At 32.5% G+C, this 72,089-nt stretch overlaps 2 protein-coding genes and 2 pseudogenes across 6 annotated transcripts; 2 read left to right on the top strand and 2 right to left on the bottom strand.

Moving 5' to 3' along the window:
- Nucleotides 1–1,846: 1,846 nt before the first annotated feature.
- On the bottom strand, nucleotides 1,847–3,977 carry LOC120207842 (tubulin beta-8 chain-like). Its single transcript, XM_039207261.1, has 3 exons — nucleotides 3,562–3,977; nucleotides 2,797–3,066; nucleotides 1,847–2,693 (listed from the first exon to the last, which is right to left on the bottom strand). The coding sequence occupies exons 1-3, from the start codon at nucleotides 3,953–3,955 to the stop codon at nucleotides 2,011–2,013; spliced, it is 1,347 nt and encodes a 448-aa protein (XP_039063192.1). The 5' UTR covers nucleotides 3,956–3,977; the 3' UTR covers nucleotides 1,847–2,010.
- Nucleotides 3,978–28,065: 24,088 nt separating this feature from the next.
- On the top strand, nucleotides 28,066–28,916 carry LOC120207817 (annotated as a pseudogene).
- Nucleotides 28,917–29,805: 889 nt separating this feature from the next.
- LOC120207830 lies at nucleotides 29,806–32,304 on the bottom strand (annotated as a pseudogene).
- A 25,514-nt stretch (nucleotides 32,305–57,818) lies between these two features.
- On the top strand, nucleotides 57,819–61,225 carry LOC120207803 (protein phosphatase inhibitor 2-like). 5 transcript variants are annotated; one of them, XM_039207223.1, is made up of 5 exons: nucleotides 57,819–57,874; nucleotides 58,807–58,857; nucleotides 59,661–59,776; nucleotides 59,959–60,132; nucleotides 60,807–61,225. In XM_039207223.1, the coding sequence occupies exons 2-5, from the start codon at nucleotides 58,853–58,855 to the stop codon at nucleotides 61,028–61,030; spliced, it is 519 nt and encodes a 172-aa protein (XP_039063154.1). In that variant the 5' UTR covers nucleotides 57,819–57,874; nucleotides 58,807–58,852; the 3' UTR covers nucleotides 61,031–61,225. The 5 variants fall into 5 exon arrangements, with proteins under 5 accessions (XP_039063154.1, XP_039063157.1, XP_039063156.1 ...); XM_039207226.1 differs by lacking the exon at nucleotides 57,819–57,874 and adding an exon at nucleotides 57,920–57,938; XM_039207225.1 differs by lacking the exon at nucleotides 57,819–57,874 and adding an exon at nucleotides 58,176–58,196.
- The last annotated feature ends 10,864 nt before the right edge of the window (nucleotides 61,226–72,089 follow it).

Here is a 72,089-nt window from a genome sequence, read left to right as displayed (position 1 = left end):
CAATGGAAGAGCTTGAAAACATCCATTTGTATTCATTTATGAAAGCTTTTATATATATATATATATATATAAGCACCAAACTTTTCATCCGCCGTAGCTGAAACTAAAGAAAGCTTCAGTTGATAAACTAAAAGAAAACGGGTAGGAAAAAAAAGGGCATGGAAATGGCGGAGGAACAAACGATGGGTTGGGAAGAAATGGTCAAACAAGACGCCGCAGCAACCGCCGGGCTGGGCGGCGTTAGGAGGATACCGTGGTGTGAGACAAAGGCCGTTCGGGCGTTGGGTGGCGGAGATCAAAGACACGATACAAAAGATAAGGGTTTGGTTAGGCACGTTCGATACGGTGGAAGAAGCGGCGAGGGCGTACGACGAAGCCGCTTGCTTGCTTCGCGGTGCGAACACGAGAACGGATTTCTGGCCTTGTTCTTCATCGTCTTCGACGTTGAATCCGACTCTTTCCCTTTCTTCGAAGATCAGTGATCGTCTTCTCCAAAGGATCAAAGCTAACAAATATAATCCGTGTTCTCCATCGCCGCCGCCGCCTGTTAGTATCAACAACAATGCGATCAATGTTCTCGAGGATTTATCGAACGATGAAATCTTCAATGCGATGAGTGTTGTTGACAACGAAGATGGAGCTGGGGCATTGGATTTCGAGTTCTTGGATGCGATTGGAATCGAGTCGTCTTGTTCTTCTTTCCAGTTCGTTGAAGAGCTTCAAGTGCCAAATGCCAATAATGGCTGCTGAGAATTTCGCAGACGAACACTCGATGATATCGTACGAGAGAAAATTCTCGGCTTCACTCTACGATTTCACTGGGATTCCGGAGCTGTTGAAAAGGAAGCTCGGATCGGAAACTGCCATGGCGGAACGAAGATCAGAGCAATTAACAAAGCTTTCAAATGCGTGCAAGAAGAACAACATGAAAGAAGAAAGAGAAATGGGGGATAAAAGTGTTTAACTACAGACTTAGTCCCTGAGTCTCTAGGATTTCTGAAATTGAAAACTTTTAGAGTTTAGTGACTAAAATAGAAGAGAAGAAAATTATTGATTGATGAATGGTGTAATTTGCCCGATTTATAACAGCAGGAATTAACGGCATTTTGGTTAATGACGAAAAACGTTGGTCAAAGGACCACATTTAGTTATTTTTTCGAGTTGAAAGGTTACATTGATCCAAAAAAATGATAAGGGTCACATAATTTTTTTTTGAAACATCAGGAGCCAAAGATACATTTAAGTCAAATTTTTAATATTGTGTTTATTTGTTTATTTTTTAAAATGTTGTTTTGGTTCTTTTAACAATTGCAATTATTTTCGTTTAATGTTTGACAATATTCGATTAATATATATGAATATGTTGGTGAAATTATTCTACTAGTCCTTAAGCTCCTAAGATTTCACGGTTTGAAGTCCAAAGTTCAGTTTATGTTCAATTTAATCCCATCTTCAACAATGTTTAAAATGTGAAAAATTAATAAATAAAAAAAGAGAATTAGATAAACGAGCTTAAAAACTATTATACAAACAAATTTATGAATGAACTTATTCATGAACATAAATGAATAGAACACACCTTTATTCGTATTTGTTCATTTATTAAATGAAAATAAAAAAATTTATTTACGCTCATTCATTTAAATTAACAAACAAACATAAATTAATGTTATACGAACAATTTTAACTCTCTATACGAGTACATCTTAATTGATTGAAATAATAAATTCTTGTAATCTCGAAAGTATACATATATAGGGATGGGCATAGGACCCGAACACTAAGAGGATATATATAAGAATTTTTAATTCCCGATTACTGTGTTATCGTATTGAACCCTAAATTATTCAGCAAGAAAGCCATGGAAAGCGTAATTCCATTCTCTAACTACGTAAACAAACACTCCTTTAAATTACTACAATAGGCCACAATCCAAACACCCAAACAAGGTATCAAGGTGAACAACACATCTAAATGAAATCCACAAACATTAGAAACTAACACACTTCTCTATTCCTGGAGTTCCTCCTCCTCCTCCTCCTCCTCCTTGTAATCGTACTCCTCCTCGGCTGTTGCATCTTGGTACTGTTGGTACTCAGAAACCAAATCGTTCATGTTGCTCTCCGCCTCCGTGAACTCCATCTCATCCATTCCCTCTCCCGTGTACCAGTGCAAGAACGCCTTCCTTCGGAACATAGCCGTAAATTGCTCACTTACTCTTCGGAACATTTCCTGAATAGACGTCGAGTTCCCGATGAATGTCGAGGCCATCTTCAACCCAATCGGAGGAATATCACAAACAGTAGACTTCACATTATTGGGGATCCACTCCACAAAGTAAGATGAGTTCTTATTCTGCACATTAATCATCTGTTCATCGACCTCCTTGGTGCTCATCTTCCCACGGAACATGGCTGATGCGGTCAAGTATCGCCCGTGGCGAGGATCAGCAGCACACATCATGTTTTTGGCATCCCACATTTGTTGTGTGAGTTCAGGGACAGTAAGTGCCCTGTACTGCTGCGACCCTCGGGATGTAAGCGGAGCAAAGCCAACCATGAAGAAATGCAGCCGAGGGAAAGGGATGAGGTTAACGGCAAGCTTCCGCAGATCTGAATTGAGCTGACCAGGGAATCGAAGGCAGCAAGTTACACCACTCATAGTGGAAGATATCAGATGGTTCAGGTCTCCAACTGGAATCAAACAAGATCGATCGATGAGGATTTTCACAACAAAGTGCACAAGAGAAACAAACAAGCATAGGCAATAAGAGCCAGAAAATGTATATCGACTTACAGCTCGGAGTGGTGAGCTTGAGAGTACGGAAGCAAATATCATACAAAGCTTCGTTGTCTAAAACCATACATTCATCAGCATTCTCAACAAGCTGATGAACAGAGAGAGTGGCATTGTAAGGTTCGACAACGGTGTCCGAGACCTTAGGGGAAGGGAACACGGAGAAAGTGAGCATCATTCGATCCGGGTATTCTTCTCTGATCTTGGAAATCAGAAGTGTTCCCATGCCTGACCCAGTTCCTCCTCCCAATGAGTGGCATACTTGAAATCCTGCAAGAGAACCATCAGGAAATCAAAATCAAAAGGAAAAATCATCAGGGTGATAGAGGAAAGCAAACTGCATAGTACTAAATAGCCTCCGCAACACGGTGCAACGGCTGCATCGAAACATTTATTTTAGTAACAACATCCGCAACATAAAACCATAGTAATTTTCGGGCTGTAACATCCACAACGTAACACCATAACTGTAACAGTAATTTAATACTATTCGATCATAAGCTAGCAATTGACAGCATTTAGATCAAATTGCATGTTTGTTTGTTTTGCAAACTATCTTACTGTGTTTGAATATCATCTAAAAACCATAGTAATAATATCTTTCTAAATTCTCAGATCCTTACTATCAAACAACCACTTAAAATCAACCAATACATGAAATGAAACAACTGGACCCTTTACTTGAAAAAAGAGAGAAGGAAAGCATCAACAAAATCAAATAAATAAATAAAATGGGTGTAGTGTTAAAAAAAAAACAGAGTTTACCCTGCAAGCAATCGCAGTTCTCGGCTTCTTTTCTAACCACATCAAGCACCGAGTCAATCAACTCAGCCCCTTCCGTGTAATGACCTTTGGCCCAGTTATTCCCAGCACCGGACTGGCCAAAAACAAAGTTGTCGGGTCTGAAAATCTGACCGTAGGGGCCGGATCTGACACTGTCCATGGTCCCGGGCTCCAGATCCATGAGGACGGCGCGTGGAACGAATCTCCCGCAACTGGCTTCATTGTAGTAAACGTTGACGCGCTCCAGCTGCAAATCGTTGTCTCCATGGTAGCGTCCCGTGGAATCGATGCCGTGCTCGGCGCAAACAACCTCCCAAAACTTGGCACCGATCTGGTTGCCGCATTGGCCTCCCTGAATGTGAAGAATCTCACGCATTTTCCCGACGGCGGAGAAGAAGCTAGATTGTTAGTTGAGATCGCGTTCCGGATTTAAAAGACAGAGAGTCGAGGGATTATATAAGCGGAAGATGATTACCTGCAGTTTGTCTTTTCGAACTTTTGTTCAGTTTCACAACGCGCAATTGATTTGATTGCTTTTCACGCGCGTATTCAACGTATGACTACTGTATTGATTTAGGGACGTAAATGAGTTGAGTCGAATTCGAATATTATTAAGATCGACTAAGTGCGAAAATGAACTTGATTAAAAATTTATGAGTTTAATATTGTCAAGTTTGATTAAAAAAGTCACATTAAATTATAATATGATACACATTTAAAACGATATAACATTATACGAATTAAGCGATTTTGGTGGTTAAAAAATGATTAATATCTCTAGAGGTTCTAAGTTTGAGCATAGCGTCTGTAAAGGTGTTTGAGCGTTCATTGTTAATTGGTTAAGAGTCTTTTAAACATATATTATCTTATAATCACTCTAAATTAATAGAAAATAATATTTGAGGACTTAATTGATATAGATTTTAATAATGAAATGAATTAATTGATATATATTAATAATTTAAGGATACAATTACAATATTTTAAAGTTTGAGGACTAATATAGAATCACGATTATAGTTCAGAGATGTTTGATTCAATTTAATGATGGATTCAGAAATATTTTTTAAGGTGGGTACACATATATTAATAACATAATTTTTTTAAAAGAGATTGATACAAATAAAATTCCATGACACCGCTTGTAAAATGAGTAATTAATCGAAGAAAACTCAAATTTCAAGGTGTATATGAAAATTTTAAGACAGAAACCATCAATAAAATAAATAATTAATCGAAATTTCGAGGTTGAGACGTGCCCATCCTCACCAAATTGTGACTCCGCTCCTACTTCAATCAATTCCCAAAAATCTCTTAAACTACTGGTAATCTAAATTTCAATGTTTTTCTATTTTGGACATTTAACTATAAAAACCCATAGATCAATAAAATAAAAATAAATACAATTATATAAAAAAGTTGCACAAATATGCCGTAGCACTCAACTTACTAGTGGGACTGGGCTGGCTTCAGATGGAAGATTTTAAATAAAGAAGGGTAAAAGGTGGTACCAAACGTGGTAATTACTCAAAATCAAGGATGGGAGAAGAGAGGGCCCAATGTGGCAGATATAGGAAAGTGAGGGAGTAAATAATAATTAAAAATAAAAGCAAAGTATTCATCATCACACCAATCCATTCCTTGGAAATGAAGCTAAAATAAAAGGGGAAGAATTTCAGCCTTTTTTTTACACGAGGAGTCCGATGGAGAATATGATGATAGATTGATAATTATAAACAGACAGGATTTTGTGCCCAATATGACGCCTGGGTTTCATTCTCTAATAAAAAAAAATAGTTAGATATAAGTTTTTTTTAGGGTAAACTATGCATTTATTACCTAAATTTTTAGTTTTGGTCCGTTTTAGTACTTGAACTTTTAATTTTATTTAAAATCATATTTAATATTTAGTTTTTGTTTCATTTTAATACATGATAACTCCGTAAAAAGGCTACTTTTAAGGCTTTTTTCACTTAAGTTATTGTTTGTCTAAGGGTTCATATAGGTCATTTTAGATTCATGTTGTTGCATTTGTGGTGGTTGTGTTATTTTTACTCTGTTAAGGTGTTATATGATGGGAAATGTATGGTTGGTTAATGATGTGCAGGAAACAAGGAGCATAGAGCAAGCTGAGAAAAATGCCACGGCATCACATGTTGCTGAAGCATACTTCAATGCCTTGGCATTTATAGCGCAAAAAAGACAAAGAGATATTTTCACAAGAGGACAGCTGTCAAAGCACGTGTGTTTGCTGCTGATAACTGTCTAAATGGTGTCCACTGCCACCTGTGGAGATAAACTTCAGGCACAAGTAATGAATTTGGGGGTATAATGGGTATTTTGAGTGCAAAATTCCCAAGAATACCCTTAAATATTTTTTATTTAAAAGTACACGTGACAAGAGAGAGAGACAACTTTTGGAAGCTTGGAAATCTATCATTATCTTCTCCTTTTTCTCTACCTCCATTATCGTTCCTCTTTCTCCATCTTTTATTGGTGTTCCTCCATTGATGAAGTGTCGTAGCATTCAAGAGGAGCTTACGCTATAGCCGTTCATGGTGGTTTGAGGGAAGTGCCAGCCGTGCACACCTAGTGCTTTCTTCTCCAACCTTTGCTCCATTGTTAAAGCTTGAAATCTTATTTGGGTTGTAAGGTCGAATGAACGATTGGGTATACTCTATGGTTTGTTCGAACCCCACCATGAACTAAGCTATATTTAGTGGGTACATTTGATGGATGCTTGAAACTTTATTTCAATGGTTGATGAATGTTTATCTTTTGTTTTTACTTGTTTTGCCTATGTGTGCTTCACCTTATAAGATTGTAGGAGGCATGAGAGTGTTCATTTCTTAGATGAAGACTAGATGTTCGAGAGAAATCTAGTCACTAATTCTTAAGTGTTCGAGAAAAACTTACGAAGGATTAACATAAGCAATGGGATATAATTAATCACTATAGCCTAATCCTTTAGTACTTGAGAGAGACTAAGCTAGGATTTCAACGTCTAAGTGGGGTAGTGCGTCATCAATAGTGTAGGTTGTCATAGTTGATACTGAGACGACATACCGTGACATTCTATTATGTTAGGTTCTTATGACTAGAGATAGCGAGAACACTTCTAGCAAACTCTATTGAACAAGTAAGGCATTAGAAGACTAGATCAGCTAGAGATATAAGTTTTAAGCTCATTAAGTGTCTTCCCACCATTCATTTCCGAAGTAGTTTCCCCTGTGAGGATTGTCAAGTTATTCATTTATTTGTTTTTACCATTTTACATTGCCTTGGCATTTTCATCATTATAAACTGCTCTTTTGCCACGACATTATTCATTCAATCACACTCTCTCACCATCAATTCATTCACTCTCAGATTTCCATTTACGAAGCATCATCAGTGTATATATCATTTCTATACTTAGATAAATTAGAGTAGTGTTGTGGTCAAATTCATAATTTCCACCAATCCCTGTGGAGACGATACTCACTCATCACTTTATTACTTATTCGATTGTGTATACTTGCACATCATTTGCGTATAATTTATAGTACTCACAACACGCAATAGTACCCCGCTGTTAAAAACTTAATGCATTTAGTACCTAAATAATCACTTTTGGTCATTTTAGTACCTAAACTTTCATTTTTTTCTCTCAAAACATAACGTTAAATTTTGAAAAGGAGTATTAAATTGAAACAAAAAACAAACTTTAGGAATGGTTTTTAAAAACTTGAAAGTTTAGGTATTAAAACATACCAAAATAATAGTTTAGGTACTAAATATATAATTCATCTTTTTAATAATATAGAGTTGTAAAAGATTATATATATATTTAAAATATTTTTCATTAATCGATAATACAAATAAATTTTGCAGACAATGTTCGAACTCAGAATCTATAAAAAAAATAATAATGTGAGTTGACTCAAATAATAAACATTACGAGTAATAAACCAATTGATAATATGAGTCAACCCAAATAATAAACACTACGAGCATAACCGACTCTAAGGGGGAGCACCATGGCAATCGCTCAAGGCCCTTAATTTTTTTGTATTTTTAATTTGGGCTCTCAATTTTTTATATTTATAATTAGGACCCTAATTTTTATAATTTCATAAAATTTTTAGTTTTTGATATCCTTTTCCATTTCTCTTATCAATCCATTCAATTTTGAATTTAACCCAATCATATTTTTCTCTTTTTTCAAATCTTTTCTCTTTTTCAAATCTTCCTCTTCAATTTATCAAATATTCTTTAATTTTTAGTCTTTTCAATTTTCATCTAACAATAAAATAATATACAATTTATTTATTTATGTACTATTCAAAATCAAGATATGCATCATACACATATTCAATTTTTTATATTTATTCTCTCTTAGTTGTATTTAAGGCGTTTTCCTAATAAAATAATATAAATAATGTATTTTCACACAAATTAATTATTTTTCTATGATTTATTTATGTAATATTGAATTAATTGTTTAAAGTAATAAATATACTTCCATTTTACAAAAGCATGTTTTTGAGTTTTCACTCCCGAAAATTTCTGAGACGGCTCTAACTACTAGTCACTTCTTAATACGGTAGATCATCATAATCTTCCTCATATACAACTCAAATACACAATAAGGCATGCAATAATACTTGCAGAATTAGTATCGTATACATGATCAACTTACCAGTGTAGCATATATCAAATACACAATCAATAATATAGTACCATAATAATCTTAAAATTATGAATAGTGCAATAGTCAGTGTAACCCCTAGACCCGGCCTAGTCATTATGACCAAATCTAGGTGATCATGATTCATTACCTCTATCCGAACACTGAACTGTGTAGGTTCCCTTGAACCATACACCCACTTGTACGCCCAGAAGGACCTTATACTGATAGCATAAGGACCTACGGTAAGGTCTTAGCCTGTGCACAAAAAAAAGGTGCCTACGGTAAGGTCTTAGTAGTCACAGACTATACTTGGAACACTTCCTCCAATCATACCCACCCAATGATAGTGAAAAACAATAGTTTAGTTTACAAAAACATTAAATCATGCCAAAATCTAGAATTAGGTACAAAAATACTATAACCAGAGATCATGTCGAAAATATACAAAAACCAGATATTATAAGTCAAAGCATGTAGTAAACAGATGTCATGCAGTCTAAATATTAAATATCATCATAATTTTAAAACAGTTCAGACATATAGTTTAAAATGGTACTTTAAAACCAATAGGAACAAACCTGAACTGATCTGAGAAGTCTGGTACAATAATCTACTAACGGGTCTGCCTATCACATTCATCAACAATATTATATCCTACGAATCGGAAAACTATGTCACAAGTCTAGAAATAAATAACAAACCGTAAATAGGTAATTTACAGAAACCTGCGGGTAGCCCTTGAAGAACATGCATCGAGCTAATCAGTCAGATGGGAAACATCTGATCTAGTTGACCCTCTGTTAGGGGAAACACAAGTACCTTCACGAAAATATAATCCTGGATCAAATTCATAATCAAATTCTAAATAAAATAAAAAAAATGCTAAAAATACTAAGTATTTTCATATTAAAGGGTTTGATTCGAGGCTTTCAGATCATAATTTGACGAAATGGACTACAAAATTGAACTCATGACATCAAAAACTATCAAGAGAGAGGTTTTCAGAAAAAAGTCAACATCGATCAAAGTCAATGGCGGTGGCTAGGCACAGCACTGCTCAACTTGGAGCGGCGCAGCTCGACTTGGTTCGGTTTGGAAATGGGGTTGGCCAGATAGTTTGGATGGGTCAGTGGGTTAAGTAAACCCACTTCTAGAAGAATTTCAGTGCAAGAACAAGCCCTACGTACGACGACGTCGCGTAGGGGCACGTACAAAGCTTACGGCAGTCGATATTTTTTTAAAATTAATTAAAATTATTTTGAAGCTAATGGGGTCACTTACCAAGCTCGATTCACAATGGTGAATGGCATAGAGCTTGATTACGCTTTGTTGGAATCTTAAACACTCTCACCCCTTCACATGTCGACAACATAGGCCACAAAATTGATACCAACGAACTTAGGATGATGAGAGGAACGTAGGGGTGCTGTAAAAAATGGAGTGATATACGGAGATAAAATAGAGCTTGAACGTGGCTTGGAGAAGAAAGATAAAAGAGGAAATAGATAGAAAATAAAAGGGCGTGGGGTTTCCAAAAAGGGTTTAGTCCAAATTTTATGGGACCTAATTTGGAAAATGAGAAAGTCATGTCATATGTCCTTGATTTTTCAAGATTTCTAGATTCAAGTATGAAACTAATAGAAATTTCACTTTGGTCCCTTACTTAACCGAAATTCAAGCTTAATCCGAAAATTAACTTTTAAAAAAATATATCCCCTATTTTTTGGTGTGACAACTCTCCCCCTAAAAAGAAATTTTGTCCTCAAATTTTACATGGCCTGAACAGATGCGAAAATTGATATTTCATCGACTCTAATGTCTTCTAAGTATTCTCTATAGGACTGTGGTTGCTCCACTGAACTTTGACCATCGGAATCTTCCTATTCCGAAGGACTCTCTCATCCTGGTCTAAAATCCAAATATGTTCTTCTTAATAAGATATATATGGTCTTAAATCTACATCCTCACCTTAACATGGAAACGTGAAAGACATCACAAATCCAACTAAGTTGGGGAGAAAACTCGGGCTGATAAGCAACAAGTCTGACTTTCTTTATAATACGGTATGGTCCAAAACACCTTAGACTCAACTTACCCTTGCGTCCAAATCTCAACACTTTCTTGTACGGAGACACCTTCAGAAAAACCTGATCTCTAACCTTAAATTCGATATCACTCCTTCTATCATCAGTATGTGACTTTTGTCTATCAATGACCTCTCTTAGGTAATCATGGATCAATCTGACAGTAACATCGGTCTCCTGGACTAACTCTGGACCATAAATCCTCCTATTATGCAACTTAGTCCAACAGATAGCTGTACGTCATTTGTGTCTATATAGAGCCTCATACGGTGCTATTCGGATGCTAGCCTGGTAGCTGTTATTGTACGCGAACTTGGTTGACGGTAGAAAATCTTCCCAACTACCACATAAGTTGATCACATAGCCTCGCAACATGTCCTCCATAACCTTTATCACTCTCTCAAATTGAATATCAATTTGCAGATGAAAAGTCATACTGAAATTCAGATGAGTACCCAAAGCCTCCCAGAATCTAAAAGTGAACCTCGAATCTAAATTGGAAATAATGGACAACGGAACACCATGAAGTCTGACAATCTCAGAGATATACAACCTAGCCAACTTGTTCTAGGAATAATTAATTCTAACCGAGATAAAATGAGCTGACTTGCTGAGTCTATCGACAATCACCCAAATAAAATCCTTTTTAGACAAGGTCAGAGATAACCCAGTGACAAAGTCCATTGTAATATGTTCTCATTTCCACTATGGAATCTTAATAGGTTGTAACAACCCAGACGGATATTGATGCTCTGCCTAGATTTACTGATAAGTCAAACACTTTGCCACATAACCAAAAATATTTTTCTTCATTCTAACCTAATAGTAACGTTATTTGAGGTTCTTATACATCTTGTCTCTAACAGGGTGCATAATACAAGGGTTATTATGGGCCTCCTGAATAATAGTCTATCTTAGTCCATCATCTTCAGGAACACAATAATGACCATAGAAGTACAGAACACCATCCTGATCGAATGAATAATCTGAACTTGAACCTTGTTCAACTTGCCCAATAATGAAAGGCAATGAATTATCCTAAAGTTGCTTAGCCTTTATCTCATCGGCTAAGATCGGCCTAACCTGTATTTCTGCCAATAGAGTGCAATCATCATACAAACTCAACCTGGCAAATAAGGCTCCCAAATCAGATATTGTCATACAGCTCAAAGCATCGGCCACCACATTAGCCTTGCCTAGATGATACTCTATCTCGCAATAATAATCCTTCAGAAACTCTAACCAACGACGTTGTCTGAGGTTTAACTCCTTATGAGTAATCTGATACTTCAAACTCTTATGGTCGATATAGATGTAACACTTCTCTCCATAAAGATAGTATCTCCAGATATTCAGAGTAAAAACTACTACAGTTAACTCCAGATTGTGGGTAAGGTAGTTGTGTTCATGCTTTAACTGACGAGACGCATAAGTTACAACCTACTCATCTTGCACGAAAACACATCCCAGTGTAGAATAAGATGCATCGCTGTAAATTGAAAAATTCTTTCCAAACTCGAGCTGAATCAACACTAGGGCCTCGGTCAAAACAATATTTAGTTTCTCAAAGCTAGATTGCTGAGCTTCAAACTAGACAAAATGAACGTCCTTCCTCAACAGCTTTGTTAGAGAAGTTGCAATGATGTAGAAACCCTTCAGAATTAAATACATGTTTAATGAATTATTCAGAAACAATCAAAGACTTGAGTTTTCAAAATTTAATAGCACCGTTTATGCAACCTTCTTTTGGGTTATTTTGGATAGTGTAGTGTAATAAGAAATTTCAGTTTTAACCTTTGATTGTTATAGAAATATTAAATTTGAATACTAATAATATTTTGAGATGACTTAATTAAAAGCAATAAGCAGTTAAAGTAGCATCTGATATGGAATTTTTTTAAATATAAAGGCTATATATGTTTGTATTGATTGACCTAAAGGAAGATTAATAGTTGACATAATCACATGTAAAACTTTGGTAATAAGCATGTGATAATTATTCGGTTTGATGTGTGAGTAATAAATCGACCCAAAGGAAAATTACTTAACATGTTCTTATTATCAGTGTTTGGTTATCATATCAGATATTAATTAAGGTGAATATTTTTTCTAAAGATAAAATATTAATGGAGTATGTAACACCCCAAACATCGGGCCAGTGATGAAAATATAAGAATTTAAAATTTAACGATTTAAGTTGAAAAGTTCAATGATTAATTTCAGAAAATTATGTTTAGGGCTTATAAGCAATGATGGAATATTGAAAGGGCAAAGAGGTCTTTTGGCTAGAAATGAATTTAAAATTCATTTTTAAAGAGATATTTAATCACGTGGGTTATTGGATAAGAAATATATCTCTGGAAGCTTGGTTTCTTCTCATTTTCTTCCTGTGAACTCCATTTCAAAGGTAAGTGATTTCAAGTTGGTTGTTTCTTCAATTTTTGGTTTAGTTTTGAAGACTTAGGTGATATATAAGCTTAAGGGAAGCTTTAGGTGGATTAAAACTAAAAGATGAGTGAATTAGTGATGAATTTATAAAATCTATTTTTAAGGGAATTGTTGATATGTTTAGTATTTGGATTCCTAAGGATATATTTGACTTGTCAAGGGTCTAATTAAGGTATTTTGAAGTATTAGAAATGAATTAGAACATGATTGAAAATATGTATGATTTTTAGTCTCGAGTGTTTTATTGGGATTTTGGATATTTAGGAATGTTAAAGTGCTATAAGTTGGTTTTAATAAGTGTAGTTGAGTTAAAAGGTGTTAGACAACAAGGATTTGCAGCAAAGAAACAAAATAAGCTTGGAGAAGAAATGCATATTGTTTTCTTGAATTAACACCTTACTTACACTTATATTTATAGCTCTCTAATTAACAAACTCTAACAGCCTAACAACCCTAAAACTAATTCCTAACAATCTTCACGTGATGGTTAACCAAATCCATCACCATCTCTTAGCATACATGACACACGAGTATACTGCATGACATATACAAGCATATCTCAACATTCTCTCCACTTCTTTTTTTTCTTCTTCTTTAACAAGAAATAACCCTCAACTTCCCACAAAACTGCTCAAATATAGGTTTAGTCAGTGGCTTGGTCAACCCATCTGCGACTTGGAATTCAGCAGGAACGTAGCTAACCTGTAGTGCACCGGCTGCAATCTTCTCACGAATGAAGTGAACATCGAGTTCAACATGCTTGGACCGAGCATGAAAAACCGGGTTTACACTCAAAGCCACAACACTTGTGTTGTCGCACCGGATAACAGGTGCTTCTTGTAGAGATAATCTAAGATCACACAATAACGCAGTAAGTCAGGTCACCTCCACTGCCGACTCAGCAACACTTCGATACTCCACCTCCATTGTTGACCAAGAAACCATTTTATGCTTTTTTGAGCTCCACGCACCAAACAATCGTTGAGAAACATGTAGTAACCAGACATGGACCTGCGATCAACGACATCACCTGCCCAATCAACATCCGAGAATGATTTGACACATAACCGAGCATCACCCTTTGTAAACATCAAGCCATGATCAAGTGAGCCAGCCAGATAGCGTAGAATACGTTTAACAGCTGCAAAATGATTCATTCGGGGAGACTGCATGAATTGAGTAGCTTTATTAACTGCAAACGCGATGTCAGGCCGTGTATGGCAGACATACAGAAGAGAACCCACAATACTTCTATACTCTCGAGCATTTTTCATTAGTTCACTTTGTTGATCAGTACTCTTTTCCGCAATCATTGGAGTACAGACGGGCGTATCTTGATTTATGCTTGTTTTCTTGAGCAGGTTACATATATAAGCACGCTAATTTAACAGTAGGCCATCACCAACCTTCTTAACTGCTATTCCTAGAGAATAGGATAGTTCACCAAGATCTTTAAGTGAGAACCAAGAGCTGAGTAAATGGATAACCTGATCAACAGTAGAAGATGAAGTTCCAGTGATGATGATATCATCGACATATACCAAAGCATATGTACTGCAATCATCTTGAATTCGAACAAACAAAGACAAATCTGCCTTTGATTACACAAACCTGAGCTCCAAAAAACATGCTTTAAGCTTATCATTCCAGTTGTGTGGAGCCTGTCGAAGGCCATAGAGAGCTTTCTATAATTTACACACCAGTGGAGTACCATCTTTAGCGCAATGCTCAAACCCGGGTAGCTGGTGCATGTATACTGCCTCGCTCAAGTCACCATTCAAGAAAGCATTATTGATATCGACTTGTCTCAATACCCAACCTCTCGCAACAGCCATGGCTAGAAGGACATAGATAGTCGAAAACTTTACTACTGGACTGAACGTGTTTGTAAAATCGAATCCAGGGACTTGAGTGAACCCTTTTACCATCAACCGCAGTTTTTACCTATGTACAGAGCCATCTGGATTTCGTTTAATCTTGAAGAGCCACTTACACCCTACGACACTCCTATCAGCAGGTAGAGGGACAAGGCTCCACGTACCATTCTGAATCAGCGCCGAATATTCGACATACACCGCATCTGACCAAGGAGCAGACTGAAGAGCTTCCTCAACAGTTTTTGGAACAATGTCATCAAAGAATGTGGTGTACACTTTTGGTCTAAAAACTACACATTTAATCCTAGTAAGCATAGGATGAGCATTGTCAGTCACTGGATCTGGACTGACATCCGGTGGTGGTTGTGCTTCTATGATTGTTTCAATAGCATCAGTCTCCTCAGATGCTACGACAGTTTCATTGTATTCACCAGACCATATAGGACTTTTCTCAGGAGAATTTGGAGGTGAGTCAGCAAGCTCTGGCTGTCGAGAAGTAGCAGCATTCAATTTAGTAGTATCAATTACTATATCAAGAGTTTTGCTCAGCTGCGGATGAACTTGCGATTGCTCAGCTGGACTAATCTGAGCAAACGGAAAACACAACTCGTCAAACTTCACATGTCATGACACTATTACTCGTTTGTCAGGGATGAGACATAAGAAGCCTTTGTTCTGAGGACTCATACCCAAAAACGTACATGGTTGTGACAGAAAATTAAGTTTGTGATTTTTGAATGGTCGTAGGTGAGGGAAGCACCTATATCCAAACACCTTAAGCGAGCCATAGTCAGGTTTCTTGTTGAACATATACTTGAAGGGTGATTTTCTAGTTAATACCTTCGAGGGTAACCTGTTAATTAGGTGAACAGTTATAACCACAACATAGGACCAGAAACTTGTAGGCATGGACACTTGAGCTAGCAAAACTAGAGCCATCTTAATCACATGACGGTGCTTGCACTCCACAACACCGTTCTGCTCAGATGTGTGTGGACAGGTAACTTGATGAGATATACCATCTTCAGCAAGAACAAGAGACAATCAACGGTATTCACCACCCCAGTCGCTTTGAACAGCCAAGATCTTAGCCTCATATTGTGTTGCTACAAGCTGTTGAAATAATTGAAAGGTTTGCGTGGCTTGAGACTTGTCCTTAATCAAGTATAGCCACGTGTGCCGAGTGCAAGCATCAATGAAGCTAACATAATACTTAAACCCATTTGAAACAACAGGCGATGGCCCCTATAGGTCAGTAAATACGAGTTGGAAAGGAGATTCATACAACGTGGTTGAATCCCGAGAAGGGGAGTTTATGACTCTTTCCCATGAAACAAGTAGTGCAACTTTCATTACTTTGTTCAATGTTTACATCAATAGATTTTCATATTCGCTCGAGAATACCATGAGCAGGGTGCCCAAGACGCCTATGCCATAAGTTATACAAAGAACTCAAAGCAACAATTTTATTAGCTACAAGACAAGTACTTCTAGTATGATTATCATCAATTTGGAACAGGTACAAGCCATCATTCTCTTGTCCCTACAACAGAACCTGGCCAATGGCTTCATCACGTACGCAAGATCGTGAAACATGAAACTCGAAGTACACCTCATCATCCTTAGCAAGCTTAGAAATTGAGAGAAGATTTTTAGTAATCTTGGGTACATGAAGAAAATCATTTAATACTAAAGCTTGAGAAGTAGAGGACAAGACTGATTTACCAACAACTTAAATTGGAAGTAAACCACCATTACTAACCATTAATTTACATGGTCCAGAAAATTCCTTTTGGTTAAGGACCTTTGTCGAGTCAGCAGTAGCATGATGCGTGTCCCCAGAGTCCAGCACCCAGTGATCCCTCGTGCTTGCGGTGATACGGCTCTGTGGTTGAGTCTAATAACACACCTGTGCTTCAGCCTTAGCCTTTGTACAATAAACACTATCGTCTACATCAATATAAGACTATTCCATGCTAGAACAGTTCACAGATCCCGAACCACTACGGCTTGAAGCACACTCAGTTGGTCGACCACCAGTGAACGAATGATCAAACCTGTACCAGCAGTCAACAACAAGGTGGCCGTTTTTGCCACATAACTGATATTGAACCCATGGTCGACCAAGGCCTTGTCCTCCAGTTCGACCACTAGCATTGGTTCCAGATTGTCCAGACGATCGATCATGAAATGTGTAACTAGTGTTCTTCGAGGTAGAACCAGACTGAGCAAAATGGGCACTCATCGACAGAAAATCCTCTTGAGAATCAAATCCAGCGAGCTGTATTTCTGCATCAATCAACATTGACAAGATCTGATCAAGATATATAGCCTCTTTCATGGTGCTTATAAACGCTATATAAGGTAGGTACTCGCGAGGAAGCCCTTTTAGAATGCTTGCAATATGCTCGGCTTGAGGGATTGCACTGTCACAAGAGTCTAACACATCACATACCTCTTTGATGCGAGTGAGATACGATCGCATGCTATCACTCCCTTTCTTGAGTGATTGAAGTTTATAGTGAAGGCTGATAACCGCTGTGGTTGAGCGATTTGCAAAGAACTGTAGGACATTGCTCTAAACTGCCGCCGCCGTCTCCACTCCAACAAATTGGGACAATAAATGCGGACTGATCATAGAAAGAAGCCAAGAAGCTAATGCATTGTCTTGTGCAAAAAACTCCTCATACAGATCATTTGCCACTGTATTGCCATTTTCACCTTCGATTATTATAGGAGGAGGACGCATGGCTCCGGTCAGTAACCGTTCTAGACGATGATTGCAAACTGTTAACAGAATCTGTTGCTTCCATAGCAGGAAGTTGGCTTCATTAAGGATGATGTTAACCTTCTTATTTGTGAAGGTATTTCCAACAGAAGCTTCCATGAGCAAGAGATGAGCACAACGTGTATAAGAATCTCAAGAATATCCGACGAATGATACCATGTTAGACAACAAGGATTTGCAGCAAAGAAACAAAATAAGCTTGGAGAAGAAATGCATATTGTTTTCTTGAATTAATACATTGCTTACACTTACATTTATAGCTCTCTAATTAACAAACTCTAATAACCTAACAACCCTGAAACTAATTCCTAACAGTCTTCATGTGATGGTTAACCAAATCCATCACCATCTCTTAGCATACATGCATGACACACACGAGTATACTGCATGACATATACAAGCATATCTCAACAAAAGACATGAAATGAGATAAAAGTGGAGATTTTGGTGAGTTTGGTTAATTTTTCAAAATGAAATAGGTATTTTTTGGCAAGGGTATCGGTATTGGAAGAACAGTAACGATACTTCAAGGCAAAACTAGTTTGAATTTGAGGATTAGTATCGATATTGATTGATGAAGGTTTCGATACTGAAATAGGGGTATCGATACCAAGAGTAAGGTATCGATACCATTATCAAGTATGGAATTCCATAATGCCAAAATGGTATCGGTACCGAAGTGGGTATTGATACCATAGAAGGGAAATATCAGTACTGTAAGAAGGGTATCGATACTAGTGTGCCTGAAATGGTGAATTATGTGTTTCTTTCAGCTTACGTTATTAATGATTGGTTATTAAGCAATATGAACTTCGATATTCATTTCGATTGTATTAATGTGTATACATGGAACGAAGACAAATTCTAAACGATTCGACGTTATAGGTTATCGATCAAGAGTGATAAGGATTTTTGCTAGAACTTACGTGAGGCAAAGGTGAGTGCAACTTACTTATTTAATATTCGATATGAGGACGACTTGCGATAATCCAACCTCAGAGTTTTCAATCGAAAACCTTTCAATTTCTTTTATGTTATATTTTTTTTACAATTTTTCATTCAAGTTATATTACTTAAGCTATGTTTTGATGTTTATATATGTACATGATTATGAAAATGTGATATGTGAATATGTGTATACGAAAATGCTCGATGTGAAAGTACCTATGTGAACAAGATACATTATGAATAATAAAATGATAAATACTTATGTGGTTAAAAACCCAAGGTAAATGTATGAGAATTAGAGGTATAGTTGGCATGCCAAGAGTCGAGGGTTTTATGTGGTCATTCGGGACAAACCTATGTGGTCCTTCGAGACAATTATGTATGCTCATTTAGGACAAAACTATGTGGTCCTTCGGGATAAATATGTGGCACTTCGGTGCAAATTATGTGAGCTATAGTGACAACATTAGTGCACAACCTCAATGAATTCAAATACTTAGAATTCTCAGTTGTATACATTGGTCATTTGAGAACAAAGTTATATAAACCCCTTATGAAATATTTCTATGAAATGAATAAAAGAATTTAGTTTGCAAAGTTTTATTTGACTCGTACTTGCCTCACTAAGTCAAAGACTTAGTGTGTGATTGTTTCACACGTGGGTTCGAAAAAAGCAGAAGATTAAGGCTATAAGAGGACATCATACTATTGAAGAGGGTCAGATCATATCAATTTGAACGTATGTTCTTTATTTTGGTACTATTGTTGGCATGTACTATACGTTATAAATTAAAAGGCTCTGATCTATTTTGTAAACTTATACTTTTTGTATTTATGTAAATTATTAAGTGTTTTATTTAAATGTGAATGTGAGTTTTTTTTAATTTACTTTAATTCATGGGTTCCACCATTTCAATACAAATAAAAGTTTAAAATTTTCTCTACTTTTTTAAAGATTCAAGGATTCGACAAGTTAATGTGACACCTCAGGCTCGTATCCGGGTCGGGTACGGGTTAAGGGTGTTACAGAGTATTTGATATCTGAGATAAGGTTTAAGTGTATTTAAATTTATTATTATTTTAGTTATCTTTTAATTTAATTAAAAGATAAAATTAAGAGAAATTGATCGGTTGACAATATTTATATTATTTTATCTATATTACGAATGCAATATATGTACATATTCAATTCGATTTTTCAGTTTTGATTTAGGTTAAGAGAATATATATTTTGAAACAAATTAATTCATATTATGGCTAAGTCTGATATTTTGATAGATTACTTGAACCATAATGTTGCGGAAGTAACCTATTTTGTGTATATTGATTTATATAAAATATCAAGATGATTATGTGTTTCTTGTGATTCATACATTTATTAATGGACCCAAAGGAAAGTTAATATTTGGTCGGATTTCAAATAACACATATGGATATGTAACAATTATAAAGTACTTTATGTGAGCATTACATTAGTCCAAAGATTAGTCTATTGTTCGACATAAATTGTTGTCAGTGTTTGATTACTACTCCAAGAGTACCATTTATTGTTAATATTAATGTCCAAAGACTTAATATTGATGTAGTGTTTGGTATCTTGAGATGAGAATTAGCCATAATTTTGAATTTATTTATTTACTTCATATGTGAGATTAAATTTTATTTATGTTTTGTTATGTATTCAACTAATTATTTATTTATTGCTATCAGAATATCTGTTATTATCCATTTTCTACTCATGCTTAAGAAAATGAATCTCAAGAAATGAGAAAATGCACTTACATAAGGTTTTGGTTGCATGAACATAGACTTTGCACTAAGGAAAGTACAATTTCCATCTCTCATGGGGGATAACATTCTTAATTGTATTTTGAGAGGTGAATTTTGTTCAAATGGCATAAGTCTAGTGACCATGAACCATAATATTTTAGAAGCCTTTAGGGGCACACAATCTAAAAATATTACTAAGGTTATTGGTTTCCTTGAAGAAATTAAGAAATATTTTCAAAAAAAAACAATAAGGTTTAAATGACATCACTTGTCTTCTTTGATGTCTATAAAGGTCAAGGAAATGTGAGGGAGTACATTATGAATATGTTTCATATTGCTTCAAGACTTAAGCTACTTAAGATCGAGTTTTTTCTGAAGAATTTCTTATTCTTATAATTTCAATACCGTTTCTTATTGAGTTTAATCAACTTAAAGGGAGAAATGAACTCTGAATGAGCTCATTTTTCATTATGTGCAAGAGGAAGAAAGGTTGAAGCATAATAAGTTTTAAAGTACTCATTTGAAAATTGCATATAAAGATAAGGGCAAAAATAAAATAAAATCATAATATAGTTGTTAAGGGTCTACCTTAAAATAGACAATGATAATTACAAAAGGTTGTTCTCTTTTGAGATGAGTTAGGAGAAATAAGGAGAAATTCTAAAGCATTAAGAAACTACTTTGGTTAATTTAAGCGATCCAAGGGCTTTAAGTTTTATGATCTCATAATTAGAAATATTTTTTAGATGAGATATATAACATTATTTTTGAGGATGTTGAGTTTGGAAGGAGAAATAAGGTTTAAGGAATTGCTTTTGAGGGGGAATTGAATTATAAATCAATTTCTATTATCACTTTTGATGATACCCATGTGTTCATACATGTTGTTAATCAAAAATTGAATATAGAACCTCAATAAGATAATATTGAATAACTTTCCATTTAAGATTAGAAATTATTACGGAAGAATAAACTCAACAACCTTAAAGAATAAGTGTCATTCAGAAGATCCACAATATGAGAGGGATATTATTTTAAATTATTATATTTCTAAAAGAAATAAGGATGACATTGGAATGATGGAAGATGATATAATCGACTTTCATCATGTTATAAAACTTCTGGCTCTCAAAAGTGGATTAATGTCATGTAAGAAGAGTATAAGTTCTATACAAGATAATAAAGTTTGAGAACTTATCAAATTACCTAAAGGTGCAAACCTTATTGGTTGCAAATGGATATTTAAAACCAAGATGGATGCAAATGGCTATGTTGATAGGTATAAGTCATGTCTTATATCTAAAAGATATACTCATAAAGAAGACATTAATTTTGTAGAGACTTTTTCCTTGATTTCATTGAAAGACTCTTTCAGGATAATCATGATACTTATTGCTCATATTTAATCTTGAGTTACATAAGTTGGATTTAAAAATGATAACATTGATAAGATGTTTTATACGGTGCAATTAGAAAATTGTGTTTGATGATACAAAATTAATGATATGGAAATTAAGGAAATTCATTTATGAGTTTAAGTATGACTTTCGTTAATTGTATAACAAATTTCACCAAGTAATTATCTCGTTTGGTTCTGAGAAATTGAATAAACTATAAGTTCAGTGGGAGTGAGCCAAATAATACCCCTTATTGCTACAGGAAATAAGTTTAGTCTTGACTAAAGCCCTAAGGATGATTAAATCTAAGGAAATACAAAGAGGTTCCTTATGCTTCAAAATAAATAAAGAATTTAATGTATACTCAAGTTTATATGCATTAAAACATAATGTATGATTTTAGGATATTAAGCAGATATTTAAGCAATTTGCGTATAGATCGTTGGATAAAAACCAAATTGATTCATACATTACATTTAAGAACAAAATGTTACATGCTCACATATCAGAGTTCTAGTAAGTAAGAGATTATTGGTTTATGGATTTTGATTTATTGGAATATGAATGCAAAATTTGTCACATGAACTGCTAATTATAGATTGATAAGAGATACCACTTGAGTTATTTTGTGACAACTAAGTTGCAGTCTTTTATTCCATATATAACAGAAACATCTTAAGTCTAAGTACATAGACATTATGTTTCTGGTTTTTAAAGAAAATTCAGAGTGATTATGTGTTTATAGAGCATATTGATACAAATTCATAATTGTGCACTTACTAAAGAACTGACACCTAATGTCTTTCATGAGTACACTACTCATGTGGGTGTAATATCAGTTAAGGACATTCGGTTTTAGTGGGAATTTGTAATTTTAATGCTCGTTTATTGTACATACAATTTTGGTTAATTCAGTTTAAGGATATTTATTTTAAATTTAGTTTTTATAGAAATAAAGTTTGTTTTGGTTTATACATACTCTAGTTTTGGTAAAATTTGATCTCACTAATGTTTAAAGAGGACCAGTTGGAAATAGACATGTGCCGTTTGTATTGCATGTAATTTCCATGCTACACTCCATGATTACTTTATGTCATTTAATTGTGTTTGTATATGTGACCATTGATGGGTCTGGTCATGATTGATATGACAAAGGTCGCTTGATCCTATATGGATATAGTTGATGGGTGAGATTGTTGTAGAATACCTATTGTATGATAACAAGTTTTGAGCTCATAAGGTTATGCATTTATCAAAAATATATATAGTCCAAGTAGGAGATTGTTAGATTAAAATCCATAATTATAGGCACATATTTATAATGTATGTTGTTATCATAAAATATGATATAAATTAAGTGACAAATTATGTTATAAAGTCATAAGGTATTAGAAGTGTTATAGAAATAAAAGTGAAAATACTATTTAAGTTATATTTATAATTCAATGAGTGTCAAAGTTATAAGTACAAACAATAACTAATTCTTAAATCAACTATATAAAGAGGTTATGGTCCCCAAGAAATAAAAAGTATCGTATGGGCAAAGTTATAAGTACAAACAATAACTAATTCTTAAATCAACTATATAAAGAGGTTATGGTCCCCAAGAAATAAATATTATTGTATTTACTCTTATCCTCGTCAGAGAGTTTATACTCAGGAGAACTCTATCTTATTAGAAGATCACAACTAAAGAAATATTCAAGGATTTCTACCTATAAATTAATTCAGGTATGCTTCCGCATCTAGTATTTCTTTTATTCTTGATGATTTGGCATGATTAGATCTTGATTGTTTTTCATATTTATTATGATTTGGTTTTAACACATAACATTTTTAGACATAGGATTCGTTTGATAATATTGTCTATATTTTTTTTTATCTAAAAGTCAAGTTTGAAAGCAAAAGCATTCCCAAACAAGTAAAATTTAAAAAAAAAATTGTGTTTAAAAAAATAGTTTTAAACCAATGTAAAAGCTGAATTTTATAGCTTTTTCAATTCAAATTTCTGTTTAGAAGCAAAGTTGTGCTTTTAACCTTTCTATGATCCATGGGCTCCATGTAACATCCTCAATACCGAGTTAGTGACTAAATTGTAAAATTTCAGAATCTGGTAATTAAAGTAGAATAGTTCAATAGTTCAATGATTTATTTAGAAATATTTCATGAAAGTTGTTAGTAATTATCAAAGAAATTAAAGGGCAAAATGGTTATTTGACATGAAAGATATTTTTTTCCTTTAATATGAGAGAAACATATAGGGGGAGTTATTTGGAAAACTCTTTTCTTCTTTTTCTTTCTTCTTCTTCTTTCTTCTTCTATACCGTGAACCAAGGGAGCAAATGTGAATTTTCTGATTTCTTGATTGTTTGTTGATTTTAAGTATGAGTTTTGATCCTTAGGTGATACTTAAGCTTAAGGAAAGCTTAAGTTGTCTTAAAATCAAAAGATGAAGTAGTTATGAAAGATTGAAGAGAATGGGTTTTTAAGTGAATTTTTGGAAAAGAGTTGATAAGTTGAATTTGAAACTAAATTTGACTTGTCATCAACTTAATTAAGAGATATGAAGTGATAGAATTGAATTTAGAACATCTTGAAAATTTGGTATGATTATTGATTTCCATATAAAAGATGAAATTTTGAGGTTAAGGATGTATTGAATGAGTAAAATTAGTTTAAGTATATGTACTTGAGTTAAGAATAGAAAAGAGAATGAAACATGAAGAATTTAAGCTGAAAATGATGAATTTTCGGGCTTAAAATACAATTTATGGGCAATGTGCATCCGTACACATTCAATATATACCGATACACTCTTAAATGAAGAAACATCGAATGCAATAAGTGTATCGATACACAGGTAGTGTATCGATACACCAGTAAAAGGATGTGTCGATGCACTATAGTGTGTATCGATACACTTCAAAGGGAAAATGGAAATTGATCTTTTCCTTTAGTTTAGAAAAAGGGAAGATTAGAGTATATCAATTAGAATATTGATATGGATATTGTATTGTTATGTAGATATAGAACGTAATCCCGTTCCAAAACAATTGAACAATTAGGATCGAATCAAAGCAAGCAAGGCTAAGGTGAGTGCAATTTAATTTGTACTTATGTTATTAATCAAACATTGGCTTGCGATGAGCCAGTGACGGAGTTATTATGGTAAGAAGTAACTTCTAAAATGTTATGTGATTCTTATGTGTGCATGAGTAATTGAATATAAGTATATGTGTTATTTTTTATCGTATATGTTACATGATTTATGTGAATACATGTTTGAGTGATAACCCATGTGAACTGGTATAAATGACAAATGTGATTATATGAAAATATGATATCAATTATGTGATATGTATGATATGTTATTCTATGTGTTATGTGATATATATATGAACATATGTGAACAAGATATGACATACGTGTTTACATGAACACATGAGAAATGATATAAGCTATATGATGTGATCTATGTGATAACATGCACATGTGATATATGTCACATGATATGGGTTATATGAAAACAATGATATACAAGTTACATGAGAACGAGATATGAGATTACATGTTTATATGATACAAGTGATGTGAACTGTTATAAATGATAATGCCCATGTTATGTGATATGAGAGCTAGGGGTATAGTTGGCATGCCAAGAGTCGAGGGTCTACGTGGTCCTTCGGGACATATACAGAGGTCCTTCGGGGGGAAACATAGGTCCTTTGGGACAAATTTCACATGCCCCTAGTAGAACCCCATACGAGCTGTGGTGACAGCATATGTGCACAACCTATATGTACTCACATATCTTTAGTTCTCATAAGTGTACCATGGGATAATAAAGAGACAATAACAAACACAATATATGTGATATATATGCTTTTGGGTGATATGAAATGTGTTACATGAATTATATGATGATATATGTGTTATATGATATACAGAAATGATAAGTACAAGATCATATGATAAATAGAGATTATGATAATGATGTTGATAATGATGGTATATGTGCATGTATGTATTTTGATATATGAAATGCTTTATGGTTTCTATTATATGTTTTTTATACGCCTCACTAAGTCAACGACTTAGCGTGTGATTGTTTCATACGTTGGTTCCGAGAAGAGGAAGATTGATAAAAGTTATGCAAGACATGTCATTTTCCCCTTTCCAAAGATCAGATCAGAAAAGAATTGAATAGTATGTGTTTTTTAATAATGATGGTGGTTGGCATGTAAATAAAGATTTGAATCTAATATGCTCTAATCGATTTTGTAAAATCATATGATTGTGTTTTGTAATGTTTTAAACGTATTTATGTAAATGGTAACTTTATAGTGATGAAAGGTTAATTTTTTTGAGTTTTATGTATGTTTTGCTTAAATTACTGTAGCAGTGCATCGGTACACTGTAGCAGTGCATCGATACACATTTTAAATTCGATGTTTTTGTGCATCGATACACTGTTCATGGTACTGTAGCAGTGCATCGATATACCATTCATGGTACTATTCATTACTATTCATTATACTATTTAAACAGTATCGATACTATTCATATGGTATAGTACTATTCATAAAAACATCTTTTTCATTAAATTTATTATAACGAAACATAATTTAACAGTATATTATCATATTTTCTTAATATAAGTCCAAATGTTTTATTATTTTATAAGAATATTATTTTAAAAAGTCAATGTGACATCTCGGACTCGTATCTAGGTCGGGTACGGGTTGGGGTGTTACACTCCACTCCTTTGCCCATAAAAAATTTTAAAATTCAATTGTTTTTATGAATTATGTATTCATTATATACTAATAATGTTTTACCGGGGAAAAACTTTAAATTTAATTTATATTTTTTATTATAATTATATTTTTCATTTTTTATAATTTAATTTGATAAATTTTATATATTAAAATAGTAATAAATTTAAAATAATTTAGTTATATACTAGCTTTTTTTCTTGCATGTTTAAATCAAAATGAATTTATTGATAAAAAATGAGAAAAAAATAACTAGAGTAGTTGAGATTTAAATCTGAAATATCAGAATTCTTAAATTAATATTTGATATATTAAAGTAGTTGAGGTTTCAATAATCAATTTTATGATAAAAAATTAATATTTGATATATTGATGGCGTATAATTTTATATATAATTAACTAATTAAATGGTGATATCTTATTCTAAATTTTTAAATGGCATAATGACAAAATTATCTTTCAATGTAGGCGCATATTAAGCATTTGTTTTTTAATTTTTTGGGTCAAAATAGACTATGTCAAATTGAAAGATAGTTGACTAATGATCAACTCATATTATTGACGTAATATTTTTCACATATATTTAATTACTAACATGACATATGTCGCATATAATTAAAAATAATAAATCATCTATTTAGTCAATCATTCATCTATTATTATGTTATTTTTATTTGACATTCAATTATTATATTTCAAAAAATTATATTTAATGTTATATTTTTTTGTTATCCATCATTAAAAAAAGAACGATGATACTAATGTGATATTTTTAAATTATTTTTTCACGTTCCACTTAATTGTTCTTTTATTATTTTTTTGACAAGATAGAAAAGATTGAAATAGGACCTGAACCCTCTTAAAAGAGGATAATGCTTATTTTGTGTGTAAAATTTAGATGTTTAATAAATTTTCTTAATATTTTTTTATTTAAAATTTAATGTATTTATAAATAATTTATTAAAGGTAATAATAATTTTTATTTTCACTCCCAACCACTAAATTCTCATAAACAAGTCTAGTCATTACCTTAGGTCGTGACGCATTAATAATTTTCCTCCCTCCATTATTTAAGTAAAACTACCTTAAATATTAATCTATATTTTATTGGCTTTTATATATAAATCTCATTATTCATGACATGATGCTAAGATAAATAAGAATGTTATAACTTTGTTAGGCTTGTATCGAATGAACACGAACTAGTTTATATTTATGTTCATTCTTTTGACTTTAACTAAACAAACAAACGAACAAATTAACGAACAAATTTTTATTTATTCGTGTTCATTCATTAAGGAATATAGTTCGTTTGTGTTCGTTCATTTTTCGTTCGTTAAAATGATAAAGGAACACAAATGAACGAACGTGAACGAGCACAAATGAATGAATGTAAGCGAACATAAACGAACGAATATAAAATTAATCAAGTCTATATTTGAGAAGAGTTTTTTCTTTTATAATAATTTTATGATTTATATTTTCTTTAATTAATTTGTGTTTTTTATTTGGGTTTAAAATTAATTGGATTTTATTTTCAAGTCTTGTGATTTTTTAAAATTTTATTGAAATGACTGGTGTGAACCTCATCTCTTTTTTATCTTTATTGATCAACAGTAACATTAATTTTAATGTTAGTTGTCGACTTTCGGTAATCTTTATTATCTTTTTTTTCCTCATATTGCGTCTCTTTTATCTTTTATTTTTTTTATTTTCAATAAATCTGCATGTATAACACGTTTCCATTTGCCTTTATAATATATTTTTTTCTAATTCTTGGCATTGTTGGAATCTACACTGCTTTCAAGAATCACAACGAGAGTTCAATACCCAATCTCTACAGCCTGCATTCTTGGCTTGGGATGGGAATCTTGTCCTCTATGGCATTCAGGTACTGATACGATCACTCGTTTGTTTGAATACATATTTATAGTTGATGTTACCATGTGTCATGATTTATGTAGGTGTGTAAATGAACTGAACTTGAACAAATAAGATTGGGTTCGTGTTTGTTCGTTTAGCGTTTGCAAACATATTTGTTTAACGTTCATTTATATGTTCGTTTAGTGTTCGTGAACATGTTCTTTTATGGTCGTTTATTTGTTCATTTAGCGTTCGTGGTCATGTTCATTTCCAAGCTAAAATTGGTAAAATTACACCACTAGTGCTCAAACTCCTAAGGTTCATTGTTTAAACTCCAAATTTCACAAACATAAACAAACGTTACATGAACGGTTCACGAATAATTCACTCCTAGTTTTATGTTCATTTACACTCCTAATTTTATGACGTGTGATGCTTAACCAAGTTGTATCTGCATAAAATTACCAGAGGCGTTCCTTTTGAAATTGAGGAATGTGAATTGCAGTGGATATATGGATTTCTCGTGTTCTTCTACCCTCGAGGGTCGGCCGGATTAAGAAGCGGATCGGTTCCGTGGCACGTGCTGTTAGGGTTGTTCGTATACATCTTGGCCGTCGGCAATGCCTGCTTAGGGTTCCTGGAGAAGATTACATTCCTTGAGAACTCAGGGCTGGACAAATATGGTGCCGAGGCCTTCCTTCTTACCAAAGCATAATTAGTGTACAATTATTTAAATTTTAATCTTCTAAAAATATAATATTTTTTATCGTGTTATCGAAGCATACTTGGTTTATAATTATTTGAATTTTAATCCTCCAAAATAAAATAATATTTTTTATCACTGAGATCACTAGTGAGTTCATGAGATAATAACATTAAAATACTCGCTTTAAAAAAATTCAAATCAATGAAACATAATGGGTTAACATGGTACCTACTATGTATGTTTAAATGTTAATATGAAAGTATCACGTCAAGAACTAGTCAACTAACTATATCTATTTGAACATATTTACTGACTTCAGTGGTTAAAGAGAGTGTTGTTCTCACTGAAAGTTCTAAGTTTAAGCAAATACGTCTAAGTGTGTGTTATCAATGACTATAAAAGATCTTGAACAACTAATTTTAATTAAAATTAAAATATTAATAAACACTTAAAATTAAATAAAGACAAAAAGTAATATTATGTCTATAGTTATCTTAACACCATACTATTGTTGTAAATTGAAAAAGCCATGATATCAAAACCTCTAACATTTGGTTAAATAACCAAATTGGTCCCTATCCTTTTCTAAGCACATAGACCTCCACATTTTGATTTTGATTAAAATGACATTTCTTTAAATGAAAACCATTAATTGACTAAAAATTATCGTTTGTTACCAAAGCGATTTTCGCATGTACTTAATCGGTGATATCATATCACTAAAAGAAAAAAAAATTCCAATTCAAAAAGAAATCCTAAACCTAAAACACTAAACTAATACAACAGCTACTAAAAACGGTTTAACCAAGTTAAAGTACACTAGTTTGGCCCAGAGTCACGTTCAAATAACCTTAACCTACATGAGAAGCCAAGCAAGCAACACGAAGTTCTCTCATACCGTCACGATTAACAGTTTTCTCGGTATGTAACTGTCAGGAGGTAAGCATCCATGTCAAAGGAATGTAGTAATCATGTTGAACTGGAATCTAGAAAGCTGATGACGAATGGTTGATATCACAGGTCCATATCTCTGTTCAACACAAAGAAACAAATTACAAGCGAATAACGATCAACCATGAGCAAACTCGAAAGCAATGGCACATTGAAAACTTAAAATCAGCTGAAGAATGGATTAAGAGAAGGTTATCGCCTACCTGAACATTGTCATAAAGCTCAAACAATGGTACCGCAAGAAGTTTCAAGTTTTTGGGTACTGCGAAGTACTCTTTCTCGGACAGATGGACAAGGAAAAGCTTCTTGAACTCCTACAGTAATATCAATAATATAGGTTGGGAAAGGATAGCAAAGCACATAAATAGTGCCAAGTGAAGTAACAAAAAGGTCGACAATTATATATTACCTTAGGCTTGGTTATGTGGGGAGGACAATATGGATACATTAAGGTCTCAAAGTTGGGCCTCCACCAGATGGCCACGCACTCACCGATCTGCAACAAGATAACAAGGAAAGGTATTACGAATTAAGAAGTAAATGTTATAAACTATATCACAGGGAAGATCAATGAAAATTGTTAAGAAGAGATGCCTACTCATCGTAGAAAGATAATTATGACAAATCAGTACCTGCTAGTCTGGCACAAGAGCAGGTGAATTAGCTCCAAGCTTGCTAGTCAGCTTCCTTTTCAAACCCTCAATCTCTGAAGCCAAAACATAAAGAGCAAAGATATTACAAATGTCATAGAATCTCCAAAATATCACAACAGAAAAGATATAAGGTGAAAGATAGACGACACAGAATGAAACTAGTCAGATGATACCATTCTCTCCAGGCTTCAGGCGTCCACCAGGAAGTTTGTAGAATGTGTTGCCAATTTGCTGAAGAAGAATGTGAGGATGATTATGTTCTTGGACCTGCATAAGAAGGTAGTATAGGAAATTGAAGGACAAGCATTCAAATGGTCATCTTAGAAGTCAAATTCTTGCAAACCACACAAAGAACATGATAACTGACAAGTTATAGGCAATTGAAGGACAAGCATTCAAATGGTCATTTTAAGGCATAATTACCTCTTAATACAACTAAGACATAGTTGCAAATATCTACTAGGTTGACTATTGAGTCGTACATAAACACATATACAAGCTATATGCAGCGTCATAAAAAACTAGGGAGTGAAAACTATTACCATACATTTTTCACAACAGAGAACAAAGCATAAACCTTACAATGTTAATCCCCCTTGGTTATTAAGATGTAATAGCCAAGCACAAGTGCAGTTACATACCAGTAAAATTGCTTCAACGCTTGTCCTCGTACCCTCTTTCATATAACTGCAATTAACAATCAAAAGAAGCAATCACAATTCACAAACTTGTAATCATAGAAAGTAACCTTTCAACACGCTAATCTTAGTGAGAAGTACTTAGGGTTTCGGAAACTGACAGAAAATAACAACATTTAGTAGCTCAAACTTTCCCCAAAAAACAGAAAAAAGGAAGTCAAATACTTTATTTGTTGAAATAAAATTGACAAAGTCACTTCGTGTAAAATCCGAGGAAACACAATTCAAATATCAGTTCAAATGGTATACAGTTTCCACCAGCAATTTGTTTTTGATCTAGACACTCCCCTTAGTTCCCAATATGGTCCAACAAAGGTAAAGAAGCTAGGATTTTGAATCTTAGATCACCGAGTGAACAAATTCGAACAATTCAACGTTTTCTCCTGTAATAGACATAATTTATCACTTTCACCCCTATCTTATTTTGAGGAGTTGATCAATTACATTATTCTATACTCTGCCCTAACTTAAAATTATAAATTATAAATTTTAAATCCTAAACCATAACCCCCACTACTTCTAAATCATAAATCCTATCCCTATCCTTTAACTTATTATTTATAATTTAGGGTTTTATATTAGATGAAAGATAAGAATTATGCAATTAAAAGTTGTTGAGGATTAAATTGATCTGAAAATACAACAGTGATAAAAATGATAAATTATATCTATTAGAGCGACAAGGGTGACCCTTTGGACTTAAAAAAAATCAGCCCTTTTTCTTAATTTTTTTCCTTAATGTTTCAGAGACAGAAGCACAAAGGAACACTAACAGCATAAACTTCAAGCCGGCATTTTCAAGTAGGGTTTATCTAGGGCTTTTCTAAACCCAAGAAAAAAAATGTAATTATACAAGGAATAAGACGAAGAAAGGGATGAAATTACTTGACTCTCATGCGAGCAAGGCGATCGGCGACAGACGTGTCCTTCTCCATCTTGGGCTCTTTGGTACCAACTGTGTAGCTCGACAATGGATACGTGTTAACCAATGGCGACATCACCATATCTACCTCTCCTCTGATCCGAAATCGTAATCTTTCTCTTTTCGCCGGCGGCCATAACGTTCCCGGGTACAATGGTTTCAGAGACGGAGAAAGTGGTGGCAAAAGGTAAATAAGTATCTCCTCGATCATATTTATATGATAAGCCCATTTTACCAATGCAGATGGTTTAACTTAATCCAAAATTACATTTTTGTTATTGACAATTTAATTTTGATGGGATATTATAAAAAAATATTATAAGAATAATTGTTAATTTAGAGTGCTTACAAGTGGTTTTAAAATTTTTTAATTATTTGATAATAAATATTTAAATATTCTTCAATCGTTTGTGTTCAAACTAAAATCTCTTGAAATAATAATTATTCTTTTTACCACTAAGATTGCATAATTCCTTAATATTTTTATTTATAGTATCATAATTTAAAATTTCAATCTTATATGAAACCTTATGTCTTAATTATATCATTTTTTATGATATATATATATATGTTAAACAGTCTAGAGTGATGACAATGTAGTATTTATTCATAATCTTTTTAAACGATTAACAACGTAGACACACCGGAAAAATAACATTCTCTTTAACCACTACGGTCACTATATATATATTTAGAGTTAGGATCTACTTACAGTATGTAAAACTAATAAATTTTACACTAATTTATAGTCATTAGATTTAAATAAATAAATGGCTTAGATTTAATTAAAATTTATATATAAATAAATCTCTTTAACTCACAATAAAACAATATTTTTAGGATTAGAATTTATGATTTAGGGTTTATTATTTATTATTCAGGGTTTGGTGTTTGGTGTTTAATATATAAATTTTAAGGTTTGAGATTTGGAATTGGGTAAGTTAAAATATATTATAAATTTTAATTAAATTCAATTCATTTATTTCTTTTAATATAATGACTATAAATTAGTGTAAAACTTATTAGTTTTACATAGTATAAGAGAATTATGTCCCCCATATATATATATATACACATGAGAAGATATTCACTAAAAAAAATAGTTAATCTCAACCTTTGATTTCACTAAATCTAATGGTCATAAAAATATATAAAACTAAAAGAATTTTCACAGTGTAAATATATCTTTATATATATATATATATATACACACATGGTTTAAGCAGAGGAAATGAAAAAAAAACAATCGTATTGTAATTCACAATACCCATGGTGACAACAACTTTAAGTTTCCAAATAAACAAGCCGTAACACAAACCCAATCTGACCATAAATAAGAGAATAAAAAAGGGTAAACTAAAACAAATGGTCATTAATCTTTGGCTTAAGTATACAAAGGGTGTCCAACCTATGTCCGTTTTTCAGTTTAGTTCTTAACGTTTATTTCATTCAAGTTTGGTGCCTAACGATTCATTCCGTTACTTAAATGGGTCAAGCCGTGATGGACCGTTAAGTTAGGTCGTTAACTGACACGTGTCACAACCTGGTAATTTTAAAAATTTTACTTAAAATTAAAAATTAAAAGTATATATATATATATATATATATATCTTTTAAAAAGAAAGTGCAAATTTTGAAATAAACCCAAAACTTTAGAAACTTCCATTTCAACCCCTAAACCCATGCCGACAGTCGCCTTTTGCTATAGACGAAGCTCCACCCAACCTCCCCTCCCCTCGGGACCAACACCCCCATCAAATCATGATCGATCGATAGTTGATCGGCTATCAGAATCGCGTGGGATCGTATTAGACACTGTAGACACCCGTTTTTGTCCAGGTTCTAATTTATTATTATTATTATTATTATTATTATTATTATTATTATTATTATTATTATTATTATGATGATGTTAATTATATTTTTGCAGGCTCAACTTGAAGCCCAAATACAACAACACAGCCCAAAGGACTCAACCCAACAGACCCAGATCCAGTTATAACCAGCTGACACGAAGCCCAAGATTCAACCCGATTGTAGCTGACCTAACCTAATTCAGTTAGGGTTTCAAAACCCTAGCTCCTATCCAGCCGTCGCCACCAACGAAGATGGACCATTTGATCTGCCATTCGTGAGATACACGCGTCCTACTCTTCGGCTCCCCTATCGTGTGAACCGTCGTCAGAGGGTTCTCGAGTTGTCATCGTCACTAAATTCGGCCAAACAGTGAACCACGTACCAAATCAGTCAGAAACTCAACCCAAATTTGAAAACCCCATTTTAAAATACCATAAATCCCAAAAAATCGTGATTTTATCAACTCAATTCAGAAAAAAAAATCAAAGCCTTACCCATAGATTTCATAATTTCTACTCGAAGTACACAATTAAAAACAACATGCAACAAACATTTAAGAAAAAAGGCATTCAGAGAAAATGAAAAAAACCAGAGAGAGGATCAGATTAAAAAAAACAGTGAGAACTAAAAAAAATGAGACTAAAATTTTTTACCTTGATCGTTAACCTTCGTTTCCATCAAACCAATGAACTGATCTCCGAAGGTAAAGGTCTCGTCCCTTTTTGGATATGGTTTTAGGGTTTGGGTTTTAGGTTTTCTTAGGGAGAGACAAAGGTAAAAGAGAGAAAAAGAGTGAAAGGGGGTTCTCGACGAGTCTTACTCCTCGTGGCCACCGATCTCCGATGGTTGGGGAGCCTCGATGGTTCATCTCCCATGGTAGGGAAGAATGGTTTTGAGAGAGTTTTTTTTTCTCTCCAAAGAATAAAAAAACAGAAATGAGAAATGGGAGGGGAATGGCATGTTTGAGTTTAGTTTTAAACATATATATCTCTTGTGAAACGACGTAGTTTCAAAAGGGGTAGTGTTGTATTTTCGCGCATGGGGTAATAACTATTCCAATCCTTCTGGTTTCGTAATCTTACCTTCTGGCCATTAATTGAAGTGTTATATTATTTTGTTTCTATCTCTTATCTTTTAATGTTTATATTTAAGTCACCATTTTATATGTTATACCATTTTGTTAATGTCTGACTCTGGTCATGATGTTTGTAAATGTTTCATTTCAATCATCTCTTATATATTGTTGCTTTTAGGTATAATTTTTATTTACTCTTACGAATTTCTGGTTTGTTTGATTTTGGTCATGCATGTTGCTTTGGGATTTATTTCTTTTTTAGCCCCCGTTAGTTTTGTTATGTATGCATTTTGGTCATTATTCTAACTTAATTTCTAAAAAAAGGAATATGGATTAATACATAGATAGCCCCTTTACTTTTGCTTTACTTTAATATGGTATGTTATACTTAGTTTCATTTTAATCATTATTGTATTTTAATCGTTTGCATTAGTTAGATGCATTTTCTTTTCACTTTGCCATATATATGTTTATATTTGTTTAGTGTTATTTGTATATGTAAATCATATCTTTTTATGAAAATAAATCTATTTACTAAGTACTCTTAATGCTTGTATACATATGTATATCACTATATTTAATCTTAGTGAATTTATTTATTTATTTTAAATTTATGAGATATCCATTAGTCAGTATTTTATTTGAATATTTTCAAGGATATTTTCAAGGACACTTATTTGTAGCATGGGCGTGGAAAGCACTGCTTGATCGAAGTAGTGTAATCCGATACGACATTCAAACAAAATATGAACTTGAAAACGCGAGCCTTTTTTATTTGATAAAATATTTTTTTATGAATTATTTTATTCTTATTTTCATTTTGTTATATTTAATGTTGGTACTAAGGATGTATGTTTTAGAAAAATAGTCATATTTTTGTTTTATGAAAAATTTCAACATTAATTTATTTATTTATTTTTATATAGAATATTCTTTAGCATATAAGAAGTAGGTGAGATAGTTTTCCCGATGGAGGATTACGAATCTCGAGAAATCTTGTCAATTTAAAGTATTTTCTCTAACTAATCAATTTGGAGTAATTTAATTAATATTCAATAAATAGATCATAATTTTACTTTTGATTTTGAATTTTAAGTTTCACCATTACGATGTTGTATAAGCGGCTAAGTATTAATTTTGGACGCTGCGGGGGTGTTTATCCTTCCTTATGCGTAATCGGCTTCCGAACCCCTAAAATTTTTTTTTTGTATAACGCATACCAACTTCTATCAAATTATTTTCCTAAATTGTTTAAAAGATGTTTTTTAGGTATTCGACCTATCTAATTTAAAGTTCGATGACGCCTCCAATTCAATTTAATTCAGATTAATTCAAAATCTCCAATTTTCAAATAAAGTCATAATTGTTTTTTAAAACTTAATTGTTTTATAAAAAATGGTTATGACAGTTTGGTGACTCCACTGGAGACTTAGAGAGTCAGACTGTCGGTTGCTTATATATTGTCGTTATAGTGGAAATTATAAGTTTGAGTCTCTAGATAACTTATGATCTATTTATTGAAAATTTTCTAAATTCTTTATTTTGTATATACTAACATTTTAATTTTTGTTTTTTTCCAGCTCTATCAAAGTTCTTATTGAGAATTTTTTTGTTTTTTTTTTTTTTTTAGTCGAATGTTTGTAAGTTTCTCCTCACACACATCACGAGCATTTTCATAACATAAGCTCTATACCTGATCTTCGTTCCAAGTAAGTGAGGGTGAACACTTTACTCTCGTAAGAATTTATTCTTCGTATGAGTTTTACCAAATAACCCCTGGAATACATATGCCTTATACCTTCGTAGGGATTTATTCCTCGTATGGGTATAAAGAAGTAAATCCCCTCAAATTGAACTCGATCCATTTATGTCTATAATTGATTAGGAGTGAGGGTTTGGCAGCCCAAGAGGGTACCGACATCAAGGACAAATCGAGTACCATTTTCCGTTAGAGCTGAAACCATGCATATAGAGAACCTTAGAATTGTCACCCTATGTAGAGCCATGTTGAACCTCTGTCCTTCAGTATGTACCCAAAATAGTGTACACGAAAGAGAAACCTAATTTAACCTTTTATTTATTTACTTATTTATAGGTAGAATAGATTCATTCTTTTCGAATAAAAGCATGTGAAATAGAATTTATGTACATTTAGGTTTTAATTAAATAAATACATGAGGGTAGAGAGCATGTTTGTGTAGGACCCATTTTGATGAATTTTATTCGGGTAGAGAACATGGAAATAAATTTAACTTATTTATCGTCTTATATATATGTTTTTTCTTTTTACTAAATTTACACACCTGTTTTGACTAACTTTTGGTTTGTTTTGTTTTATTATTTTTTTCATACTGCTTGTACATAACATTAGAAAAGGCGATTGATATGTGAGTATTGATAAAGTGAAAAGACTTTCACGATGGAGAGAAGTTTCTTAAACAAATAAGAGAATCCTGCAGATGTGTGAAATTGGTCTGAATCCAAGCAGAAAGAGCGAGGAGATAGCCTACCAAGGAGATAGCCTACCAAGGAACTATGTGTCAGAACTGTCTAATTATACACAGGCCTCAATAAAACAAAATAAACTTCAAGGATTGAGGAAGATATGGTAAAGTTGGAATTTTACTGATAAAAAGCTTTTTAATAGACTTTTAGGGACTTATTCCATCTGATATATGTCAATGTAGACCCGATCCTCATTCGAAGCATGATACAATTCTAGAATCCAACCTATAGTTACTTCACTTTCAATCGAGAGGACATGACTCCGACCCTCGAGAATATCACTTTTTGATGAATTTGTCGAGCGTTAAAGTGGACAAGATCTATTTATGGTTAATAAGAGGGCCATCATTTAAATCAAATCTTGCAAAGATCTCGGGCACAAGTGACAAGTGGGCAACGAAAGGAAGAAAACGAGGGAGTGCCATGGTCACACCTACAAAAGATAGCCGAAGCACACATGGATGAAAATGTATGGAGAGATGTGCTTGCTCTGGGGATATATGGTTTAGTAACTTTTCCAAAGTGTTTGGGACTTGTCAATTTAGCTATAGTTGACTTGGTTGAAAAATTAAAGAGAGAGACAAATCTGGTTTTTATAATTTTAGTTGAGACTTTCTGATCTTTAAATATCTTTAGGAGGCTGGGATGAGGGTGTTTTATGGGTTGTGCTCAGCTACTTACTGTATGGATCTGAAGTCATTTCTTGAGAGAGAAAAAAGTCAACTATAATTGCTTTCTAAAAGATTATTATTCTGTTGTTGATTACCTTACAAAAGAATGGCATGAAACATCTTAAAAAGACCAGTTGATCGACTTCTTCAGAAATCTACAAGGTTAAAATATAATATGACGAACCTTGTCACTGATACACACACAAATTTTGTTTAAGTGTGGAGATTTGGATTGGATTTTACTGCTGGGATTGTGGGGAGGAGTCGAGTACGCTCATTAGTTAGTCTTGAGATAATACGATGCCCGACAATTCATTCCACTGACTCATGGGCTAGCTGGTATTGAATTTGATTATAAAGAAGTCAATTATAGGAAGAAAGTCAAAGATGTGGTTACTTCTTAGAGGTTGACTTTCAAGACTAAGGTAGTTGGAGCGGATGTTATGTTGACGCCTAACTATGAAGCCTGGAGAATTCAAAGGGTAAATGAAAAAATCTCTTCAACCTCTGAAGAAGGATCAATGTTAATGGATGAACAAATTGGGAAAATCCCTTCGAACTTGGAAATCCAAAGAAGTGAGTTTGAGAGGGAAAAAGCTAAAGATTCCAAAAGAATAGAACTAGTGGAGAGGGAAAATTGCATGCTAACTCTCGATGTTGAATTTCATGCCAAACAGTTTGTAATGATGAGAAAAAGAAAAGATGTGGTGAAAGCTGACCTAGAAGACCTAAAAAAGGATTATCAAAAGCTATAACGAGCTAGAAGGGGATTTGGGTCGAGTAAAGCACCACAACAGTAGGCTAGAGAATTAGCAGCTGTAAAATGACGAATTAAAAGTCTTGAGGTCAAAAATAAGTGTCAGTTCAAGAAGATGGAAGCTGGAAAGGCAAAACTATGAGAGTTAGAAGTCGATAAGAAAGAATTGATAAAGCAATACAAAGTCGAGGCTTGTAGAATTCAAAGACTCAAAGAGGATAAAGAAATCAGCCTAAATGAATTAGAGGAAGAGAAAAATCGAGTCCATGGATTGAAAACTGAGATGTATAGCATAATTGAAGATTTCCAAGATAAAGATCGAAAAATTATAGAGCTCGAAGAAGAAATAGAGCGAAAGAAGGATGAGATATGGTCTAAAAGGCAGGGTTAAAATCGAATCCTTGATAGAAAACATGCAGAGATTGAATCATGGATGCAAAGATTCTCCATAAAAAGTCGACGAGTAGATGATCTCACTAGAGAAATGGGAGAATTGCAGATAAGATTTGAAGAAGAGTTAAACCAATCTCAAGCCATTAACAATTAGCGTAAAAACCATGTCTCGAACCTTGAGCAATCTTTGCTTCAAGTGCAAGTTTCTCCCACGTAATGGACTTAAGAGTTATTCTTGAAGAAAACATAGCCTTCCGGAAAGAAATCAGAGAGCTGAAAGGCGAGCTCCAGCAATGCCGAATTCAAATCACTAACCTAGAAAAAGAGATCAAACTCATCAATGTTGGGTGGAAAAACACTTAAGAACATTACCGATCTCTAGTAGAAGAACGAGAACCATGTTGGGTGAAGTTGCTCGGTATATGAAAGAATTGGCTAACAGAGCTTATATCATCCAACTCCAAACTAAACTAGTCTAAATATACAAGGGAGGTCATTGCAATTATGAATGAAATTGTAGAGCTGAATTTGAGGGCTAGACCTTATCTGTAATTGAACTCCTTTGTAATGAGTGAAACTTTTCATCCATTGAAAATTATTTCAGAATGGTTACTGCTTGGATCAATTCCTTTTATTTTCATTTTGCACTTGCTTCATTTATTCTCCATAAACAATTTATCATTCATAATGCATTGCCAATAACCTGCATTCATATTTAAAAAAACAACAAAATTAATTTTTGAAGGGTTATGTGACAGACAATATTGGCAAGTAAAAATACCAATCCTCATCGCACAAGAAGTAAAACCATAGAGGCAAAGCTTGAACAATTAAAGAAGGAAATGCAGGAAGATTTGTTAAGAATACAACAAGAATGAGAGGCAAAAATGGAACAATCACAGAAATCAGTTATAGACTGAATCTTACAAAGCCAAAAAAGTATGGTGAATGATATCATGGCCAGAATGTATGGGTCGCGTACTAAAATAGCAAAAGAACCAAGTACAACTCCGGTTGAAACTTTCAGGTATGTTGCAGCAGAATCTACCCCGAGATTAGTTATCTCAGCTGAAAGGTTATTAAACACCTTGCAAGATCTTAAACAATCAAAGTTCAAATGGCCACAACAAGTCCCCAAAATAGCCCTCATGAATACATTGATATATATCACGAGGAAGTAGAGAAATCTAAGACTGAGGTACCAGAACATCTAAAGGACTGGTGTAAGGGCTTTTTCAAATAAATGGGAATGCAAGGCTTTTATGATGGAATGAATGCATCAGAATTAAGCCTAGTGTCAGATTTAATCCTACCCCCAAAGTTTAAAATACCATAATTTGAGAAGTATGATGGGAAAACTTGCCCTGTCACGCATTTGACTATGTTTTGCCAAAGAATGGAAGGATTTGTAAAGGATGATAGATTATTGATTCATTACTTTTAAGCCAACTTGACAGGATCAGCTAGAAGATGGTATAACCAGTTGACCCGTGTCAAGATAGAGTCATGGAAGGATTTGGCAAATGCTTTTAAATAACAATATCAGCACGTTGCCGACATGATGCCTGATAGAGTTACTCTTCAAAACATGAAGATAAAACATAATGAGAGTTTTCATCAATACGCACAAGGCTGGAGAGATATTGTCGCCCAAGTGCATCCATCACTTGTTGAGAATGAGTTCATAACAATGTTCTTAGTTACGTTAAAATCTCCCTATATCGATCATATGTTAAGGGTGGCACCCAAAAGCTTCTCTGATATTGTGATGTACGATGAAATGATTGAGAGAGCACTAAAGAAAGGGCAAATAACTAGTAGGCAAAATCCTGCAAAGAAGCCATATGTGAAAAAGAAGGAAAGATAAGTAAACAATATAAATTTCTTAGTAAATAAGATAATGACTGGAAATTCCTCATCACAAGGGGAGACTAAGCGTGAGAATAACACTGAAAGGATGTCGTTCACTCTAATACCGATGACATACAGTGAACTTTTCCAGGGATTACTCCAAGCCCACGTAATGTCACCAATATTTATAGATCCGATCAAACCACCTTTTCCAAAATAGTACAACAAAAATGAGACATGTGAATATCATGCAAATATTCGAGGGCATAATATTGAAAAAATGTCTCGCTTTTAAAAGAGTGGTTGAGGATCTGATCAAGAGAAAGGTAGTTTCATTTAATGACTCGAAGGCACCCTGTGTTATTGCAAACCCGCTTCCGAATCACCAAAACCAAAGAGTTAACACCATTGAAGAGAACCGAAGAATCAAGAGGAAGATTGAAAAAATAAAAACGCCATTGAAATGGGTATACAAATAAATGAAGAAGAGAGGGTTGTTGAGTTCTATAAAGAAATTTTCAATGGAAAAGCCAGAGAACTTCTGTGAGTATCATTGCGAAAATGGTCATCAAATCCATGATTGTCAAGATTTTAGGTAGACGATCCAAGAATTGATGGACAAACATGAGCTACAATTTTATGAAGAAGAGACAATCGAGAATGAAAGATATATTTGTGTTTCTAAAGAAAGTCCAGGAGGAGTTGAGGGAAAATTAAAGAATCATATCCTGGTCATATCAAAACCAAACTATGAGACAAGCAAGGGAAGTAAAACATCCAGAGTGGTGATTAAGACCCGGATACCTTTCTCCTACAAAAGTAATAAGAGTGTTCCTTGGGATTATACGTGCCAAATCAATACTCCTGAGAACCAGGAAAAAGATATCAATGAAGTTAGGTTTTTCAACAGGAGTGGGAAGTGCTACGCCCCTGAAAAAGATGAAAAAGCAAGAGTTGTGATAATTGATGATCCTGAAGATAAAGTAAATGAACTTGTCAAGATTGAAGAAGCTCGGGAATTTCTAAAATTTTTGAAGCACAAAGAGTATAACATTATAGAGCAACTTCATAAAGCTCCGGCATGAATTTCAATGTTATCTCTTCTGTTGCATTCTGAGGTACATCGAAATACACTGATCAAGGTTCTGAATGAAACATTTATGCAAAATGATATATCGATGGAGCGCGTGGATAGGATGGTAAATCAAATTAATGTAGACAATTTCATTTATTTCTATGATGATGAGATACCTGAGGAAGGTAAAGGCAGATGCAAGGCATTACACATTACTGCCCATTGTAAAGGGGTCATAATCTCTGGTGTGTTAATTGAAAAAGGATCAGCCCATAATGGCATGTCATTCACCACTTTAAATAGACTTATAGTGGATGGTTCCCAAATGAGGGTTTGTGGCAATGCTGTGAGAGTATTTGATGGAACGGAACGTAAAATCATGGGGAAAATGATGATCCCTCTCAAAGCTGACCTTACGATATTCGAAGTAGATTTTGTTGTCATGAATATCCATCTAAATTACAATTGCTTACTAGGGAGACCCTGGATTCACATGGCTTGGGTAGTTCATTCTTCCCTTCAGCAAAAGCTTCGATTCATCGTTAATGTGACTCTAGTGACCATCAAGGCAGAAGAAGACCTCATTGCTTCTATCACTACTGATGCAACTTACGTAGGGGTAGATGAGAATGCACTGGAGTCATCATTCCAGTCCTTGGAATTTGTTAATGCTACTTTTATCCCCGAAATAAAAAGAAATCCTACTCCTAATCTTTCAAAAAATATAAAAATGCAGTTAAAAGAGACATTAGCTAGAGGAGCGAAAGTAGGGAAATGTTTGGGCAAGAAACTGCAGGGCATCACTGAAGGATTTGTTATTGACATACTGAAGCAATCATAGGATGGTGAGGAAGTAGAAATGGTTGAAGATTTAATGGGAAGCCTGAGCATCAATGTCGTCACAAATGATTCTATTGGAGAATGCTCATTGGCATCAATTCACCTGTGTCCTCATGTTTACATTTTGAACAACTACACTGTTGAAGAACTCCCCGTGTTCTATAAACACTCTTCAAAGTAATTCATAATAACAAATATGTCTCCTTTTGACCCGAATATAATAGGGCTTTTCTGAAAGGCGAATTATTATTTGTCATTTAATGAAATAATGCTTTCTCTTTATGCTCTTTATAGCAAATATCTCATTCAATTATTTAAACTCTTTATTCTTTATTGATAGTTATTATTTTGGTAGATATCAAATAAAATTCTTGTCCACAGTCGAATATACTCATTTTCCATTTGTAGGTCTCCATATATCAATTGTTTGAATTATGATATTTATGAACCATAAATTGATTTTAAAAATGACATGTGTTTTAAAGAATCTGAGGGTTATAAGGATGATGATGAACGTGAGTTAAATCCTGAACTTGTTAGAATGATGGAACAAGAAGATAAGTAAATATTGCCCCATAAAGAGAAAACTGAAACAATAAATTTAAGAACAGAATAGGATAGAAAGGAGGACAAAATTGGCGCTTTGCTTTCACCAAAAACCAGAGAGGATCTCATAAACCTTCTATGAGAATGCAAAGATGTGTTCGCTTGGTTTATCAGTACATGATGGGATTGGATACTGACATTGTGGTACACAAGTTGCCAATAAAGCCAAAATGTAAGCCTGTTCAGTAAAAGCTTCGAATGATGAGACCATATATGCTATTAAAAATAAAGGAAGAGGTGAAGAAACAATTTGATACAGGTTTCTTACAGGTATCCAAATACCCTGAATTGGTAACAAACATAGTGCCAGTTCCAAAGAAAGATGGCAAAGTTCAAATGTGTGTTGACTATCGGGATCTCAATCGAGCGAGTCCCAATGATAATTTTCCACTCTCACATATTGACACCCTAGTCGACAATAGATCTGGTCATGCTCTTTTCTCCTTCATAAATGGCTTCTCAGGGTACAATCAAATCAAGATAGACCCTGAAGACATGGAAAAGACCACGTTTGTGACAATATGAGGCATATTTTGTTATAAGATGATGCCCTTCAGACTTAATAATTTTGGGGTAACATATCAAAGAGCCATGGTTACTTTGTTCCACGATATGATGCATAAAGATATAGAAGTATTCATGAACGATATGATTGTCAAATCACAAACCAAAGAATAACTTGTGAAGGTCTTAAAGAAGTTATTTTTAAGGTTAAGAAAATACCAGCTCAAACTTAACCCAGCCAAGTGCACTTTCAGAGACACTTCAGGGAAGTTATTGGTATTTGTAGTCAGTGAAAATGGGATAGAGATAGATCCCGATAAAGTCAAAGAAATCTTGGAACTGCCACCCCCTAGAACACAAAAAGAAGTGCGAGGATTTCTAGAAATGTTAAATTATATTGCCAAATTCATCTCTCAGTTAACCGAGAAATGTGATCCAATCCTTCGATTACTGAGAAAATAAAATCCAAGAGTATGGGATAATAGTTGCCAAGAATGTTTTGATAAAATTAAGAGTTACTTGACAAATGCTCCAATCCTAATGCCATCAATCCCAGACAAGCCATTGATCTTATACTTGAATGTCTTTGAGAAGTCAATAGGATGTGCATTGGCACAACATGATGAAACTACAAGAATAGAACGAGCTATTTACTACCCCAGTAAGAAATTCACTGACTGTGAGACTTGATATTCCTCGATTGAAAAGTTGTGTTGTGCTTTAGTATAGACTACTAAGAGGTTGAGACAATGTTTGCTATATTACACCACCTGGTTGATATCAAGGTTGGATCCGTTAAAATACATATGTAATCATCGGCTTTAACCAGAAGGATGGCGAGATGGCAAATGTTGTTGTCTGAATTTGATATAGTCTACATGAATCAAAAAGTAGTAAAAGGAAGTGTTATTGTTGGCTTCTTAGCAATCAAAGCATTAAAAGACTATGAGCCAGTAAATTTTGAGTTTCCAAATAATGACCTAATGAGTATATTTGCCACGGAAGAAGATGCTCCGAAAGATGAAGCCTGGAAAATGAACTTCGATGGTGCCTCAAATGCTGTGGGATATGTAATTGGGTCAATACTAGTTTCACCTAAAGGAGATCATTATCCTTTTAATAGTATGCTTGCCTTTGAATGTACAAACAACATGGCATAATATGAAGCATGTATCTTGGGTATTCAAGCTGTAATTGAGCGTAAAATTAAAAGCCTGAAAGTATTTGGTGATTTTGCTATGGTTATTTATCAACTTCGTAGAGAATGGATGACTCGAGGCTCCAAATTGATAGAATACAAGAACCTATTTATGGAGTTGATCAATGAGTTTAAAGAAATTTCTTTCATTTATCTTCCCCATGAAGAAAATCAAATGGCAGATGCTTTGGCTACGTTGGTAGCCATGTTTAAGGCTAATGATCAGGCTCGAATAATGCCAATTCAAATGAGTATAAGAGAAGTGATAGTTCATTGTTGCAACATTGAGGAAGAAGAAGATGATGGTCTCCCATGATATTATGATATTCTCTAGTATGTAAAATATCGTTCTTACCCCACCGAAGCAACTGAAAATGACAAACAAACTTTAAGAAGATGAATAATGAGGCCAAGAAAATACTTGAAGAACGATATTTACTTAAAGTAATACCCTCAACCCGTATCCGACCTGGATATGAGTCTGAGGTGTCACATTGACTTTTTAAAAAATTTACTTGCATGAAATAGTGAGTAATTTAAAACTTTTATAACATATAACTTATTCAAAACATTTACAGAACTATTCAGAGCTTATACACTATATTCTTTTGAGTACATGCCAACTAGAACTTTATATATAAATACATATTATTTACCTCTTTTCTGATCTGACCTTTAGTAAGGAGAACTGACCTGTCTTACTCCACATTGCTCTTTACTCTTCTTCTCGTTTCTGTAACCTACGTATAAATCACTTACACACTAAGTCCATGACTTAGTGAGGCAATAAACATATAATGTAAACTATAACTTGTAATCATGCATGAACAATTACTGCTATCACATTATACCCAAACATATATTCATTCATATATATATATATATATATCAAATCCATACATGCATATAATTATCTTTTTTCCTATCATTATCATATTATCACCATTCATATTTCTATTCTCTTGTTTATATGATTCATTATGTTCATATCCTATATCTTATATCTTATATCTTATAACATATACAATAATCACTAACACACATATATCATATCATATAATTCATATCACAAAACACATATATACATCACATACATTATATTCAATGTTATCTCTTATTAGCCCATGTACACCTATGAGAACTGTATAGATGTGACTCTATTGAGGTCGTGCACTATGCTGTCACCACAGCTTGTATGGGGTCCCACTAGGGGCTATGAAATTTTATCCCGAATGACTACTATGAAATATCCCGAAGGATCACTGTATATCCCAAAGTACCACGTAGACCCTGAACTCTTGGCATGCCAACTATACCTATAGCTTTCGTATCATATAACATGGGCATTATATTCATATCACTTCACATATTCACATGTACATTTCACTTTTCATATGATTTCATAATCATATGTCACTTAGCTTATAATACTTCTCTTGTGTTCATATGGCATGTAACTCATTGTCATCTCTTATTCTCATATGATTCTCATACATCAAGTATATCACATTCATATCACATATTCATATAGGCTCACGGTTTTTTATCACCTATCTTCTTATTATATTATTCATATCATATAACTTATTTTCACATAATCTCATATAACATAACATGTATTATTCAAGTATATTCACATGTCACATGGCTATGTCTTCTCATGTATTCACTTTCATCATATTCTCCTATGATTACCTATTTTATCTCATAACCATATGTTCACATAAGCCACATAGCACATACAGAAACATATTCACTCATATAATCAAACATACATATATTTCATGTCATTCACCTACTTATAATCAAGACTTCATGCACTTTAACTATCGGAAATAGACTTATCACAAGTCCAATTTCCATATCATTCTATAAAATAAGATGCACTCACCTTGGCCTCATTAAGTTCAAATCCTATTTTATGATTCCTTTCTTTCGACCGAATCTTAACTTGATAATCGTTCCGGAACTTGTTCGTGCTCGATATCTATATAATCATACATACATATATTTCCAAATAATCATTGAACTATTTCATTCTTCTACTTTAGTCACCAAATTCTGAAACTTTATGATTTAGTCACTAACATATAGTTTAGGATGTTACATTCATGAAGGGATTTGTGGAACACATGCTAATGGATTCACAATGGTTAAACAAATCATGAGGTTTGGATACTATTGGTCTACTATGGAAGGAGATTGTATCAGATTTGCTCAAAAATGTCATAAATGTCAGATCCATGATGACAAAATAAATGTCATAAATGTCATTGGGGTAATTTCACCATAGGCTTCAAATGGACACCGTTTCACCTTAGTGGTCATTTACTACTTCACCAAATGGTTCGAAGCTACCTCATATGCTAGTGTCACAAAAGGAGCAGTCTATATATTCTTAAAAAAAGGAAATCATTTGTAGATATGGAACACCAGAAAGGATCATTACGAATAATGCATTGAATCTAAACAATGACCTAATGAAGGAAGTCTACACGAAGTTCAAGATCAAGCATCACAACTCAGCTCCTTGTCACCTAAAAATGAATGGGGTCATGGAGGCATCAAATAAAAACCTAAAAAAATATCATCACAAAAACAACCAAAACATATGGAGACTGGCATGAAAAATTACCTTTTGCGCTGCTTGCCTATCGTACGTCCGTTCGTACATCTACTAGGGCAACACCATTCTCTCTGGTATATGGGATGCAAGCAGTTTTGCCTGTTGAGATAGAAATTCCTTCTCTGAGAGTATTGATGGAATTGAAACTTAACAAGGCTGATTGGGTACAAAATAAGTTTGATCAGTTGAATTTGATTGAGGAGAAAATGCTGAGAGCTATATGCCATGGCCAGATGTACCAAAAAAGGATGATACGAGCTTATGACAAGAATGTCAGACATCGAGAATTTTATGAATGTGATTTAGTGTTAAAAAAGATCATCCCTATGCAAAAAGACTTTCGAGGGAAATAGATGTCAAACTGGGAAGGTCCCTATGTTTTGAAAAATGCCTTCTTAGGAGGAGCTTTGGTTTTGACAGAAATAGATGGAGAAGAGTTGCCTAATCATGTGAATTATGATACAGTCAAGCGATATTACACTTGAAGAAGAAGAAAAAGAAAAAATGAAAAATGAAAAATGAAAAATAAGAAAAAAAAGGAAAAAAAGGAAAAATAAAAAAATAAAAAAATAAAAAAATAAAAAAAATAAATAAAGGAGTGTTCAAGATGAAAACCCAAAATGGGCGTCTTGAAACTAAAGGACGATTCAAGTTGAAAATCCATAATGGATTGCTCGAATGTTCAGGATTTGAAATGGCGGATTCCCTCAGAAACCTAACAGTTAAAGTAAATACTCTCATACTCATACATCCTTAGTGCGATCTGAATCTTCGAGACACATGTTAAATTTCAAGAAAGATTTTGGGTGAGGAAATAGAAGGACTCAACACTTGATATCCACTGTATTTATCCTTTATTCTTCTTGTAATGTTTACCTGTTTTTTGTCCCAAAAGATTGTACTTTCCCATTACCTTTTTTTAAACGAAATTTTTCAAATTTAACTCATTGTTCATTTATATACTCACCAAAATATTGATCAACAAAAATATTGATTATTATGCCTTACTTTGAAAAGTGTCGGAGTATGGGGATTCAAAACATGTATTTACCATAAAGCACATGCAAAGATACTCTTCCCTAAATCATTAAATCAATTTTAGCATAACTCTACCTTTCCCAAATAAAGAGGTCCCAATTGAAAGATACATAAAAAAAGGGAAGAAGTCATTCCGATCGAATTTTCTCAAAAAGAAAGTCAATCAGTGGCCAAAGAACCAATAAGGCAAGATAAACTTTCTAGGGTAGATTAGAGAAACCAAGTCGAGGAATATTTAACAAGAGGTTAAGAAAGTAACCACAATCAGAACCCAGACAATGGCAAACACAAAAATCTAACATATTCCGATCAAAGAACATGAGAGGTCCCAAATGCCAGGATCGAGCTGAGCATAACCATTTAAATATGCATGCCAACTTATATTTAGATAATTTTTAGGGCATATTACGAACATGAAATCATGGCATATGACCCTGTTTTGAACAAGATCTTCAAAGACCTATCTCATTGTGGAAGTAACGAATCAATCATCATCAACTATGACCAGATCTCCTCAACATGTAGGAGCGGCATCATCCTCAGAGAACCAAATTTTCTCATCACTTAGGAACCATGTTGTCTCTAAATCATCCCTAAAGACGGACATACGTCCTCATCACGTAGGAACAATATCGTGTACAGACCAGATCTCCTCAACACGTAGGAGCAGCGTCATCATCTGATAACCAGCCTTCCTCATCACGTAGGAACCATGTTATCTCAATTTATCCCTAAAGACAGCTAGACGTCTTCATCACGTAGAAACAATGTCGTCCACCGACCAGATCTCCTCAACACGTAGGAGCAGCGTCATCCTCAGATAACAAGACTTCCTCATCATGTAGGAACCGTGTTATCTACATTTATCCCTAAAGACGACTAGACATCCTCATCACGTAGGAATGATGTCATCCACCGACTAGATATCCTCAACGCATAAGAGCATCATCATCATCAGATAACCAGACTCCCTCATCACGTTGGAAACGTGTTGTCTCCAAAATCATCTCCATATTGACTCGATTTACTCAACGAGAAGGAACAACGTCATCTACAACAAACAATTTACCTGAAAGCGGCCAAATCTCTTCAACACGGATGAACAGTGTCATCTTTAAAATCAAATGTCAAAGCGAAAAGAGAACCAGATAAAAACTCGTTGTCTTGTTGTCTTTGCCCTATTTTTGTTAACACAAGAATGTGCAAAGAGAGGCAACTGTAGACACCCATTTTTTTGGGTTCTAATTAATTATTATTATTATTATTATTATTATTATTTATGTTAATTACATTTTTTACAGGCTCAACTTGAAGCCCAAATACAACAACACATCCCAAATAACTCAACCCAACAGACCCAGACCTAGTTACAACCAATTGATTCGAAGACCAAGATCTGACCCGATTTCAGCTGACCTGACCTGATTCAGTTAGGGTTTTAAAACCTAACTCCGATCTAGCAGCCGCCACCAACGAAGGTGGACCGTTTGATCTGCCATGCGTGAGATGCACGCGCCCTACCCTTTGACTCCCCTGTCGCGTGAACCACCGTCGGAGAGTTCCTGAGTCGTTGCCGCCGCCAAATCTGGCAAAATAGTGAACCACATGCCAAATCAGTTAAAAAATCATCTCAAATTTAAAAACCCCATTTTAAAATACCATAAATCTCAAAAAATTAGGATTTTACCAACATAAATCAGAAAAAATCAAAGCCCTACCCATATATTTCATCATTTCTACCCGTAGTACACCATTAAAAACAACATGCAACAACCATTTAAAAAAGAGAGAGAGGCATTCGAAGAAAACGAAAAAACCAGAGAGAGAACCAGATTCGAAAAAAAAGCAGTGAGAACTAAAAAAAAGAGACTAAAAATCCTACCCCGATCGTCAACCTTCATTTTCATCGGACCAAGGAACCTATTTCTGAAGGTAAAGGTCCCGTCCTTTTTTGGATCTAGTTTTGGGGTTCAAGTTTTAGGTTTTCTTAGGCATAGATAGAGGCAAAAGAGAGGAAAATAGTGAAAAGGGGTTCTCGAAGAGTCTTTCCACCGATTTCCAATGGCCGGGGAGCCTCGATTGTTCATCTTCCATGGTGGGGAGAGTGGTTTTGAGAGAGTTTTTTCTCTCCAAAGAATGAAAAAAAATAATGTGAAATGGGAGGGGAATGGCCAGTTTGAGTTTAGTTTTAAACATATATATCACTTGTGAAACGACATAGTTTCAGAAGGGGGTAGTGTTGTATTTTCGCATATGGGGTAATAACTATTTCAATCCTTTTGGTTTTGTAATCTTACCTTTTGGCCATTAATTGAAGTGTTACATTATTTTGTTTAGAGCTCTTATTTTTTAATGTTTATATTTAAGTCATAATTTTATATGTTATACCATTTTGTTAATGTTTGACTCTGGTCATGATGTTTGTAAATGTTTCATTTCAGTCATCTCTTATATATTGTTGCTTTTAGGTATAATTTTTATTAACCCTTATGAATTTATGGTTTGTTTTATTTTGGTCCTGCATGTTGCTTTGGGATTTATTTATGTTTTAGCCCCCGTTAGTTTTGTTATGTATGCGTTTTGGTCATTATTCTAACTAAATTTATGAAAAAGGAATTTGGATTAATACATAGATATCCCCTTTACTTTTACTTTACTTTAATACGGTTTGTTATACTTAGTTTCATTTTAATCATTACTGTATTTTAATCCTCTGCATTAATTAGATGCAATTTCTTTTCACTTTGCCATATATATGTTTATATTTGTTTAGTGTTATTTGTATATGTAAATCATATCTTGTAATGAAAATAGATCTATTTACTAAGTACTCTTAATGCTTGTATACATATGTATATCACTATATTTAATCTTAGCCTATTTATTTATTTTAAATTTATAAGATATCCACTAGTCAGTATTTTACTTGCATATTTTCAAGGGCACTTATTTGTAGAATGAGCGTGGAAAGCACTGCTTGATCGAAGTAGTGTAATCCGATACGACATTCAAACGAAATTTGAACTTAAAAACACGAGCTTTTTTTATTTACTAAAATAATTTTTTTGTGATTTATTTTATTCTTATTTTCATTTTGTTATATTTAATGTTGGTATTAAGGATGCATGTTTTAGAAAATGAGTCATATTTTAGTTTTATGAAAATTTTCAACATTAATTTATTTGTTTTTAGATAGAATATTCTTTAACAGATAAAAAATTGGTGAGATAGTTTTTCTGTTGGAGGATTGCGAATCTCGAGAATTCTTGTCAAGTTAAAAAAATTTCTCTAACTAATCAATTCGGAGTAATTTAATTAATATTCAATAAATAGATCATAATTTTACTTTTGATTCGAATTTTAAGTTCCACCATACAACGATGTATAAGAGGCTAAGTACTAATTTTGGGCGTTGTGAGGGTGTTTATCCTTTCCCATGAGTAACCGACTTATGAACCCCTAAAAATAAAATTTTGGATAACGCAAACCAACTTCTGTCTTTTAAATTATTTTTCTAAATTATTTAAAAGATGTTTTTAGGTATTCAGACTACCTAATTTAAAGGTCATTGACGACTCCAATTCAATTTAATTCAAATTATTTCAAAATCGCCAATTTTTCAAATAAAGTCATAATTATTTTTTAAAACTTAATTGTTTTAAAAAAAATGGTTATGATCACTAAACTGAAAAAACAAGCATAAGTTGAGCACCTTTTGTATACGTAAGTCTTAATCTTTTAGTAACTTTATGTTTTCCATATTAAAGTTTGAAAACTAATGAATTGATCATTAGTGTTATTTATTAATTCTAGCAATTTGATTGCTCAATGTTAACAACCGTTAACATGTTCGACGAAAATTTTATGTGGAATCGCATTCATGGCAATGTGGACCACCACATTAAAGAGTTGATTGTATTGACTAATCACTTTTTAGCTCTAAATAAAAACCCAATCTTTAAACCTAATTTACCCGTTTTTGTTCATCTCTTCTGTAGAAAAATTCTCAAAAAATTCCTAAGAAAAAACTTTTATAAGTGAAGTTGGGAGACCCTATGGATGTTTCCCTTTGTAACTGTTGGCACCTAGCTAAGGTGGCCACTGCTTAGACTACCGAAAATAGTGGGAGATGATTATTTGGTTGTAAAAGGCTTAATACCAAAATAGGCGCCAAACTATATTGTTTTTCTCAAATAGGTGCCTAAACTATTTTTTTACTCATCTCGATGTCTAACGTTACAAACGTTATCCATTTAGGTATCCAAGCCTTCAACAATGTTAATTCATCCGTTAAGTGACATGTGTCACAACCTGTTAATTTTAAAAAATTTATTTAAAATTAATAAATTAAAATTATATATATATATTAACAAGAAAACTCAAAATTTGGAATAAACCCAAACTTTGAAAACCTTCATTTGAACCCCTAAACACATATCAGCTACCGCCTTTTGCCATCGACGAAGCTCCACCCGACCTCCCCTCCCCCGGTGACCAAAAACCCATGAAATTGCGAATGGTCGACGAAGAATCAACATTTTAGACCCCGCGAACCCTGGGATGAAAATCACGATCCTACGCGATTCCGGTGACTGAACGATGGAAACTATGTCGATGTATGAGTAAGAGGATGGTAGGGACTATGTCGGTTGCGGTGGTTGTAGCGAAAAGGGCGGAGGCGACATATTAAGTTTAGGATTTGGGTTTTTGGATTCGTTTTATAATATAAGAAAAGTTAGTGTTTTTATAAATATTATACTTTTTTTCAAAATCGCCAGATTGTGACACGCGTTAAGGGAGAAAATTAACGATGTTGATGGTTCGGACACCTAAATGATTAACATTTGTAATGTTATGTACTTGAATGAGTCAAAAAATTGTTTAAGCACCTATTTAGTAAAATCGATATAATTTGAGCACTTATTGTATTAAGCCTTATCAAAATTATGAGAAAAACTTGACAAAAATATTATTTTTTGTTTGGATATATTCTAGACATAGGCTATGAACTAATCTATGCGAAGTCCGTCTTTAAATGTACGATCGAATTCTTGTTTCATTGAGAAGTACCGAAAAATCTCATTCTCATGAATAAAATTGAAAATGAGATGAGACAGATCGTTAGATGTTCGATATTGATTCGTTCAAAGTTTAATAAATACTCGATTTGAATGAACTCGACTTGAACTCGATTTAAATGGACTTGACTTGAGTTCTTAATGAGCCGAAACAAACTACTTGATACTCGACTCGAAAAGCTCGTGAGTATCTCGAAAATATAATATATTAAGATTTTATTTTTTAAAAAATAAATTATTAATAATATTAATATTTATGTGTTGACTTAAAAAATGAATTATAAGATTTTCATGTATTTAAGGCTCATGTTCGAGTTTTAGTTTAAATCGAGTTTAGTTTAAGATTTATTTTTCATTTCCAATCTTTTCGAGCTTTTACGAATTTCAGTTTATGATTTCGAGTTCGAATCGAGCTTGAAAATTATAGGTTCGTTAGTTTTCAAGCTGAACTGAGCTCCATTTCAGAGTTTTCGAGTCGAGTCAAACTTAACAATTCTCGAGCTTGACTCGACTCGTTTACATCTCTAATAATAAATTCTCATAAACTGAAATGCACCATAAATCCTCGAATTCACAGTTTTTCAAGCATACATGTTCTACTCATCAAATTCAATCCAAAATGAAAGAAAGAAAGGGTAAGAAAAATGGAAACAGAACCTGCAAAATGTCGCTCAATAAACTCGGATTTTCTAGCTATAAACAAGTTTTCTCAGGTTTTTCCCTCCTTTTGACAATAGGATAAATGGGTAAATTATTTGAAAAAATAGGACAAGTAAAAGTTTATTTTGAGATATACGGTATTTTTATAGTATTCATGAAACTCGTCACCTCCAATAAAAAAATTATTTAAACTCTTCACGTCGAGATGATGAATTCTAATAAAATATTTTTTTTAAATTTCATCACATTGGGGCAAAAAAATTGAAATAAAAAAAGATTTTTAATGAAATGCGTCGTAAATCCCTAAATAATTGTATAAAACAATTAATTTTTAGCTATAAAAATTATATTCTATTACTTTGAATAATTGATTTAATATTACATTAATAAATCATGAAAAAATAATGCTTATTGTTTTATTAAAAAAACATATTAAATACAACTAAAAAATAAAATAAAAATTAGATTTTGGTATGATATGAATATTGATTTTGAATAATAAATAAAAAAATAAAAAATAGTATATTATTTTACCGTTAGATTGAGATTGAAGAGAACTAACAATTACATAATAGTTTATAAAGTGAAGAATGCAGTTTAAAAAAGAAGAAAAAATGATTTTATTTAATTCAAAAATTAAGTGAATTAATGAGAGATGGATAAATGGATGGGAAATTAAGAACTTAATTAAAAAAATAAGGGTCTCGATTATAAAAACTAAAAATTGATATTGAAAAAATTATGGGCATAGATTATAAAGGTAAAAGGTGGGATTCAAAAAATTAAGGGTTCAATTATATAAATAAAAATTATGATTGAAAAAAAATTAAGATCCTCAATAAAAGTAACATGTGAGATTAAAAAAATTTGGAACCTTAATTATAAAAATAAATAACGATATTACAAAAATTGTGAACTTTAATTATAGAGATAAAAAATAAGATCGTAAAAAATTAAGATTCTCAATTATAAAGAAAAAAAAATTAAAAAATAGACCCCTAAGTAACTGCTTAGGATGCTCCCCCATTAGTTGGCTCTGCCAACAACACTGTCACCTACGACCTGGCCTTGTTCCTCGACTATGTATATACAGGGGCGTATCCAGGCCTACGCCTGCCTAGGCCATGGCCCCCATGCCAAAAAAAGAGTAAATTATTTATTCAGTCACTAATTTATTATTTAGATTTTGTTTTTACCATTCAATTATTATTTATTTTAAATCATACTTAATGTTATATTTTTGTTCTATTTTGGTCTTTCATCTTTAAAAGATTAGCAGTGATGTTGACGTATCATTATAAGATAATATCCTGTCATGATTGAAAAATAATTAAAAAAATGTCATATTAACATCATTCTTAATTTTTTTAACGGTAAGTGATCGAAATATAACCAAATCGTAAAGTTGACTATGATTTTAAAAATAAAAATAATAGTTAAGTGACCAAAATATAAATTAAGTAATATATGGGTGACCAAATAATTAGTTTACCCTAAATAAAAAAATATGTATGAATTATGTTAAAAAATTATATTAGTCCAATTAATATACTTTTTCTAGATTTAATCCCCCACACACATATTATATATATATATATAATGTTTATTATATTTTTAAATAAAAAATATATATTTATTATTTTAGATAATTTTTTTATTATATTTATATTGACTCGACTTACAAATTTTTTATGGATTCGCCACAGTGTATATAGTTAGACTCGTTGTTGAAGGCAATGTTGAAGGAGGCAAGAATGAACGCTACACTAATAATATCTCAAAACGGCCATGTAAGCTCACTATTACATCGGTTGAGATTAGGGTTGTAAATAAGACGAGACAGATTGCGAGCTATTAGAGATCGAATTGATCAAGGTTCGATAAATACTCCTCGAGCTCGACTTGAATTCTTAACGACTCGAAATGGGCTACTTGATATTCGACTCGAAAAGCTCGTGAGCAGCTCAAAAATATAATATATTTAGATTTTATTATTTTTAAAAATAAATTATTAATAATATTAATATTTATGTGTTTATTTTTTTTAAATACAGTAAGACTTTCATGTACTTCAGGTTCAAATTCGAGTTTGAGGATTCAATATATTTAAGTTTAAGATTTTTTTTTCAATTCAAACCTTTTCGAGCTACTCACGAGCTTCAGTTCAGGATTTCGAGTTCGAGTCGAGTCGAGCTCCTTTCAGAGTTTTCGAATCAAGTCGAACTCTGCAATACTCAAGCTCGTTTACACCCCTAGTCAAGATAGGTTGTCGAAGCATAACATTAGCAACGTTCTTAGTCCATCTTTGGCGTTGTTTGGCAAATGTGGTGATGTTATCTACGATGTCACATCTATCGTCGATCTTCATCACGTGAATGTGTAGAGCATTGATGTTGTCTCGAGTAACGAAGATGTGAGGCTTAGGTTTGCTCTTTGAGCCATCATGTCTACCTTATGACATTCTGCTGATATTACTTTCATCGCTATGGATATCGAGCTCTTTATCTTTGACTATATCATCACTATCATTATTGTCGTAATCACATTTCTTTATGTCGTTGACGTTGTCGCCCATGTTAACCAACACTAATGTGTTAGGTAAGTTTTTCATCATCCACATTAACGATTGTTAATATTGAATGGTCGATTATTATAAAACTTTGATTACTTCATTAATTTTAAAACTTTAATGAGGAAAACGAAAAGTTACGCAAAGATTAGTAACCATTTGTGTAGTTTACCAAAGCAAATTTTTTACCAATTTCAGATTCCCACATTGCCCTTCGGGCTTACGTGGAATGATTGATTAACTCAAAAAGACTAAATGGTGAACGTGAAAGTCAAATATATCGACGGTGACGATGACCCCAAGGAGTTTGGATTTAACCGGTACTCGAAAATGATGAAAGGGTAGAATTGGTAGAAGAAAAGTAATATAACACATCGAAATTGAAAACCTAAAAAGGGAGTTGTATTCAACTTGGAGAATCAAGAGGAGCGATCGGAAAGGTACTGCCTGCCCTCCCCAATTGCTTTTTCGGTTTCTTATCTCCGTGTAGTTGAAATTTGTTCGGTGAAGATCGATTGTTATTAATTATAGGATTCAATTAGCTCTACACTTCATTCAATTGATTGTTATTTATCGCCTTCATCATCCTTTTTGGTTATAGCTTTAATTACTTGTATGTTTCTGTGCTTTATTATTATGATTTTTTTTATATTTAGGGATTTCAGATTGATTAGTTTTGTAACCTATGCAATCACTTTTGGTTTCCTTCTCTTTTGCCCTTGATTCATGGACTAGTCAACTGGCTTAGGCAGCGTCCATTTTGTATGTACATGAATTCTTTCTGTCGTTTTTTTTTTTTGTTCTTGTGAAATTGTAAGAGAGGTAAACTTAAAATCTTTGGACATAATAGGGTTGACGTTCAGGAATTGGGAATCTTAGTGACTCAACATAGCTACTTAAATTTGCTTATGAATGTAGCTCTAGGATCATGAGATGTTACTGCCAGGTTTTTTCATGATGGAGCAGCTGTTGAGAAGTAGCTTATTCAGGATAATTCCATCTTCTCATGGCCTCGATTAGCATGTTCTGTTATGAGGTTTGACATGGTTGTTCTCCGGGGTTTGAGTAGCTAGGCTTTTTCCACATTTGGTGTTGTAGTTTCCTGTCTTTTCTGGTACCTAATTCTCAATTCCTAGTTTCATCAACTCAAAACATTGTTTGCCCTTAATCACTTTCCAGTTTGGTTCTGATCTTGACACTCTTATGCATTAATATAAAGTTAATGCCTATACAGGCGTGATTGTAGCATGAATCAGTAATATCACTCTTTATTGTATACATAATAGTTTACTGCTTGATTATTTATATCTTAAAGTTTCGCTTAGTTCCTATCAAAAAAATGTTTCGCTAAGTGATTATGATAATGTTTCAGTGGATCAGGACTACTAGAAGCTTGCTGTGGCACTCCAGACTTCCCGATGAGGTACTTCTGAATATCTTACTTGTTCTTTTTATTTGGTTTCCTTTTATTTCTCTTTTGGAAGGAGATGATTAGTGGTTACCTTATCTTATTCAAATGTATTTCTGTCGTTATTCTTATAGCATTTAATAAGAACTTGTTACTATATTTGAAGTTTTCTTCTTTTTTTCTAAACCTAATTTCTGAATCTGATGGCCAAAAAGAAAACAATCTAACTTATTCAGCTTCATCACTTGGCTTTTATTCACCCCATTAGGTTTTAGCTATTTTTATCTAGACATGACTTTTTTAGTATATTAACCTTGCAGAATGTTCATTTTAATATGATCCGGTTTTTGAGAAAATCAGTATTTAAACATCAATATTATGTCTTAAAAATGAATAGAAAAGAAGATGGAACTCAAATAACATAGGATTATAGCAAACCTCTAGGTTCTCTTTTGTAATTCAAGGATAATAATAGCAATAAAGTTTTGTCTATCTATATCTTACAGCTTATTTATACTATAGTTACAAATAAAGTTCTAATCCTAGCCCTAGAGTTAATTCCTAAAGGAACTTATAGTATACTTATCCAGAAATCAACTTTGTAGCTTCGCCTCTATGCCTTGAATTTTTAATCCTGTTTCTTGACTCAAGTAGTTGAGAACTAGCTGTGTTTTTTTAAGGGTGTTCCCATTTTGGTAATACTTATCAGTTTATATACTTCAATTTTTATTTCGGCATAGTTTGCCTCTTGCAGCTTTTGTAGTTACAATATTCTTAGTTGTGTTTTGCATCTAATAGTTCTTTCTTGGGGGTAACAGTAGGCGTGTAAGATGGAATGAGGAAAATCTGGGGGAAATTGAAGCGAATAAACCAGTAAGGCAGAAAATAACTGAACCCAAGACGCCGTACCACCCCATGATTGACGATGATGATGGTATCTCACTTGCATAGTGTGTTTCCTCATGCATATACCTATATTTTTACGCGTGGATATGTCTGCGAATTTAGAAAATGGTTCTGTTGTAGTTTTGTTTTCACTTTTTTTGTACTTTGGTTAGAGCATTATTCTTTAAATTGGATTACATTTCTCACCTTACTAATCTAGATCTTGGTTAGGGTCTTTGTCTCCCAGAGGACGTAGTTTCAACGATTGTGTCACTGATATGGATGCTGAGGAATTACGCTCTGCTTTGAAAGATGTGGCTTCCTCGAGTAAAAAAGCAACAGGGCAATCTGGTGGCTGGACATCTTCTGACGATGAGGCTGATCATATGGATCATGAAGATGAAGGTTTGTTGACCATTGCTTGTAATTAAGTTGTCTTTTCCCATAGCATATGGAAGTGTTTTTTATTTTCCTTTAGGTTGGTTAGCATTTCTAATGACTGGTTTATCTTTCATGAGATTAAAATTTAGCAAAAATCCTTGTTGGTGCGAACGATACAAAGTTTGCTCTAGTAGACAGCCTTTTGATGGTTAAAGCTTCCTTGTTATCCAAGTGATTCGTCGGGCACTTTTCTTTTGGGAGGGAGGGAGATTGATTGTTGAAATGGTCAGGAATCACCTCATTTTGTGTGGTTGAAAGATTGATGATGAACTTTATCCTTAAAGGGCTGCTTTCTGAACTTCTGGTTTAAATTAGCTTGGAATGTTCCATCGATTTCTTGTGCCATTTTCTCTAGGTTCCAATCATCTGTATGAACCTCTCGGTTTTCTCTGATTGACAAATAAAACAGGAAAAAAAAATAACATTTTAAAATTAATTAACTTACCCCATTCCAGAACATTGATGAAGATGGCCAAATACAAGTGATGAAGGTCCAACACCACTCATTGGCCTTCCCGATCCCTATCTATCTTACCTCTTTTAGTTCATTGATTGTTTACAAATTTATGTCCTGTGTTAAATCTGTGTTTGATGATTTTTGTCTGTTCTACTTCTCTTTTCCTTGGATTCTGAAACAGATCGAAATGGTAGGAGTTTCAAAGAGCAAAGAAAAGCACACTATGATGAGTATTTGAAAATCAAGGAACTGCGACGTAAAGGCTCTCTCCTTGAGGATGAAGATGATGAAGTGGAGGGTGAGTCATCTTCATCGCTAAGCTCCGGTGTCAAAGACATAGGAATCGGGGAAGGTTCTGAAACTTTGCCGCTAAAATCTTCTGCCAGTCCCGGGCATCTCAGCTAATGGGTTGTAATTGTAGAAGTCTTCCATCCAGTCTGAAAACCCAAAGCTCACTACATTGATGTTCTTTTATGGTAGTTTCATGTTTTTTTTTCCCTTTCATATTTGAGATCACGTGCAAAATTTTATAATTTGGTATGTTTGTATGGAGTTTTGAATCTAAAGACTGATGTTAACAAATAAGTCTATTCTCATTCTCGTTTTATCCCCTCGTCTTTCTCAACCCAAAACCCCGAAATGGCAGCCACCACCATTGTTTAAAGCCCCAATCCTGATAAACCAAGAACTAGAGGGGGGCCATAAAACACAAAGTTAATGATTTAGGGAGACGGTGACATGGTAGTTACACGTCGTAACATGATTAACAGCTGCTGATGTGGTTGTTTTACCAAAACGATGTTTTGTTATGATTATTTTGATGTCTAAAAATTTCTAAAATGATGTTTTGTTAAAAAATTATAAGTGATAGCATATATCTGTTATAAAGATTCTCAACTTCTATTAACAAAATAATGAGCCATGGAAAACGAGAAGGAAAGCAGGAAGCGGAATAAAAGCATAAAACATACAGCGAAGGTAGCCTATTTGAGTCGAGCATGGAGCTGGGTAGTGGGATGAAGCATTCGTGTCGGCTGCTAAGACAAGTTAAAAAAAAAGGAATTTTGGGCCGGGTTTATAGTCAACTTTCTTTGCATTACTGTGATGAGCAAAGCGAAAAGAGTTGTGGGGACAGCTGAAGAGTTTTACCATTTTTTTTTGGTAAACTACACATTTCTTATCCAAACTATCAGTTTTGATCTTTTTTGTATCTAAGCTTTCAACTTTCTTTTTTTTTCCTTTCAAAATTTAACGTTAAGTTTTTAACTGGTACTAAAATAAAACAAAAGCTAAACTTTAAATATGGCTTTGAAAAAAATTGAAAATTTAAGTAACTAAAATGAACCAAACCTAATAATTTAGGTACTAAATACATAGTTTACCCAACATTTATTTATGTTGTTTGTCAACTTTGTATTCCCATCAGGATAGATCCAAATGGGCAGATGGATTAGACGTTCCTGAAAATTTTAAATTAACATATATTTTAAATATATGTTTTTTATATTTTCGTCATTTAGAATTTTATAAGTACACATCCACTCCAAATTTAATTACATTTTAAGATTTTGTTTGTTTCAAAAGTAAACAATTTAATCTCCTTTGTAGATTTAAGGTCGTTTGATGAGTGAAAGCACACAAATACGATTAACCGTAGAAAATAATAAGAGAGTCACTGAAAAATTAAACGGTCATTTATTTTTATTCATCTAATAGTCTTAAATCCGTATAAAACTAAAAGAGTTTTATAATGTGTAAGCAGATCTGACTCTCTCTCTATATATAGGGGTAGGATCCACTTGTCTAGTATAAAAACTAAAGTTTTAAATTGATTTAGAACCATTAAGTGACTATAAATTTATGGATTAGGTTACCTTTTTTGTAAAAATATCTTATAGTCAAATTTTAATCTCAATTATCCATCTATACTCACTTAATAGTATTAACTCTATATAAAACTAAATAGTTATAAATTTATGGGTTATGAACCATTTACACATAGTGTAAAACTAAAAATTTTACACCTTTTTAGGAAACTGATGGATTGAGGAAAATCAAAGACTGATATTAACTCCTTATTTTTTTCCAATGTTTTTAAAACCAGACTAGACCTTGAATCAGTGAAGGTACTAGTTCATTGGTTCAACCGGATTTTATATAAAATAATATTTTTTTTTAATTTTACATAATATTCAAAGCAATATTAATATATATATAACACTTTTTTTTAAGTTTACAATATTAAAAGGTATAAAAACATTACAAGTCATAACATATATAAGTTAAAAAACATAAAATCAAGTGAAACAAAATGATTCAAATCAACTACAACATAATATTTAAGGTAAAACATATTAAATAATAAATATAATTATAGAACTATAATAAAAAAATAAATTTGGGGTTGAAAAAAATCATAACAAACGATGTCGTTTGGTTTAATTTAAAAAAAAAACAATCCCACATGGCTAAGAAACATAGAAGAGCATCCCAACTGACTTCTATAAATACTAGAGGTAATTTGACATTCAAAATCATGGAGTCTTTTAGTGAGCACAGAGCCAATTATTCTTTCGCTTCAATTGAGCTCGAATTTCAGGCTTTAATCGAGCTTCTATTTTTTTTTGAGTTCGAGCCTTTTCGAGTTCAAGTTTCAATATTATATTTCGAGTTCGAGTTGAACTTGATAAGTTTTAGCTCGTGAGTTTTTGAGTCGAGTTGAGCTTACTTTTAAAGTTTTCGAGTTTGAGTCGAGCGCAGTAGTACTAGAGTTCGACTCGGCTCGTTTAACAAATGACGTCGTTTGGTTTAATTTTTTTAAAAGAAAAAAAGAGAATCGGCGGTTCACACCGGTTTTGCCGGTTCACCCCGGTTTTACCGGTTCTCAGCCGGTTCTACCGGTTCTGTGCTCATCCGATTTTGGGAGTTAACCGGACCGGACAGGGCATCGGTTCACGGTTTAACCGGTTGAACCGGCCGGTCTGGTCCGGTTTTAATAACATTATTTTTTCCCAATGAATATCTTCTCATTTTATACTGTTAATCTCAACCTTTAATTTCTTATGGTGAAGAATTTTGGTAACTCAATATTGTGCAATCAAATCATACATCATATTATATATAGGTTAGATCCATTTACACATAGTATAAAACTAAAAGTTTTACACCTTTTTGGAACCGTTAGATTGAGGAAAATCAAAGACCGAGATTAACTCCTTGTTTTTTTTCTAGTGAACATCTTCTCATTTCCTATTACTAATCTTAACCTTTAATTTCTCTTATCCAATGATCCTAAAAAGGTGTAAAAGTAAGAGTTTTATAATGGGTGTAAATGGATCATGTCCCTATATATATATATATATATATATATGGGGGTTAGGATCCACTTACACATAGTATAAAACTTTTATACCCTTTTAAGATCATTGGATGATGAAAAATCAAAGGCTGAGATTAACTCCTTGTTTTTTTCCCACTGAATATCTTTTTATTTCCTATTGTTAATGGTGTAAAACATTTTATAGTTATAAGAGACAATATTAAAAAAGTTGTAAAAAATATAAATTCTAGAAATATACATTTTCTATTGCTAGGACAAGACTCTATTTCTGCTTCTTTGTTGCAATAGTTTTGTGGCTTCCACTTTTCAATTAAAAAAAAGGTAAGTTCATACAAAATTTAAATATTAAAAAATAGTTATATAAAAGAATATTATTTTAATAAATAAATATATCAAAACGGGACCAACTTCATCTAAACATGCATTAGATTCACAAATTTAAGTGAAAAAAGGGACGGCTTCATGCATTAGATTAATCTAAGCACGCATTATTTTACCCTATTTTTGTATGTTGTTCATCAACTTTATATTCTCATAGGATGGATCGAAAAGGGGCGAATGGGACAATCATTCTTTTAAAATTTCCAAATTATTATATATTTTAAATATATTCTTTGTATTTTCTATTAATAATCTATATTCGTCCTTTAGAATTTTACAACTGTAACCCCTTCAAATTCAATTACTTTTTAAATCATGCTTGTTTTGAAATAAAACAATTTAATCTACTTGATAGTTCAATCTAGACAATATATATATGTATCGTACCCATTATACCCACATGCATAATTAATTAAAATGTTATATGTGGAAAGGAGTTGATTGGCTTAGTGTTAAAGAGAGCAATTCTTATTTCCAAAAATAATAAATTGATGGATATATGTTATTAGGGTTGTAAATGAGCAGAGTCGAATTCGAGTATTGCTGAACTCGACTCGACTCGAAAACTCTGAAATGGAGCTCGACTCTGCTCGTAAACTAGTGAGCTTAAAGTTTTCAAGCTCGACTGAAACTCAAAATCATGAGCCGAAGCTCGTAAAAGCAAGAAAATGCTCGAAAAGAAAAAAAATCTTAAATTTAACTTGATTAAAGCTTCAAACTCAAACATAAACCTTAAATACATGAAAACCTTATACTACATTTTTAAAAAAACCAACACATAAATTTTAATATTATTAATAATTTATTTTTAAAAAATAAAATCTTTATTTATTATATTTTCGAGATGCTTACGAGCTTTTCGAGTCGAGTATCAAGTAGTTCGTTTTGGCTTGTTAAGAACTCAAATCGAGCTCAAGTCAAGTCCATTCGAGTCAAGTATTTATCGAACTTTGATTGAAATAATATCGATCATGATCTATCTCGTCTCATTTGCAATCCAATATGTTATGAAGCTTGACGTTGATAAGCTTCTTTTAGTTTGGTGTTCTACTTTCTATTAGGAGAAAGGGAGTGAAGCACCTTAAATGGGAAACAACAAAAAGCTGTGGTTTTCAATTAGGAACCCGACCAAACACGTGTTAGATTCCATACAGATATATATGTTCTGAATTTAACATTTCAAGCTTCTGTGACTGAGAGGGTATCTATAACAACCCAATCATTTCTTAGGGACCAAAATGGGACGGTGAAAACACGTATTTAAGGACATACGTAAAATTTTATATTACAGATAAATTTGTAAAATTTTAAGGGTGAAAATATATTATTAATAGAAAATACGAGGGAAGTTGTTGGGTACATGACTCCAAAGCCAATAGTAGGCATCCACATGTTCATGTTGTTCCTAGTGTTTGTAGTTGCACGTCGTAATATAACTAACAGTTGATGATGTGGTTGTTTTACTAAAACGACGTTTTGGTACGATTATTTTAATATCCAAAAAATCCAAAATCACGTCGTTTTGTCTAATAAAAAATGATTGAAACCGTTGTATTTTTAGGTTAACTTCTATTCTATTTTTTTATAAGTTTTATTTCTTTTAATTTAATCCTAACATGTTATTTATTTATTTGAGATTAATCTGATCTAAACATTTTCAACTATTTGACAATGAACAATCAAATACTCCGTAGTTGCGGGTGCTCGAATCCGAGACCGCTAGGGATAACAACTATCCCTTTAACCACTGAAGTCGTTTGATTTGTTAATTATTTTTATTATTACTACTATTAACATTTTTTGTGTGTGTGTTTCATTTATTTTAGAAATCTTGTATTCATATTCTAATTAAAATGATTACATTTTAAAATCAAATTTCAATTCATAACTTGACAAGATGGAGATAATACATTTTTAAAAAGTAACAAATTCAGACGTTGCAAGTGTCTTAACCATTTCCATACATAATCTATTCTTCGAATTGATTCTAATTTTAGTTTTAAACGCAAACCTTTTAAATTTTTTACATATATAATGTCATTTTGTGTCAGTAGCGGATCTATAAATATTTTTCAGTGTGGACACACTATATATTGATCACATAAAATTTTTATACAGAGTGGGCACAACTAGAATTTCAAGATGGACACGACTATTAAAATATATAATTATCCGAAGAAAATTCTAAGTTCAGAGTTGTCACATGCCCACACTCTTAATGGATCCACCAGTGCGTCGTCTGCAATACACTGATGAACTGCGATTAACAAAAGAATCAGACATGGATAACGAGCTGGGTAGTGGGATGAAGCATACGTGTCTACTATGGTTTAGGAGCATGTGGTTTAAATTTTACAAAAAATAAACGTAAAATGATGGAGCAATTGAATGAATAATGAAATCAGATACTAAATTATAAAACTGTCAAAATACTTAGTCAAATTTTCAATTTTTTGAGTAACTCGAAATTTCAAAATTTTAACTCGACTCGAACTTAAAAACCAAATTGATAATTATAACTGACTCGTATAACTTAAATAACTCGAAATTATAAAAAATTAATTTTTCAAGTCGAATTGAGTTTTACTTACCTCTACATTTAGGTACTAAAAATGGACGATTTAGATATTAAAATTGACTAAATTTGATGATTTAGGTTAAAATTCTTAAACGGGAATGATAAAGGAATCCAATCAAAAAAAGAAAATGATTGTCAGCAAAGCCAAAGGCCCACAACACTTTTCTCTTCCGCTTTGCTCATCACAACAATGCAAAGAAAGTTGACAATACCCTAAACCTAGCCCAAAATTCCATTTTTTAAAACTTTTCTTGGCAGCCGACACGTATGCTTATATATATATATAATTAAGATTTATTTTCACTATATAAAACTAATAAGTTTTATATTAATTTATAATCATTATATTTAAATAAATTAATGACTCAGATTTAATTAAAATGTATAACCTATAATTAAATATTTTTTTAACTCATAATAAAATATTTTTTTTTCATTTTAGTGTTCGGAAGGGAAAATCAAAGGTTTATGTTAATTTTTTTTCAATGAATATATTCTCATTTTCTACTGTTAATCTCAGCCTTTGATTTTTCATAAAAAAAGGTGTAAAACTTTTTAGTTTTACACTATAAAATTAGATCCCAGTATATATGTGTGTGTGTGTGTTTTATGTGAAAATGAGTTGATTGGTTTAGTGGTAAAGAGAATAATTCTTATTTTCAAAAATAATAAATTGACGGTTATATGTTATAAAGCTTGATGTTGATAAGTTTCTTTTAGGGTTTGTTTATTTCACGTAAAATATTTTTCTCATTTTTCAGTGTTTGGTTGGAGGAAAACTGGTTGATTAATGTAAAACATTTTCATGGCCGACAAAATTTACTTTACATTTTCTGGAAAATGACTTAAGTTCTGATTTTTCGTAAGTTATTTTTCTGAACTTTTCACTTCAAAAAATAAATACTCAAAATAATTTTATTTTTTATGTAATATTAATATAATATTTTAATATCGTTTTAATAAAAATATTAATTATTAAAATATTTCAATTATATTTATTAATATTTCAAATATTATAATATAATATTTTTAATTTATAATAATATATGCAATAATATTATAATAATATAATATAAGATATTATATTATATTTTAATAATACATAATAAATTATTAAATAAATTTTTATTGTTTATTAATTTCATAGAAATAATATTATTAAATTATTAATAATGAATAATATTATTTATGTATTTTATATTAATAAAGTAATCTAATAATATTTTAGCAAAGATATTTAAAATAGATTAATTAATAATTTTCAAAATATTATATACTACTATTACTTTAATAAATAATTAATAAAATTTATAATATTTTTATTTTAATAGAATGTGTTAATTTTAATATTTTTATTTATAAAATTGTAGAAATAATATTTTAATAATAAATAAATAAAATTTTCTAATATTTCAAAAATAATAATATTAAGTTTTCATGATAAATACTATTATTTATTATATTTAATATTTATAGTAAATAATTTCTAAATAATTCATCAATTGGTGGAAAATGATTTACACAATTTCTTCCAAACATCGTAAAACCTTTTTAAAAAATATAATTCATTTTACGGGAAATATTTTTCGAAAAATGTTTTGAGTGAAACAAACGGACTCTAATTAGTTTGGTTTTCTACTTTCTAATAGGAGAAAGGGAGTGAAGCACCTTAAAAGTTGAATTCCCATTTCTCCAAATATATCATATTGGATGGTTGATTTTTTGTTTGTCAATTTAATTATTAGGTATATGTATTTAAAATTACTTTATCATAAACTATAAAGTAAAATATACAGAGATCAATAAATTATGCTCAAATTATGATAATTTTGATCATTATAATTTTAAAAAGTATTAAATGATCATAACATTTATTGATATTTTATAAAATAAACACTATGACACTATAATAAATCTAAAAATTCGATAAATCTAATTATTATTTTCTAATAATTTTAGAATTTAGTGATTTTTTTGTAACATATTTTATCTAAACATGCATTAGATTCAAATTTTTAAGTGAATTTTTTTTCGTCCTATAAACAACACAATAAAAATAAAAGAAGAAGAAAACCTTAACTCGACAACTTCATATTCCTAATATAGGCATACTCGTTGTCATCATACATCAAAAGATATTATGTTTTTCCTCCAGTTCCAAGGTTTCGCCTTGACTAATCTGGACCAACCCATGTCACACACCTAGTTTTGGTGGGTAAGTATTCTGGCGAAGATTTTCTGCATATACAAAGACTTGAACCTGAGACCTTGCTTAAGCGATATTAAGCTGCATTCATACATCAAAAATATATTATGTGTTTTAATATACTTATAACTCATATTTTTCATTATCTTGCAAGAATAATAATACTAATCAAGCTAAAACTCAAACAATTTTTTATACATACATATAGGTTAGGATTTAATTACATGGTGTAAAACTAAAAAGTTTTACACCTTTTTAGGATCGTTGGATGAGAGAAAATCAAAGGCTGAGATTAATAGTAAGAAATAATAAAATATTCACTGAAAAAAAGGAATTAATCTCAGCCTTTGGTTTCCCCTCATCCAACAATCCTAAAAGGATATCTTCTCATTTCTTACTATTAATCTCAGCCTTTGATTTTCCCTCATCCAACGATCCTAAAAGGGTGTAAAACTAAAAGTTTTACACTGGGTGTAAGTAGATCCTGACCCCAATGTAAAATTAAAAATTTTGCACCTTTTTAGAAACATTGAATTGAGGGAAATCAAAGGTTGATATTAACTCTCTTTTTTTCAGTGAATATCTTCTCATTTCCTACTGTTAATCTCAGCCTTCAATTTCTCTAATTCAGTGGTCCTAAAAAGATGTAAAACAAAGAGTTTTACATTAGATGTCAATTAGTGTAAAAAATAATATATATATATATATATATATATATATTTATTTATTTATTTAGAACCATTGAATGAGTATCAATTGGTGGTTGAGATCGTTCATTTCTTTTCTTTTCTTTTCTTTTCTAAAATAGGATAAATTACATCATTCCTCACTAAACTTTACTCTCTCTCCTATTTTACTCACCATACTTTTAATATTTCTATTTTGCTCACTGAACTTTAACACTGCTCATGTTTTGTTTACTTTGAATTATTTTATTATTATTTTGGTATGACATGGAATTCTTTATTATTATTTAATATAAAATTGTTGAACTATGTTTTGATATAACAATTTATGGCAAAATGTTTTTGGACTTGAATTGAATTTATTCAAAGTTTTCAAAGTTTACCAAAATAATTCAAAGTCCATTTAATTTGGAATTGAGCACAAAAATGTTTTTATGAATAATATTGTAATGTATGAATAGTATCGATACTGTATAAATAGTACCGATACTATGTGAACAGTAATGAACAATATCGATGTTAAAAAATTCCAGAATACAAAATGGGTATTGATACCTCTAAAGTAGTATCGATACTGCTACAGTAAAATCAAGCCTAACGGTCAAAAATTTCAAATATTACAAAGGTAGTACCGATACCCATTGAAAGGGTACCGATACTACTTGTTATGGGCAATTTTATTTTGCAGAAAATGAATCCCCAACGGTTCCAAAACATCTCCAATGGCTATATATGACTTCAAACTCATTCCAACTTATAAATACATGTTCAAGACACTTGAAGAACATAGAGAACACCTATCCAAGTATTCAAACACAAGAGAAGAGTTTTTCAATCTTATTTTTCTATTCTCTTGTAAATATTGTGTTCTTGTGAGCTTAAATTTTGTAAACACCCTACCTTTGAGAGGTTTTCTTGTTTACTTCTTTTATCATTTTTTAAAAGGAAAGGTTCTAGCTAAGCCTGCTAAAAGCTAGGGATAAGGTTCTAGTTTAGCCCGTGAAAAACTAGGGAGTTGTAAAGGTTATCCTAAATGAATTAAATTCTTATTCTTTTAATGAATTGCAAGATGCATTCGATGAATTATTTTTCGGAGTTTGAGACCATGAACTCCAAATATAAGAAAATGATTTCAAAATTAAAAATTGAAAACGATTTTCTTTTGAAAGCTAAAATTGATTTTGAAAATCAAAATGAAATGTTGAAAAATGATTTAGAGCTTTCAAAAATGAAAATTGAAAGTTTTGAAAAAGAATGTTTTGATTTAAAAGTTAAGCTTGAATGCTTAACAAAAGAAAAAAAATCATTTTAAATAATTCGTTTAGTTTCATAATGGCAAAATGCTCACATTACCATTATCATGGTCATAAGGAACATACTTGTCCTTTGAAGAAAGGAAAACGTTTTAAAATTAGACAAGTGTGGGTTCCTAAGGGAACAAGGAGCATTGAAACTAACATCCAAGGATGCAAAGCAATTTGGATACCCAAATCAAAATAAATGTCTCTTGTAGGTGTGTGAGAGAAATGGTGATGAAAGTGAAGATATTCAAATGCTCTAGCCACACATGAAAAATGAATGTGTAACCTCTAAGCTTAATGCTTTTGTTTTTTATTAATTGGTTGCTCATTTAGATTTATACATGCATGAGTTTTGAACTTAAATGATTTTGTGTTAAATTTCTAGCTCATGTATGTTAAAAGGAAGTTATGATGAACATTTTAAATTTTTTAATGATTTTTCATAATTTTTAGTTCATCATAATGAATTTTGGTCAAAATTGATTTTCAATGCAATTGATATCAAATTTTCAAATGCTTTGATTTTAAAAAATTTTAAGTTTTTGACCTAAATTTAAATGTTTATGCATATGATCTAAAATGTAGATGATATCTCTCTAACAATTGATATCAAATTTTTCAAATGCATAACATTTTTGGAAAACTTTACGCATATGCACTTAATTTCAATAATTGGTATTGCATAAAGTATTTTATTTTAGTCTTGGATATATTGAATTTCATGTCCTGCTAACATATTTGTTATTATTTGTTGAAATTCAATTTTTTTAAGTGTCAAGTTTTTAAAGCTAAATTTTGTTTGAAATGCACTTATTGAGGGGGAGCTTTGATTTTTCAAATGATTTTAAGATAAAATTTAACACTTACTCTCCATATGTTATTTTAGAACTTTAAAGATTGAATTACTTTTTATATAACAAAAAGGGGGAGAAGTATGGTTTGAGAAATTCAATTTCTTAATGAAAAAGGGGA

The sequence above is a fragment of the Hibiscus syriacus genome, unplaced genomic scaffold (assembly GCF_006381635.1).
Source record: "Hibiscus syriacus cultivar Baekdansim isolate YM2019G1 unplaced genomic scaffold, ASM638163v2 tig00015426_pilon, whole genome shotgun sequence".
NCBI lineage: Eukaryota > Viridiplantae > Streptophyta > Magnoliopsida > Malvales > Malvaceae > Hibiscus > Hibiscus syriacus.
This window is presented reverse-complemented; position numbering and strand designations above follow the sequence as displayed.

Excerpts from the sequence above, each read along its gene's own strand:
- LOC120207842 (XM_039207261.1), bottom strand. The coding sequence starts at position 3,955 with ATGCGTGAGATTCTTCACATTCAGGGAGGCCAATGCGGCAACCAGATC. Across the intron at positions 3,067-3,561 it reads GAACTGCGATTGCTTGCAGG|GATTTCAAGTATGCCACTCA; the intron begins GTAAACTCTGTT and ends GTTCTCTTGCAG. Across the intron at positions 2,694-2,796 it reads CAAGCTCACCACTCCGAGCT|TTGGAGACCTGAACCATCTG; the intron begins GTAAGTCGATAT and ends GTTTGATTCCAG.
- LOC120207803 (XM_039207222.1), top strand. Across the intron at positions 59,777-59,958 it reads CATGATTGACGATGATGATG|GGTCTTTGTCTCCCAGAGGA; the intron begins GTATCTCACTTG and ends GATCTTGGTTAG. Across the intron at positions 60,133-60,806 it reads TATGGATCATGAAGATGAAG|ATCGAAATGGTAGGAGTTTC; the intron begins GTTTGTTGACCA and ends ATTCTGAAACAG.